This window comes from Akebia trifoliata, chromosome 10 (assembly GCF_017979445.1).
Source record: "Akebia trifoliata isolate Shusen 1 chromosome 10, ASM1797944v1, whole genome shotgun sequence".
Classification (NCBI taxonomy): domain Eukaryota; kingdom Viridiplantae; phylum Streptophyta; class Magnoliopsida; order Ranunculales; family Lardizabalaceae; genus Akebia; species Akebia trifoliata.
Window position 1 is genome coordinate 6,135,114 of NC_141384.1, and position 72,089 is coordinate 6,207,202.

Genomic DNA, 72,089 nt, shown 5'->3' on the forward strand with positions numbered 1-72,089 from the left:
AATTACTTGGAGTGTTGTGAGAATGGAATATAGAAAACAAGTTCTCTTTTGTGATAGAATGCAAAGTCTCTCCAAAAAACTTCGAGCGGGGATGCCATGAAAAAATCTTGTTGTCTATTTTAATATTTTAGTCTCAATGAATTTGGAATTCTCTACAACTCTGGGATGAAATTCTTATAGGAAATCAAGCACTAATTAATTGTGAGAGTCATGACTTAAGATGCTATGACTATTCATAAGCCAATTAAAATTTTCAAACTAATTTATAATGACAACTTAATAAGATTTCAATAAATTTATTAACTAGTCTTTATGTGAGTAAATTAATTATTAGCCCACCAAGGATTACAACAACAAATAACGTACACAAATAATCAAAAGGGAAAATTGCAAAATGAGAGTTAAATATTTTAATATTACAAAAGGTAATTTTTTTTTTTAATGACCAAAAACGAATTAAATTGTTGGACAGTCCAACATTTTAGTAACTCACTGGACTGTCCAACATTTTAGATGGAGGCTAAATTGTCAAGGTGTTAAAGCTAGATATTAAAAAGCTGGACAGTCCAACGTTTTAATCATCCCGAGGGCATTTTTAGTAAAGCAATGTATTTTAACACATTAAAATGATGGACAGTTTAGCGAATTACTAAAATGCTAGACTATCCAATGACTTAATTCGTTTTTAGTAATTTTTGAAACAATAGTTTTTCCTTTTTTTTTTTTTAAATATTAAAATATTTAACCCTTTATAAGTCATTTTCCCTAATCAAAATTGTATCGAAAATATAATCATTTATCAAAATAGTCCCCTTATAATTTTAGGTCAGCAATTAGGTCCTTGAATAATTGCATGGCAATACCTTGTAAAATTACTTAAGGAAATTTAAAACATGTTTTAATTATCATTTTTATAGCTGTATATAAAAATGGATCCAAATGCACCATTAAGTGGGCAACCTTCCCATAAAAACATTCGATCAGATACTGCCATTACAACGACCTAAGAAAGATGAGAGAAAACAAAAAAATAATAGACAAATGGGTAAATAATTTTTCTAAAAATACTAGAAATTCCCTAAGGAAATGTGTATTTATAATTCCATGGAGTTTACATCAATTGCTATTGGTTGAGAAAAAATAATTACAACACTTGAGTAAAATACACACTTTAATGAATAAAAATAATATATAAGCGTTTAATCTTAAAGTTTTACCCTTTATCAACAATAATAAACAACATTGACCATAAACCATCAACATTATTCATAAATCGAAAGGCTCAGACCTATAGCCATCAAAGGAGAAAATATAAATCTTAGGTTTTCTTTTGAGATTCCTACGAAGACATTAAAACAAGCAAAATAAATATTGTGAAAGCCATGGCCCGAGGTAGCAACAACTATGATACCACTACTGAAAGAAGAAAAAAAAATACAAGGCCCAAGTACAAGATCTTACTTACAACTAAGACAATTAGATTCGTATGAGTACTATACTTCTTTGATCCAACAGTATCACTTCAACAACCTGGATTGAATCACATGTCTGGCTCTACTTTCATTATTTAATATACATTCACAAGTGATAAATATATTATCCAACTAACCTATGCAAGTCCCTAAGATTCCTAGATATATGAAATGACAGACAACATAAACTTTTTTGGTGGTAGGCTAGAGATATTTTACGTTGTTTTTTTTTTCATGTCGTTCCTCCAAGTATGAAGATAAGTAAGGGGTGGCAATCTCACCACGACACGAAGTTAATGGGTTTGGGTCAAGCCTAATTGAGTTTGGGTCATAATAGTGTCAACATGTCTAACATAATTATCAAATAGGTCTGGTCTAGGTTATGTACGTCAACCCGTTTTGACACGTTTAAGTATTCTATCATTAACATGTAATTTTAAATATATCAAAAATTATTTAAGAAAATTTTAAATTACTTATTTTTTTCTAAAATTCCCTAAAACTTTTTCACAATACAAGTTTTTTTTTTTAATTCTATAAAATATAAAAGGTGTTTTAAGATATTTTTTAAATTAATAAATGGTTTAGCTCTAGCTTGGGAAAGAAAAAAAAAACATTTTATTTATTTATAATTTTTTACCCTATTTTTTTTCATTGAAATCTAGAGGTATGTATTATGTGAATCCTAATGAAAATGAACGGCATGCAGATTTAATATCTTACTTAGGGGCTTGTATGTCTCATGTGATAATGAAATACATTTTACCTAGCCAATAATAATAATAATAATATTAAAAAACATTTTCTTTACTAAGGAAACTTTTCTGGCCACATCACCTAATGGCTTCCAAAAACGTATTCTAATGTCGTAGGTTGTAAATGACAAAATTCTATGAACTTTGAAAAAAAATCAAAAGAAAATTATTTTTCACCATTGAACTTTATTTATAGTTGTGTGACATTATTTTTAGTAATGATATTTATTTATTTATTTTTTTTTGTGATGGAAATTGAACTTATTTTTTCAATAAAGATTAGAATTTTATTAAATAGGTTATATATGGGTTGGATTTGAGTTTAAGTTTTTTATACGATTATTAAATGGGTTGGGTTTAAGTGTGGTAAATTTTCATAATACCCTTACTTCAACACGACATGACTGGCCCATTGCCACCCCTAAAGATAAGGATGAGTTGGTATCCTAAAAATCCATTACTATAACTCAACCGATTAATCATGCAGACAGTCATCTAGTTATGTGGACCAGAGGGCTGCAATTCGGGCAGGCCAAACCCGAACTCATTGGATTGAACCTAACGTTGAGTCAAGTTTTGGCATAGTTAGCTTGAGTTCAGTCTTGGGTCAGGTAACAAATAATTGCTTGACTCAATTTAGGTTAGGTGATTTGAGTCGAGCACTATAAGCATTAGGTAATGTGATTTACCCGAACCAAGACTTTATATGGTTATAATTTAAAAACATTTCCTATATCTTGGTTTCGTTTGCATTCATTCAGTATGTATACTTTTGTTTATCTATATATCAAAACTAATGTATGATTATTTTCATTAAATAAACAATTATTTTATTATTAATGATTTTGCTTATATAATTCTATATTATCATACAATGATTATATTACAATTTTAAATGATTGTTTTGTTGAAAATTGCGAGTAACAATTAATAAAGATAGTAACTTTATTTAATCAATATTTTATTTGTATCCTTTAAATTTACTTATTATTATATGTATGTAAATTTTGAAACACATTTATGAAAAATAATTGTAAATTTTAAGTTCTTTTACATACCACTTATCTTTATATAAACCTTGAATATTACTAAGTTATCTAGTATCAATAAGGAATGAATTAATCCAACTTGGGTCGGGTTCGGGTTGAGCATGGACGCGGGTTGATATTTGTCAAGTTCAGATTGATCCCCAACCCAATTGAACCCACCTGAGTTGCAGCCCTAGTGGGCCATACCAGTCCATAAAAGAGACTTTGCTAACATCACCACCATCTACTATTCCACTTGCACTACAAATTTATTTGAAGATGTCTGTGCCCAAAGAGACCTAAGAAAGTTTGTGTATAATTCACTATAGTTTTTGTTTTTCACTTTGATTTTTCAACCCAAACCAAATTGGAATTAAAATTCTTAGAGAGCATAATTTATTATTCCATTTTGTTTTTCTTTATTTTTTTTAATTTTTATTTTTTGAGAAAATAATTTGAGGCTCTCTATCAAATGAACAACTGATATGGGAGGATATCTTGATAGATTCTCAAAATAAATAGATCGGTAAGAACATATATTAAATTGTTGAAAATAATATTGATCTTTAGGAAATCAATTTTTTACAACCACTTGTTTAGTGGAGAGATTAGAAAAATACTTTTTTATTAGTACAATATTTTTTCTATCTATTAATGGGATCCAATACATTGTAAGTTATGAAAAATACGACAAACATAGTTTTAGAACTCGACTCGATTGGAAACTTTTATAAAAATGTTTATATATATAACTTGGTGCTAGCGGGATTTGAACCAGGTCTTTGTTATCATCATCGCCAATTGGCACTTGCAAGATAAAATATAAAATTGGATGGATATTCTTAAAAAGGGGGAGAAGGAAAACAAGAAAATAAAATTATCATTAGAGATTCACGGTGAGAATAAATGTAACGAGTTATCAAAATCCAACCTAGTCAACTCACCTCGATGAGTTTTAAAATTATACTTCGCGCGATGCAACATAATTCGATCTGGGGCCAAATCGAAATCGAGCCAACCTAGGTCGATTCCGCTAAATAGGAATCAGAACCATAACAAATAGCCTATCACATCGAATCAAATCAAAGAGAAATAAAGTCAATTTGATTTGGTTCAATTTAGTTCAATGGGTTGCCAATATCCTATAAACATGCTTGGAAACAACATATTTTAATGAAAATAAATGAATATAAAATATTTAAAATAGTAATAACAATAAAATAAAATAAATTAAGGCAATTATCGTCCACCTTATGTCATGTTCTAATCCATAAATAATTAAAATATACTCTTTTTTTTTTTTTTTTTTTTAGGGTTCGATTTTAAAATTGGTTCGGTTCAATACAAGTTTTGAATCAAGAACCAAACCAAATTGACCGGTTCTGCATTTTCTCAACCCAGAATCGTACTACAATTTGTTCCAAACCGAATCAAAGCAATTGGTTTGGTTTGGTTCTCGCTTAGAACCGGATCCATCAAATTTTCAAAAGTAATTTGCCATTTTTAGTTTATTAGCTTTTTTTTTTTTTTTCTTCCCCTTCTTTTCTGCTTCGTCTCCTTCTTCTACTTCGCCGATATTTCGACTCTTCTTCATGGATTTTTATCACATGGTCGCCACACCATCCTATTTAATCTACACCGACGCATTCCTTGCATCTCAACCGTTAAATTTCCATCTCTACTCCACACCCATCACCTAACTACCCAACATCAGCATCAAACCATCTGTCCTTCCATCATAACTTCATGCACAGACCTTCAAACACTCAAAAAAATTCACGCTCTCTTGCTCTGTAACGGATTCAAACTCATCTCCATTGCTCCCAAACTAATAACCCAATATGCCAATTTCGAGGATCTCGGTAGCGCTCTTTCGATCTTCAAGGCCTTATCAGAACCCGATACATTCTTATGGAATTTAATCATAAAAGCCCATGTTGATTCTGGTCTATTTGATTATTCTCTTTTTCTTTATCGACAAATGCGAGAATCATTTGTTCCATCCGATAATTTCACATTTCCGTTACTTAACAGAGCGATTTCTTCACTTCCGAATCATTTCCGGTATGGTGAAATGGTTCAATGTCTCGCAATTCACATGGGTTTTGCAGAAGATTTATTTTTCTGTAATTCTTTGATCGAATTGTATGCGAAGAACTGTTCAATCGATTCTGCTCACCAGGTTTTCGATGAAATGGGTGAGAGAGATTTGGTTTCTTGGACATCAATGATTTCAGGTTATGTTTGTAGTAGAGATATTGTTAGTTGTTTTAGATTTTTCCATAAAATGAGAATGGAGAATTTGGATCCTAATTCGGTGACCATTGTAGTAATGTTGCGAGGGTGTTCTATGAACGAAAATGTGGTTCAAGGGAGGGAACTTCATGGTTATGTGATCAAGAAAGGGTTTGAGAGCAATGGGTCTGTGCAAAATTCGTTCTTGAAAATGTACACTAAGATGGGTAGTTTCGAAGATGCAGAAAATATTTTCCATAAAAATTTTAATCGAGATGTTGTTTCATGGAATATCATGATTTCCGCTTATTCGATGAAAGGAGACTATGTAAGGGTAGCTGAGAGCTTCATTAAAATGCAAACTGAAGTATTGCCCGATCTTAAGACATTAACTTTGGTTATCTCAGCGTTTGCCAAGTCCGGGTATCTTCTACAAGGTGAGAAAATTCATGGTTTTGCAATAAAAACTGGACTCCACGACGTTGTATTACAGACTTCTCTACTAGATTTTTATGCCAAGTGTGGAAAAATGGGAGCATCTGTCCAATTGTTTAAAGAAGTTTCTCAAAGAAACAGCATTACATGGAGTGCTATGATGTCGGGTTTTGTTCAAAATGGGTATTTCAAAGAGGCAATCGAATTGTTTCGACAAATGCAAATTGAAGATTTGAAACCCAGGTTTGACATCTTAAGAAGCCTTGTTCTCATGTATACTTACTTGGGTGCTCTTCGATTGGGTAAAATGGTTCATGGCTTTGTGATTAGGAGTATATTTTTCGTCACTGAAGAAGATAATACATCCATGGAAACATCTGTCCTAAACATGTATGCAAAATGTGGATGCATTGTTTCTGCTCGAAGGTGTTTTGATCGAATGGTTATCAAAGATGTCGTAGCATGGAGTTCAATGATTGAGGGCTATAGTTCTCATGGGCTGAGTCTTGAAGCTTTGAAGCTTTTCGATTGGATGGAAGAGGAAGGAGTTGAACCAAATAGTGTCACCTTCTTAAGTCTACTCTCCGCTTGTAGCCACTGCGGCCTTGTCAATGAAGGTTGTAGGATTTTTAATTACATGAGAAGGAAATTCGGTATAAAACCGGATTTAAATCACTACACTTGCATGGTAGATCTTCTAGGCCGATCGGGCAAGCTTCAAGAAGCCCTAGAAATAATTGAAAAAATGGTCATTGAGCCCGATAGTCGGATTTGGGGTGCTCTTCTTGCTTCGTCTAGGGTTTATTCGGATGGTGAACTTGGTGTATATGCGGCACATCGTCTTTTAGAGTTGGAACCTGATAATGTGGGTTATCAAACTTTGTTAAGCAATGTCCATGTTAGTGCTGCGAGATGGACTGAAGCTGAATCTGTGAGAGAAATCATGAGTGGGAGGGATTTGAAAAAGAAGCCAGGGTGGAGTTGCATTGAAGTAAGAGGGGGGCTTCATGGTTTTGTTGCTGGAGATGGATCACATCCTTGGGCAAGAGAGATTTATGAGATCTTGAGATGTTTGAGTAGGACTGTTGAGGAATTTGGGTACATTTTACATAGATGAATTGATTGATTAGCTACTTTAATTGATGAGTAGAGATTAGGCGAAAAAGGGTTACAAGAATGGTTTTAATCTCAAGTAAGACCAAGATGATTAGAGTGAGTCCTGTAAGTTGATTATCTAAATGAATCGACAATAATCCAAGTTGTTTGTCTGATATTTTGAAAATAAATTTTGTGTTTTGATGTTTTTCTCATATAAATATAACTTATATATAAATAACTAAAATAAAATAAAAGAGAAGAGAAGAAGATAAGAGGGAATGGACTGTCAAATTCCTCTTCGTAGCAATTGCATATAGGGAATCAGGATCATGGTTTTAAAATTGGGTTTAGCTTCTCGTCCATGCCAGATACCGAGTTGTCTCGGACAAGTTTTCCGATACATTTGAGATGTCTTGTTCAAAAATGAACGTGGGGTTTTAAATCTCGTCCCAAAAATTGACATATACAACCATCTCGGCCAGTTTTGAAACCATGATCAGGATTCTTCATTGGGTCAATTTAGGACCAATCTCATGATGATCATAGATGACCTAGAACCAATCTATTAAGAATCAGATCAGACCCTTAGCGGATCTCAATAGTAGGATCCAAATGCATTTTAATAACAATCAGATCAAACTTAATTTGATCTACAAAATATAAATTAATCAAATTTCATATATATAAACAAATATATAATATAATTTATATAATTCCCTTATGGTTCCAATAAGTTATCAAATCAAATCATCAGATCGGTCCCTTATTGAAATCTAAATCCTCGATCCAGATTCAACATTAATGGATCCTACTAGGGTCTGCTCCAATCCATTGATAGCCCTACAGACTGCCCAAAAATTTCCCCTTCAATATCACATCCATTTTAAATAAAGAACACCTTTGTAAATGACTTTTATACTGATAACTAGGAATTTTAAACTTGTAAAGATTGATGAAATATGTGGCCTAATTTAATTGTGGGGGAACAAATAAGACTTAACTAGTAACCTAAACCACACATACCAAGAAAGTCTAGATAAATCTTGTTCGTGGTACATCTCAAGATGGGATCATTCTCTGAATTTGACTTGTATTTCTCAGGGCATTTGATCATTTTCTGAATAAGATGTATTCTAACTTAAGAATCGAAGACTCTTTGACAGGTACCACATATCAACGCCAATAACAACAAATACAATCTCAAGATTTGTGTCTTTAATAATTTTTTTTCTTAATTTCATATAAATACATATAAATAAAATGTTTTAATCTTTTTTTATTTTAGAAGGTAGAATTTAAAAAAAAAATTATATTTTTTAAATTTTTTGAACATTGATGATTTGAAAATAAGGCATTTATTTAGATCGGATCGATGTCAAATTAAGGATGAAATGACATGAAATGTATCAGATTCGGCTCACATATTCATTAATCCATTCAGATCGGATCGGATCGGAGTGGTACTAATCGGTTACCAAGCTCGACAAGTTCATAGGTGAACAAAAGCTTTGATACTCTCATGATTTGGAGTTAAAAACTGAACTGTAAACTAATTGCTGAAATTTATGAAGGGCTTGAGGAGGTGCATGCAAATAATTTGCAATGCAAAAAAACTTTCAGAATGTAAATGCGTAACCAAACATCTGTAAATGATTTGTTTTGTACCAAGCAGGGATTAGATGTGAAATGTGGTGTATTCCTTTGCAGGAACAAAATTTTATACAAGTAATAGGGTCTAATATTCAGAAAGCTTTAGATTAAACTAATACCACCTATCAGTAATATGGTCTACCTACTCACATTTCTAAGAAATCTCTAATATTCAGAAAGCTTTAGATTAAACTAATACCAAGTAAGTAACATGTGCCTGACACCAAGGTATCCTGTGCCTATCGATAAAATAAAACATGTGCAGCGCAAGCGCATTCCCCTTGTTAATAATATAAACAACACCATATTACATAGTATTAGTCATTCAAACATTATAAACAACATTTTATATATATATATATATATATATATATATATACTAAATAAAGAAATGTATAAATTACTTTATTAGCAAGCAAAATGTATAAATTTAGTTTTTATTGCTTTAGTTGACTGCAAGAGAGGTTAAAACAACCCAAATTTTAATAAAAGCTAGAATGGGATGGTGAGGGTGAGGGTGGGGGTGAGGGGGCCAAAATAAGATAAATTACATCTGATAAAAAGTAAAATAAAACAACAAAATCATAAAATGTAACATAGAGCTGAAGATATGGTAAAATTGAGATAAAATCCGAAATAAATATATGATAAAAATCGATAAATATAATTTAGTCATTTACAATGGAGCACTTTGTTACAAGGGAAAAAACAAAAACATGTGAATCGTCGAAAATAACTGAACTTGGTGTAACAAGAAAAGATTTGAAGAAGCATACCTAACAGAAAATATAGGTCCGGTAGTTCAACAAAACTAGAATTCATGTTATCAAGAGTAACCAACTATAATCTCCACCCATCCATACCATATAGGATAGTATTCATAGTCACCATGTCAGACTACAGGATTAAAACAGCAAGGAGAAAACTTCGGAAAAAACGGAGAAAACAAGAAAAAAAAATTATATATATTAAAAATTATATAAAAATATATTCATAATGTAATGTATTATACATTAAGACATTTATTCTAAGTTTACAATATATTTTTGAGCAAAAAAGAATATGTTGAATATCTACTTACGATAACATGTTCCCACATGTAATTATATATTTTATGGGATAAGAAAAAGTCTAACCATCAATGTATCTTTTAAGCAAAATAACACGGTATTGAAAGAAAAAAAAACAAAAACTATCACATCAAGCATTATCATCAAATCCTTCATTAACCAATGAACCAAAGAATTTCTATGGTGAATGCATTTTTTATGATTTCAAATAGGATTCATGAGCCTATATGAATCCTATTTGAAACAGTAACACATCAAAGTTCCCAGACACATTGTGTTTCACTGCTTTCTACTAGGTACGGGCATACTTGGCAAGTTTGCAGATGCTAATTAAAATACTACTCGGAATTGTTGTAGACTATTGACTTCCAAGAAGAAGTTAGGTTGTGAGAAGGAACAAAAAAAAAAGATACAAACTAAAAACGAGCACAAGCCTAGAACTACCAATTTGCCTAGTATGTTTACAAGTTGCCAAGCAAGAAAGCAATCAAACAAGAATGACAAGTGAACATGTCCATGAACGGTGGGTCTCTATACGTCAATACCTCCAAATTGGACTTCTCACACATCAATCTCCTCCCAACTAAATCCTTAAATCCCTCATTTATAACCAACTTTTCATATATAAGATAAGAAAGCTAAAGCATTCTATTCGAACAAAAACACAAGCCTAAGAAAAACCAAGTTGCCTAGCACAAGCAAGCAAGAAAGCAATCAAACAAGTATGCCCAAGAACAATAGATCTCTATACATCAATACCTCCTAATTGAACTTCTCACCCATCTTTCTCCTCCCAACTAAATCCATAAATCCCTCATTTATAACCAACTTTTCATATATAAGATAAGAAAGCTAAAGCATTCTAATTGAACAAAAACACAAGCCTAAGAACTACCAAGTTGCCTAGCACAAGCAAGTAAGAAAACAATCAAACAAGTATGCCATGTGAACATGTCCAAGAAGAATAGATCTCTCTACATCAATACCTCCTAATTGAACTTTTCACGCATCTTTCTCCTTCCAACTAAATCCCAAAACCCTTATTTATAACTAACTTTCTATATATAAGATAAGAAAGGTAAAGCCTCCTAATCAATTCAAATCAATAAGAATTTCATCAAACATATTTTAATAATTAACATTCAAAACCCAAATTACCAGATTAGATTATTAACAAAAAGAGAGAAAATATTCCACTCCATGTCTCCATCTACAACTAATACAGAGTGAAAAGAAATTGATATGGCCATTGATTAATCTATATTTTATATATAATGTGCTTAGCTATATAATTTCCCAGAAGAATTCTAAATTTATTTCTCTCATTTTAGACATATTAGAGCCAGAAAATTTTAAAAAAGATAAAAAAAAAACATTAGAAAAAGAACCGATAATGGGAAGAAAAAAAATTTAATCCCCAATTAAAGTTACTATCTACAATGACCAATTAACCCCCTAAAGGAGAAAAAGAAAGAAGAAACCCTAACCCTCACGTTAATCTCCTTCTTCGTCATCTCTTCCAGATTTCGAACCCTCCGTGTGTTCATGATGATGGTTCACCTTCGACAACCCTAACCCTCTACAACTACTCTTCCCACACTTCCCACTAACGCCCGTTAACGGCGCCGTTGCCTCTGTTACCATCGTCTCCACAAACGTCGCTGACGACATCTGCATATGCGCAACCCTCACAGCTCCCAACAACCTCTCTGGCAACTCCTCGTCCGTCTGCGACTCCACCAAAAAACCCATATCGACCGAAACGGCCGTTACGTATTTTAACGCCAAATGTAAAATCGCACTCGCGATCGTAGAACTTCCGATATCTACGTCAATTTCCAGATAATTCTCTCCTCTGTGATAATTACAAGTCAAAGCTTTTCCCAATAAACAAGCTGAGTGATTACCTACAGTAGCCTTAACGATCCACGGTCCTTTAACGATCCGATTCACGATCTTGAACCGCTGATTTCGGAACGCGTCATCTCCGTGTATGAATCGGTAGAATAACGATCCGACTGGGATTGGATCATCCGTAGCGAAGTAGAACACTGCACTGTGATTCTCTCTCCCTGGAACTTGAAGATTTACAGCAAAGATGAAGGTTTTGAGGGATTTTCCTCGAGATTGTGATCTTCTAAGCGCGTTTGCGACTCGGTTATCGGATCGGGCGAGTACGTTTTCAAGTTTTGACGTGGATCGGAGCCAGTCGACTCCAGCAGGTTTGAGGAGCCAATCTCCAGATGGAGACTTTTGTTTCTTCGTGAAGAAGTTTTTACTGCGTAGAGGGAAGAGATCACCTGGTGGAGAAGCCCAGCCGTTGGATCCTGTGTGGAGATCCACATGTTTCAAAGATCCACTGTTGATCACCTCGTCTCTCCAATTATTGCTGTAATCATCAGATTTCGAGCAGATTTCGTCAGATTCGTCGTCAGATTTCCGGTGCTTCAACTTCGTCGTACACATTTTCCGTCCACGTATCTCTCTCTTGAGTCTCGTCTCAGTGACAGACTACTTATTGTGAAGAACTGGAGCTCTATTTAGGTGGAAACAGTTCGGCCTTTCAGGATATAAGAAAGCAACCCCTGATTTTCGGAGAAATTACGAGAAGCACTAATCTTTAGTTCAGCCTTTAATGACCAAAATACCCAACCGTGTCGAAGAAAATATATCTCCCTAATGATGAAAATACCGGACTCCCTCGTTTCCAGGAGCCTTGCATTTGATATCGTGTGAAGTTCGATACCGAGTTACCGACATTCAATATGCCACGTGTCATTTGAAAGTCGTTCGATCAGTTTGAGCGTAGAGAATAGATTGTATAAGGGCAAATATGTCTTTTCACATGCTATTATTTTGTTTATTTAATGTCAAAAAGGGTAAGAGGTTAGAAAATTAATTGGAGCACTGGTTTAAAACAAGGAAATTTGGACGGTTCAGGTTCGACGAGTCAACCGTTGGGTCAAACCCAACTGACCCGTGACATCAGCCAACCCAATCTCCTCACCTAATCTCTTGAATTTTGACATGAACTAGCTTTTGATTTATTTGACATAAACGTTCTTTGTTACAAAGTCGTACTATTAATACCTCTCTTTGCAAAACATTCATTTTTGTATGAAAATAGGTGAGCTATAATTTTTTTTTTTTTCAAATGATGACCCCCACTTTAATAAAATGTGATGAATGCACACAGTTTGGCGTGGATGGATGGGCGGCTGACATGATAAGAGCAAAGAATCATAGATCTTTGCATCAAGATACACAGGAGAAAGATGTGTGAATGTGTGCTCTTACCACATCAGTGAATACGCACAGCTGACATGATAAAGGCACAAAATTATAAATCTTTTTCATCAAGATACACAAGAAAAAAAGATGTGTGAATCTGTGCCCTTATCACATCAGTGAATACGTGGCTGACATGATAAAGGCACAGAATCATAGATCTTTTTCATCAAGATATACAAGAAAAAAGATATGTGAATCTGTGCCCTTACCATATCAGCCGCAGTCTCAACCACATGCATTTATTATCATTCTTGGACTTCTGTTTTTTTCTTAAATCTTATTAACGTGTGTCTTAAAGGCACGCGTCAAAATGCACTAAATACACTTTGGAAATTGGGTTTTATATCAAAATTGCCCTTAAAAATTATTTTTTATCAAAATATCGTCAGTATCCAATTTTCAAAGTTTATTATTGCATTTTAACACGTGCCCTTAAGGCACACGTTAACAAACCCCTTCTTTAAAGGAGTTGTCACTCAGACCTTTCACCATCACATGGGGTCCAATTTCAATCTTCATAATTTTTATTTGGTGAAAAGTTTGATCATGATATCAAATTTGGATATAATTTACGTAATTCAATAATCAAGTTCATAAAAATTTTAATAAAATATCAAAAATAATAAAATCTTTGTTTGTTCTCTTTATAATTTTTTTTTTTGTTTTTTTTTTTTTTGGGTACCACATATTGGTTTACTGATTTTGCATAAAGCTCAATGTTAGATCAATCTATTATTATGTTAGGTGCTTAATTGAAAAAGCCATATGTGGAGGGATGAATTCCCACCTTGGGGAGAATCCTTCGTACAAGAAATCTAAACCATAAGATAGTCCCCGACCTTTGAGTGAGGAGAGTAGTCGGGGAATTACGTGGTTGTAAGCATAAAGAGTAAAGTCGGGGTAAGATCTTATATAAGAAAAGACAAGTTGAATCAAATTCGTGATTAAGCTGGATTCATAAGAGAATAAAGGAGAAAAGAGAGGAAACGTTGGGAGGAAGAACTATATTCTACACTTTATAAAAGGCCAATCAGCCACCAACGAAAGGCATGAGAAATTCGAAACACCTATAGCTTTATAAAAAACTACTCTATGGGATAACTTTAGCATCAAAGGCTCTCTGGTATAGGTTCCCCTAGGGATATCTTGAGAAGTTGTGACAACGATTTGCAATCGTTGAATTGGGAATCTCAAGGTAGAGAGCTGGCTAGTCAACGTTGTTCTTGAATTCATTTCTTTTTACCCTCCCACAACAATTATACATTCCCTTATCTCAAAAATCCTAAACCTTATATCTACATGTAGGTATAAATAAATGCAAGATACCAAAATGCACCTTAAATAACCTTCCTATGCAAGTTAGAAACAAATACCAAAGAACTTCATTAGCTACATCAGTTGGTCAATGTTTAAGTTGTAACTTGGGCGGGCAAAATCCGAACTTGATGGATTCAACCCGATTGTGAATCAGGTTCCTTCTAAGCAATCTCCCATTTAGTTATGTTTTTTTTTTTCAATTAAAGTATTATTCTCTGTATTATTAAACTATTTTGAGTAATACACGTATTTTGAAGTTTAAAAAGAATAAAACATGTTTTTTAATGCATTTTACAACTTTTACTAATTTTTATAAAACTAGGTAAAAAAAATGCTATTGTAAGTTGTGACATGTAACACATGTCGACTTTGATGGGTCCATGTTTACAAAATTTGAAGGAATCCACCATTTTAGGTGACAAATAATGACATGGTCCTCTACATTTAAGTGAGAATACACCTTCATTTTTCAAATTGAGGATGTACTCCTTGACTTTGGTCTTTTTTCATAAACCAATGGAACAATAACCGAAATGCCCTCATTATCACCACCGTCGTCACTATATTATCACCATCACTGTTAACATCACTATCATATTAATGAATTTTTTAAATAAGATGGATAAAACACATATGAAGCATATGCCACATATTTTTCATTTATCGGATTTTTACAATCTAAAATCGAATAAAACTCGAAATTTTCAAGTATAGAATTTTGTCGTATTTTCAATTGCAAACAAGAGTCAGGTTTTGACACAATTAGCTAGGGTTCCGACTCAGGCAAAAAGAATTTTGACCGAATCAAATCAAGTTGAGAGCTATAATTATTACTAAATAATCTACTACTAATGAGAAATGAGCCAACCCATCAACATGACTGGGTTGGGTTTGGGTTGAGCATTATATGCCCAAGGTTGGATTCGACATGGATAAGGATTTGGTGTTTATCAAGTGTGGGTTAGGCAAGAGCTAGCTTAGTTAGTAAAGTCTTTGAGTGATGATACTAAAAACTAGAGCTCATATCCCGCAGACACCGAGTTACTGAAATCATTAAAAACAAACTTACCTATATAAATATATAAATAAATAAAAATTGGGTTGGACACATGTTGATCCCCAACTTGGCCCAACCCGTCTGAGTTGCAGCTCTAGTCAATGTGCACCATTAATCTCCAAAGGACAACGCTAAAGTAACATTTAAAATGTACATCATAGGGGGTATTTCTGGCGTGGATGTGTATCAGAACCATAGATGCCTTCATCAAGATCTCACTTGTGTCTTCATGACAAGCATCTATGGTTCTGACACACATCCATATCATAAATGTTCCCCACGATATATATTTCAATGTTACTCTAGCATGACTCATCTCCAAAAGATGGTTTCTTTCACCGATTCATAGGGACAGACCCAGGATTTTGCCCATATGGGGCAACCAAGAGTAGGAAAAAAAGAGTTGTGGGGACAATTAAGAGTGAAAAAAAATATTTGTGGGGGGCACTAAAAAGTGAAAATTTTGTGTGGGTGCAATAATAGCAGATTTTTTTTATCTATCACTAATATTTGTGACAATAACTCATTAATCCAAAGACTTTGAAAATTCTTGTAAGGCCACACAAAACCATTGTAAATCTGCACATGACGGTTCAATCTACTTTTTACATAAACACAATATTAGAATTTAAACAAGGAACAAAAAAATTTCCATCTAATTTGACTTTTATATCAATGGCACTAAATTAGATTTCAATATGTGGGAGAACACAAAAGACAGCTAGATTGAAATAACAAAACTAAAGAGGACTATCAATGGTTTCAAAACCTGTCCAAGACCAATTTTTTAGATGAGATTTAAAACCCAACATTCATTTTTGGACTAGACATCTCAAATGTATTAGAAAACTTGTCCAAGACTATTCGATATCTGGCATGGACAAGACAAGACATGAGACGGAGTTTTAAAAGCATGAGACTATCTATGCTGATCCACTTGATCCATACCCGATTCAGACCCAATTAGGTACGAATCCACCCATTCTGATACGCAAAAAACACGCAGGCTTTTGAACTGGTGGATCACCTATTTCCTGTGATCCTGACTCGTGACTCGTGATCAGCACGCATGAGTATGAGGGATTCGTGGCGTACGTTTCTTTGTTGTGTGCACATCAGAGTAAAATGACCTAAATGCCCCAAATTCAGGTTCATATTTCCCCAGCAAAGCTTCACCACTGAGATTTCTAGGTGGAATTGTGATCCTAGACTTCCAGCCATACACATTGTCTTTACTGTCCTCTCTAAGGAAGACTCCACCCTCGGGTATCTTTTAACATCTCTGCTCTTTAATTTCTCTCTGGCACAAACAACTATTTATGTATGGGTTTTGTCAATAAGTACACTTTGGAAATTGGAGTCAAGTGTATTTTTTAAAGAATATTTTTGGTACAAAATCCAATTTTCAAAGTGTATTTGTTTAATGTGTATTTCTCTACTATTACAATGACACAAGGTGGAGGAGAAATGGCGCTTTTTATATTTAAATTTAATTTAATATAATTAGGATAATTAATTTTCGTCAAAAATTAATTAGTTTTAAAAATTATAAAAATATTCCTATAATTTTCAAAATCACCCTTCAATAATTTTTTAAATTATAAATAAATCATTTAGATACATATTTTGCACATGCCACCTTCTGGTACTATTGTAATGAGAGAATCCAAGTGGTGGAGTAGACACGGTTTCAACACTAAAATTTAAGTGGTTATAAATGCCCTCAATTTTATATTTAAATTTAATATAATAAAAATTATTTTAATCAAAAAATTGCATCCACATTAGGATTACTTTGGGTAATTTTCAAAATTACAATAATATCTAATTTTATTATCTAATACAAAAAAAAAATTAATTGATATTTTAAATTATAAATAAACCTTTTTGATACAAGAGTTTGCACAAACCACCATATAATTATATTAAAAGCCTAATTGGTTATACATCAAAAAGTAAATTTTTTTTTTCAAAACAAAAACTTAGTTTACATTGATAAATAAAAAGAATTTTAAAAAATTAAAAATAATAATTTTCTACTTTCAAAAGTGAAAGAAAATTTGATAATTCTCCCTCTCCCCAACACTCCTTCCATATTCAACCTCACACACCACCTCTCTCTCTCTCTCTCTCTCTCTCTCTCTCTCTCAATGAAATCCAAAGATTCCTTTAGTTTTCTCTAAACAAAACATCACAAATGATCACCAAGTAACCCTAGATTTTCTAATCAACGAAGAGGGATCCAAGACAACTTAGATTCAACTTGTCAATCTCTAGTTTTGAAATTCTATTCCTTAACATCCCTGACTTCCACAAGAGCTTTTTCTTCTGTTTTGATGCTCCTCTATCTCTTACTCAATTCCACGAAGACTAAAGATTTCTCAGTTGGAGGCAAGACAAACACATGGAAAATCTCAAATTGTGATTGCGATACTTTAAATAATGAATGGACAGCAACTTCTCGATACAAAATTGATGACTCACTCGGTAACTTCAAACACCTTCAACCTCATTTGGAAAAGGTAAAAATCACTATGAGAAGTGACAGAAAACTAAAAAGACCGGAAGATGGACAAGATTTGAGTACAGTGTCAGGTACAGTGATGCATTTATTAATTTATTATTGATTTTTAATTTAAGGAAGATGACAATGTCATGCCGTCCCATGTGAAATTCTTAAGAGGTTACAAGATCCAAAGGCGTAGATCTTGAGATGGCAGCAAAACCCAGCACACATTAACTCACTTCATGCATTGAGCTTGTACGAGTTTTATATATTATGAGTAACCCCGTATCCATCGATCTTGAGATCTAAATTGGAAAAAAAAAAGCAATTAAATGAAAGGAGGAGACCACAATCAAACATCGACATGTGCCCATCATTTGATGAAATCTTAAAAAGACATGTACTACATTTTTCAATAATATAGATGTGCCGATACAATCAAATATTTACAAAAGTATATAATCTGGGAAATTATATAGCTAAGCAAATTATCGTTCTCAATAAAACAGGTTTACCAATCAAAAAAAAAAAATTAACAATCAAAATTTGACAATTGGAATCCACCGTCACATTGAGAACATAACTAAACTAGAATAAATTTAGCACCGACAATTATTTAAAAAAAAAAAAAAAAACCATTTACCTCTATTTACTTACATATTATAAAGTACTGACCCACCAGTCTAAATAGAAAATTATGTGGTTCAATTCTGTGGGAGCGGATCCACTGTAATGGGTTTTTTCTAATAACACTTTATTAACAGTGGAGAGAGCACCACTAGGATTCATGGCCTGTATCAGATGTTTAAAATATTTGCAAAAAAAAAAAAAAAACACTTTATTTGACCTCACCGAAGGCTTTTTGAATCCATGGTATTGAGCTACCTATCAATCTATCTACCGAATAAAGAAGAAAAGCAAAAGTGAAGGACGGCTGGACTTTTTTTTTTTTTTTTCCCACCACCACTACCACAAGTTGAGAGACAGGACAGGTCATCATCTGCACTAATTTGCTACCCCAACCAGCTTTAAAACAAAGGGAAAACAAAAAAAAAAAAACATCACAGCAATTTTTTTATCATAACCCTAGTTTTGCCCTTGTACATCCATTTTGATTAAGAGTATTGTGTTTTACAATGCAGTGTAGATATACGTATAAACCTACCAGAAAATAAATTGAATGTAAAATGAGTAGCTCCAATAAGGTATGAAATAATAAAAAATTGACTCTGAAGTCGTAAAACAACACTTCAAGAAATATTTAAGCTGAAAGTTCTAAAACAACGATAAGAAGACCTAAAAAAATATGGATGAAGATAATGAAAATATATATAAACACACTTTCAATAATAGATATGAACCTAGATAAAGTGGAATGGAGGAACTTGATCTGTAAACCCCAAATCTTTAGAATAAAGCTCTGACGATTAGATTTCAATATATAAAAAAAAGTCGCCAATATGTTGGCAGGAAGGTCAACCAAATGGTCTTAAGAAACATAAAATTGGTAAAGTGTCAGAGATAAAGAGTATTGTAGGATTCATAGTTAATATTATTTATTGGATTTTGTTGGGAGCAAGATTTGAACTCAAGACCTTATTTCCTCTTGAGTGTGGTTTGTGTAGAGTTTTTCCATTTTTGGTGTAATCTTAGTTAAGAGAACATTTTTCTTATTTGTGAGTGTAAGAGAGAAAGAGACTGAGCATCGTGCGCACATAGGGGCCCAAGAAGACATCTCAACTATCTGAATTACGAATCCTCATCCCAAAAATGTGTGCAATAAGTATATGCTATAAGAAAATTTATCTTCCACCAGTCTTCGCAACGACTGACCTAGAAAAATTTTGTTCATGAATATGAGCTTTGTAAGGCCCAAAAATCAACACATTCAGCCAAACACACCAATTTCTAATTGACAAAGCAATTCCGTTCTTATACCCTCTACCATTTCATAGAATCTAATTTGAAGTTTCTCAAAATGATTAAGGACTAACATCAGCATTTTGAGAAGAGACCTAAAATAATGAGTGGCTAACGTGTTCTATCCAAGAGTAACTCTAGACCAAGCATACCAAAACTTTGCTTCCAGATGACAGCTTCTCAAATCTCACTCATCAGATTCCACAAACTTCCAATTGGCATACTTAATCCCAAAGGAAGACTGAGATATGAGGTAGGTCGATGACCCAAAATAAATAACCCATCTTTCTTTTTACAGATCTATAGATTTTAAAAGAAACTCTACCTGTATAGTGTTTTTTTTTTACACTACACTCCTAGTCCGAAGACGAGATAAATATTTCTAGTTATCATAACCAAGGTATTAAATTTCGATTTCGATGTCTATTTCGGTTAGTCTGGAAATGGAAATATTTCGATGAATATGGAAATGAATACATTTTTTTGAAATGATGGAAATGACAGAAATATTGATGAAATTTTCATTAACCCTGTAGGAAACAATAAAATAGGCATTAAAACACACTCATTAAGTCATCAAAATACAATAAACTATCATATGGAGTGAGAAATTGAATATCAACAACATTTTGCTACACAAATGCTCATGTAGTGAGAGACCGACAGTGGAAATAAGAATAATAATGTTGCATTACCTACATACAACTTAATATGTAAGACATTAAAATGAAGAAACTATTAAGCACTGCATTCATGTGTAATTATATTTCTTTTATTTTTTGAATAAGTACGAATAAATTGCTAATGTATCCAATTAATTGAAACATGGTTGATTGTATGTGTGCTTACATAAACGTACCAATATGCTTAGAATTGATTAAAATAAGATGATATATACAACTAACTAATCATAATTCATTTATACTAATGGATGAATGTTCTATGCAATTTTTACTAGTAAGTTCTTCCTAAAAGCAATTATAAGTTTTTTCAAAAAAAAAATATTTCGGTCGAAATTTACTATTCATCAAAATATTGCATTTTTATTCCTAAAAATTATAATTTGGGCCGAAATTCACTATTCATCGAAATATTTCACGAAATGAATGGTGATTTCCACCGAAATATATACAAAAAGAAATTGTCGATAAAATTTCGTCTCAGAACTTGTGGAAATGGAAATATTTCAATATATTTCGTGGAAATATGTCGAAATTTAATACAATGATCATAAGAATACACAATCCCTACTCCTTCCATAATATGTCCATTTATCTTAACTCTTAAGCCGAGAGATCAAACTTTCTCATTTACAAGCATTGGTGACCTCATTAAAAAGCTTGGTATCGCTTTACCATTTTTCAACCATCTCACATTCAACTTTTTCACTTCCAACTTTGGGATCCTTAGAACTCATTTGCAAGTATTCTTTTTTCTTTTTTACTTCCTTCAACAGAGAAGCTAATCTTCTCTTTTTTTATGCTTATCGTGGGTATCCTCACCCTTCGGGTGAGACTAATCCCACAGTCACACACACCACCCCCTCGGAAATTCCTATGAGTCGAGGTCAATCGGACCCTGGAAGGAGGCCCCAAGGAATTCATTGCTTCATGGGGTTTTGAACACTTTGATATTCTCCTCTATTGCTTTCAATTTCTTCTAAAACATATTTTCATATCTGCCCCCAACAAAATCCAATGACCACAATTTCACTAAACTTTTCGACAAAGTTAGGGTGCTTCAACCACATATTTATAGACCAAAACCGAATAGAATAACAACTATCTTCCTCAACGTCAAGGGACATCGAGGCATAATTTAAGGGAAAATCTTGTGGTAACTCTTTACATAACTATCAGGAAACGATCCATCCAACTCGCTAAGTACCAGGCCATCTTGCTAATTTGACCAAGTATACAAATCTCCTCCAAGAGGCAAAGCAATCAACATAACAAACTAAGCCAAGTCTTCTACATTCCTCGACACTCAATTACGTCCTATTTTTCAAAAGAAAATCTTGTAATATAAATATCTCTACCTCACTATGGAGCATCCTAAAGCCCTGCAATATCATCATGATAATCCCCAAATTTCCCATTAAAAGTCCGATTTGTTAGCCATACACCCTTGTGAAAAACCAAAGTAAATCCTCAACTCTACATCAGCACAAAAATGATATTAAGAATGCCACTAGTGTGTCATCAATAAAGATGCTTCTTTTACTGATAAAAAAAAGATGCTTCTTTTGTCCCACATGATCACAATACCCCCAATTGTACCTAGCACCGAAAGGAAATTCCACCCTATCTCCCAATAACTATACAACTATCTGATAATATGCTCGTTAACGAATTCCAAGTTAATCTTTTGAAAAATAATGACATCGAAGCAACACAACAAAATCATAAATTTCACAACAAATCTCTTTCTCTATTCATCTTTCATTCCAAGACATAAATTTAAATTTCATTGCATAACTCATTTTTGTACCCCTTAGATCTTCCTCTAGTCCAATTCAAGGGGCTTTTACTAATAATATCATTCAAACTCTCCAGTCTCCACCACTACTCTTTAATCCAGGTTTTTTCCCCTCCTCCTAATAGAAGTAACCAAATGTCACATATCATCATTACATACTCCGATTCCTTGGGTATCGTTGCCTACACCACCTTCATCCTAGCCCATATCCCCAGACCAAGTTAACTCCAAATATCCCTCATGCTTGCTTTTTCACCCTCCTTTTCATGGAGAACCCATCCTCCTTATGTCCCCACCCCTCACTAGACTTCTCAAGAAACTTGCAATGATTCACCCTTGTTACCAAAGGATGTAACTAATTTGACTCCAACTTCCCAATATTCTTTTTTATAGGTAAAATATTTTTATTAAGAAAGAAAAAAAGAACAAAGAAAGCGGACAAGATGACCACCAAGGAGAATAAAAAGAAAAGACAAGAAAAACAAAAAAGAAAAAAAACAACACAATACAACAACATAATCATCCTACTACACACTCATGCGCCACAAAGGAAATCCCACTTGAACACTTCTCAGTGCTCTTCAACAGCCACTTCAAGATATCCACTTGATTTTTTTCGATGGTGCAAACAATGAAGACAAAGGTGGACACCAGATGACACACCAAGTGTTTTACCTACCTGTTGATACCACCACAGAGCAATAGCGAGGCAACATGTGGTGGAAGCAAGGAGTCCCCAAAGCGGATGCCAAACAAACACAAGGTGGGCCCCTGGCCCCCCTTGAGATCATCAAGGGATAGCTACAATGTGTGAAAATGGCATTCGAAGAATGGTATAGAGGAGCACATTAAGCTTGTCATATAAAGGATAGAATGTGGGCGATTAGCCATCATCTCAGGTGCCCAAACAACATGTATGGCACAAAACAACTCTGGACATTGGCATCGAGCCAATTAGCTTGAAAGCCCCATCAACATGTTTTTTAGGATATCAAGGCATAGATCCTGAGGCTTCAAGGGCCAAGCAAATAATGTCGGTTGGTGGTCTGGTCCAAGAGACTATAAGAAGGAAGAAGGGGCAAGAAAGAACAGTAATAGAAAAACCATTGTGTGCGGGTTAGGCCACCATTGGAACCCTAGCTAAAGAACTATTATTGTAAAATGCCTTAAACATCTATGTAATCAAATTGATATCAAAAAATTTCTACCCTCTCCTTCTGAATTATGTTGGCTTATCCAATTACCCCCTTCTTGCATTTAGTCACAAGTAAATCGAAACTCTCATCCCTATCTAACTTACAATGTGATCTAACCCTATTTTTTCCCAATTTCTTTGCTAAAAAGATTCATTTGAAAGTGAATCTTTTGAATGACAAGAAATTCCCAAATGATTAGCCAAATTGCAACCCTTCACATTCATCCATCAAGGTTCTTCGAAATTTGAGAATATTTAATGGAGATGAATTTCCATTACTTGCCAAGAAAAGATGTAATAAGTTACAAAATATGGAAGAAGAAAAAAAAGGGAGTTCATGGAAAATGCCAAAATCATTATTTTTTCCTACCTGAGAACTTATAAGAAATTGGGGGACAAAGATTATGCTAAATAAAGAAAGTTTGGTCCATCATGCAATTATTATTATCTAATAAGCACACGACACGAGACACATAACCATAAGCAAATTGCAGATAGTTATGAATTTTTTTCTTAGATTGTCTTGAGCCTTACAAATCCCCAATATATACTAAAATGAGTTTCTATGCTCAATCATCCTGAGCTCCCAATTTCTTTAGGAGAACCACCCATTTTGGTATGCCTGTCACCGCCTTTCAACCAAGGACTTATAATTATTGTTCTTTCCTTAAGGTAATCTTTGAGCACTTCTGACCCTTATCCAATCTACCCCACCCTCACGTAATTCAATTTTTTAGGGCTACTTATTAATTCTCCTAAAAAACTTTCAACCGGGGTTAAGTTTCCTTCCTCATTTTTACACTTCAACTTTGCTTTACTTGAGCCCGGGGGGGGGGGGGGGGGGGGGGGGGGCTAGGGCAGCATAAATGGCCACTCTTACTTAACTCCCCGTAGAAATGGCACACAATGAAACCTCTTGAAATTCCTTTACATGCAGTTTCATCCCAGAAAAATCTCATTGAGCCACAAGTGGAAGGCTTCCCCCTCAACCAACCATCCTTTTTGCTTTTATTTTCTCTCTATTACCAAATGAAGACAATTTTCAACACCTGGGTGGCTCTAAATCCATTCTCAAAATATGCAAATTATCAATCGGTTCAAAACATAAGGCATGTGCTTCACTATGGCTCAAAATTATTTAGTGCATGCTCTTCTTAGACAACATCCCGAAAGGGATTTATGTACCTAAATCAGCTCCCTATGATACACCATATCAAAAACTTCTTTCCAGAATAGATCACTACCAAATTAGCGCATGCGCACACACACACTTCTTTCTACAATAGATCACTACCAAATTAGCGTGCGCGCACAAACAAAAAAGTAATGTGAAGTGTGCAAAAGCCAACATCTCATTGAAGATAAAATTTGTTGTTTTCAATTTAGAATTTTCTTTATCTCCCCCTAAAAACGCCTTGTTGTACATTTAATGGGCTCCCTAAAAATGTCTTTGTTGGACCTATGAACTGAAAAACATCTCTTAGATTTGAGTAACAAAATTGATCAAATCAAGTATTAAAATCAACCTTGAAAATTTATAAAATCAAATGACTAGAGTCACTAATCAAGTTGCATGTTTATACATAGGTCTAACAAAATCCCTATATAGGGGGTTAGCAGACTAAAAAGGTATCCCACAAGACATAGCTACATCAAAATCTTGGTGTTTAGGAATACAACAATATTTTTCCTTCAATGAAATGATAGTCTATGCATGCTTCATATATGTTAGGAGCTCGCATCAAACTCGAAGTCAGTGTTGTCCTAATTTTAGTAATATGTATTTTATTATTCATTTACTATTTAGATAGGTAATTCAACCACTTTCGGTAATCCGCCAATTTCAGAATTAATAGAATACTCTTGCTGCATTAAGTTTTTCGCATCTTAAAGTAGTTAAGCTTGAATAAAGAAAAATTTAGGAGGAGTCATCTTGTCTCTTATTATACTCTTTTTCTTACTCTTTGCATGTTAAGATCAAAGGGTACACCAATATATACTAGTATGTATTTTGATGCATATATATGTCTACAAGCACATAAGTATGTATTTATTTATAAGAGGATAATAGTCTATTGGGACAAACCACATCAACAAACCCTTGTTCGTGTATATTCATCTACATTTAACATCATCATTCAAGCAAAAAAGGAAAAGTAAGAGAACAACATTAGACTTAGAAAGAGATTTATACAATCTTTTACACAGGCGGTATGTTGGAGAAAGAGAAGCCTTTGTATCCCTTGTAAGCGTAGTACGCGATCCTCGTATAATAGAAACCCGGAATAAAGAGAACCGATCCCAAAATAGCGAAGAAAATCCCTAAAAAAAAAATATCAGAAAAACAAATCAAGAATCAAAGAAGATAGATATAAAGAAATTAAACCTAGCCAGGGTTCCGTAATCCACAAATTCCATACCATGAGCTCTGTCTCCGCCTACATCGTTACAAGCCATGAAAATCCCCAAAATGATGCCTAGGGTTCCGAAGATAAGCAAAGAAACTGCCAGAGCGATTTCTTTGATTGGAGGTCGATTGTGGACGATATAAGAAGACTCCATCATGATGTCTTCATCTGAAATTGAGAAAGCGTGATCGACATACGCCATTGATAGATTCAGTAAAGTTGAGATAAAAGGACTTTTCGCTATATTTAGAGAAAGAAACTTCAGCAACTCCGCTAAATTTAGATGAGTTTGGAATAACTTGAAACACAAATATGCTTCTTCGAGGACATGGATTTCTTTAGATTGTTAGTCTGTCTACTTCGATAAAACGAGGTATCAACTTTGAATCGACATTTTTTTTATTACACGTCCGCGGTGGGTAAAAATCCACAACACCCTTCGCGGTCTGGGGAAAACTTTGAAGCGGTTAACCTGCTTCAAAATTTTGAAGAAACACTTTCTATTGGATTACACGTGGCATTTTCCAGGAGGTATTTTTAATTGTGGCGGAAACGTCGATTTTTGTTTTTCTGTATTTTTCATGTGAAGATTCAGCATTTGGGGGTCAAATAATACTTTTAAGTTGGGATGAAAACGATAAGGTTGAATGAAATTAAGTTGAAAAGTATGAAATTTCATTGATAATAATGAAAACAAGTTGAAAAATGATGGGATTTTACTTCAAAATAATAATATTTAGGTTTAAATTGATGAGAAACAGGTTTAAGAATTATTAAGATTCTCATTGCTATCGTGCTTAAAGTGATCAAATTAAACATATTTAAATTATTTAAATCGAAGGACATTTTTGTAATTTCGACGTATGAGGGTATTTTGGATATTTTACCATCTCTGTTAAAAGATTTACATATTTATTAATAGTTTGACGAAGTTAATAAAAGTCAAGGAGATAAACCTTATCTTGTATTTTGAGATGGGTATCACTTTTCATAGAGCAAAGTGAAAACATGAGAGTAGTGTAATATTCTCGTAAGTGAATCTCGACTTCATCAATTTCCACCTATGAAAATGAACTAACTGTAGAGGGTAAAATCGGTATTAGACACATGGCGTAAATAAGTTGAGCATTGGTCACATTGAATATTTAATACATATCTCGAAGCATTTATTGGTATATCTTGAATTAAATTTATTTGATTAAGATTGGAATTTTATCAAAAAAATAGAAAATCTCTTAATTGACTAAAAAGTATCTATTTCTAGATAGTGGTAGATTTGTAGAGAATCATAAATTGTTTTACTTTTCTTTTAGGATTTGACTTTTTTATTTATATAATGGTAATTCTTTGGTAGATAAGAGAGGGGGGGCTCTGATTAGGAGGAAGAAAAGTAAAATAGACTAGGTTTTGTAAATTTTATAATTGTTTTAAGAATACTGGGATTGCTCTACGAAGTTCGGAGACGTAGTCCAGATTTGAGACGAACCATGTAAACAAATCGTGTTTCTTGTCTTCTCTCCATTTTCTTTTATGATTTTTTGTGCGATTTTGATCATTCGTATGCATCAATAACAGTGAAAATCGATTGTTAGGAGTAAATCTTGATAAATCAAACGACATCCAAGATTTTGCCTCTATAATGATTAAATTATTTTTCAATAATTATATTCTAATTCACGTGGATTTTCCCTAGTATGATGCAATGGTCATTTAATCTTAAGTTAAAATTATTTCTTTGGTTGCGATAGGTCCATGGTTTAAAACATCATCGACATAATCTATCTCGAAAAACATCCAGCAACAGATAGATGAACAAGTCATCTCAACTTTACCATATCTAATGAAACGATGAGATGTATCAAACGAGGTATTGAAAATCCCATACGAAATTTTCGAGATGTCTCATTCTACTCATCTTTTCACTATACAATCTCAAATTTGTTTTTTCATCTTAACGAAGTGAACCAAAAATTTAAAGGGTTTGCCAAGACCTTCATTTTCCTCCTCCAAATCATGCCAAAATACACCCCATTCTTCTTGAAAAATGTTTTTTTTTTATTTGAAAATCTACTTCAAATTTGTCAAGTATTGCAAAGAGTCAATTGTCTTTAGTTTTTATTATAATCAATTTAGAAATTTTGTAGATTTTTTAAATGTAAAAATCCATTGTCACATTACCAAATGAGATGACTCGTCCGAGACAACTCGGTCTCAATCTTGGATGAGACGAGATGTCAAGTTTTAAAACCACAAATAGGTCTCCACCTTTAGTTTTGTTGGAGTTGTCGAACAATTTTAAGCCCATTTATACTAGTTCCTTTTAAACTCATCAATAATCCTAATTTAATCAAAGTATACGATGCAAAGTTCTTGATATAACTTTCAAACTTTAACCTAGGGGTGTCAATGGGTTGGCTTTAATCCGGTTCTTGTCAATTTTGGATTTAAAACCGGAACCCAAGAAAGTTTAAACCATAACCACTATATTTTTTTGATTCCAATTCTTGTTAATTCCAAATCCAATTTTAAAATAAGTGGAATCGGAATCGTAAAAAATCACAGGTATCCATTAGTTCTGGTTCTCAAGAATCGAATGGGAAAAAATATTTAAAATTATTATAAAAAAAATTCATTTTATAAAATAACATATTATTTACAAAGTATCAACTTAATTATAATTGGTTCCATTAAAAATATGATTTAATGACATTTTTGAAAAATTAAAAACCATATTCTTTACAAGTTATTATAAAGATGACCCATTTCAAACTCCAATATTTAGTTTATATGGAAAATTGAAAAAAATTATATACATACATATATATGGGGGCGGTTCAAGGGCCATATGAGAAAACATATGAAAAAACTTTCGTTTTTCAAAATAAGAGTTAGAGGTTTTGGATTGAACTGATTTTTTGCAAGGATGGTCACTATGATGAAAAGATCATCCTCACAAAAAATCAGCTCAATCAGAAACTTCTAAATCCATCAAAAGTGATTTACAAATTAGTGAGAAAAATTAGTAAAAAATCGATAGTCCACATTCTAAATCACTTTTAATGGGGTTAGAAGTTTCAGATTGGGCTGATTTTTTTTTTTTTTGGATGATCTTCCCATCATAGAGATCATCCTCACAAAAAATCAGTTCAATCCAAAATTTCTAACCCATATTTTAAAATTTTATTAAAAACGAAAGTTTTTACATATGTTTTTCATATGGCCCTTGAACCTGACCCCATATATATCTATATCTATATATATATATATATATATATATATAAATTTTAAAATATAGAAAACCTTCAATCATGTATAATGTAAAAATAAATGACAAAATAAATCAATTTCGGGTACCCGTGGGTATCCATCGGATAGAATCTAATGTCAATGGGTGTCCATTGACACCTCTACTTTAACTAGGGGTGCACATTGGTTCGGGTCAAACCAATAATAACCGAACCAATGCATTTTGGATTGGGTTCGTTCGATTTTAGTATTCTTTGATTCAATTCTGGGTAGTTAAGAAGACCTATTGATTCGGTTCGATTATCGATTTAGGTGTATAATAGAATCAAACCAAATCGAGAACCGAACTAATATAATATATAATGATATTTTATATAATATGGGTTGGGATTCGTTGACTTGTAAGAATAACTTATGAAAAAAACACATGATTCAAACCCTTTAAACACAAAATCCATTAGTTGAGATTAGATTAGAGAATTAGAAAATCTTCTCAAGCTTTTATCTCTTATTCTTCTTCAAGTGTGAAAACTAGGGGTGCAAGTTAATTTGGTTCAAATCGAGAATCAAATCAAATCGTAAATTTTGGATTAATTTAATTCAGTTTATACTAAGTAACGGTTTGATTTCGAATATTAAAAAAGAAGAATCGATAGATTCGATTCAATTCTCGATTCAACTTAATAAATAACCGAACCAAATCGAAAATTGAACCAATATACAATTTTAAAATTAAATATAATTTTTTTTTTTCACAACCCTAAAGAATAAAGTCTCTTGTTCTCTTTCCTTCTCTATCTTTCCCTCCACTACACTCTCTCTCTCTCTCGTTTCTTGCGGCTGCGGGCTGGTCTCAACTCCGGCGGCCGGGTTCCTCTCTCTCTCTCTCTCTCTCCCTCTCTCCTCTTGCAACTTGCTAGGCGTGTGGTTGCTGGTTGCGGGCTGCTTCTCAACTCCGGCGGCCGGAGTCATCTTTCCTTCCCTCTCTCTCTCTCTCTCTCCTCTTGCAACTTGCAAGGCGTGCGGCTGCGGGCTACCTCTCAACTCCGGCGGCCGGTCATCCCTCCCTCTGTGATTTGGTTGCTTTTATGAATAGGTTTGCTCACTTACCTGTCTCTTCTATACTGTTGGGTGTTTGTTAGATTATGTTTTGGCTGTTTTATTTATTTATTTTGGAAATCATAAAGAACATTACAAGAGCAATAAATTTCTGTTGAAATATGCCCAATTTGTCGTGAAGATCTAATCTGCTTCCCCCCAAAAGTTGCTATTGGTTTGGGGAATCTGGGTCCTCTTGTATTGTGCACAAAGGTGAGCAACAACAATGTACTTTTGGATACTTATACTCTTAAGGCACTCGTTCATGGATTCAGACCAGTATTGGAGAACATCTTTTAAGTCTCTACTTTCGAGTAGGCAACTTGTAGAATATATTGTACTTGATGTGGAGTCCATGACATCTGAAGTTAATGTTGGGGGCTCAAAGTATGCTTTAGCTGATGTTCAGGTGGTACGTGTATCTGATTTCGGAAAAAAATGACAATTTTTTTACATTAAGAACACACCTTGGCCATCTTCTGAACCTCGGTGATTATGCTCTTGGCTATATCCTATATGGAGCTAATAGTAATGATATTGAACTCGACAAATATAATACCGGATGCAATTTTAATAAAGAAGAGCTATGAAGAGAAGCGTCAGGTATTGTGTGGGAAGCCTCGTTCTTGGAAGCTTAAATCCATGAACATGGAGGTGGATATCTCTTCTAAAGTAAGACTTGATAAGGAGAATATGGATGTAGACTATGAACAATTCTTGAAAGACTTGGAGGAAAACCACGACTAGAGGTTTAACATATCGTTGTACCGCAATAGAGATTATAAGCCGTCGGAGATGGCGTCTATGCATGCTGGGGAGGATGTGCCTTCGGTCCCACTGGAGGAATTGATGGCTGAACTTGATTTAAGTGAGGGTGATGATGATGACGAGAGCATGATGGAGTGATTTGTAGGAGGTTCATTTTCAATTGGATTATGTCTTCATCTTTCATCAATGGGTATGACTTCTATTAGGATTTATTTTTTTATATTTACAAAATTACCATTATATAATTACCAAAATACCCCTATTTGTGTACTAAAAACAAAATAATAAATTTATCCATTGAAACTTAGTTTATGCATTTGAACATTGTGCCAGAACAACATACTTCTTACTTGCAGTTCCCAAGTGAGTTTAAAAGAACCTAGATGTGCTAGTTGGAGGGGTTTGCTTAGAGTTATTTTGAAGTGTTAGAAATTAACCTAAGTGGATGAATGTGACCATCCTACTCTGAAAATATTGCCTTGGAATACAGAGTTTATTACAAAGTAATGAACACTATAGTTCTTGATGTAGCATACACAGGACAAATCTCTGGAACAACCACCCTGTTCCTCACAAATTTCAAAAACAAAGTTCTAACTCCTAGGTCAATCACATGGGAAGAAATAGACATAGAAACTAATTGGGAAATAAAAACAGCCCAAGAATCAGAACCCAAAGAAAATGAACAAGTGGAATCAATAGTAGAAAAACCTGATGGTTCTATTCAAATAAATTTCATAAGACAAGACACTGATTCTTTTCAAGTGTCAAGGCCTTCAACTAAGCCCGAATTCAAGCCAAACTCCATATAAGAGTCCACACTATATTAGAGACAAAGTATCTAACCTCCTTACTGAATGCCCACAATTCGAATCACCATTTTAAGCTCCCCCCCCCCTCTCCCCCTTCAAAAAAAAAAAAAAAAAAACAAAAATTTAGAGTTAGGGGGAAAAAATGGTGACCCAAATCCATAAATGCCACAACACATTAAAAAAAAAAATCAGAAACCATGCATCGCCATGACAGGACAAAAGGATGAGATACCTAGAGATTGGCCAAAATAATTCTTGAAACATGTCTATTATGGTGAAAAATTAGTGATCCAAATGGGCTCTCAACTTCATCACATACACTAATTATGGGTCCAAACGTGGAATTAAATCTAATATCAATAACGAAAAATATACAAGTATATAAAGAATTAAAATACAGATAGAGAGGAGTGATTTAATTTTTTTTTTTTCAGAAGTCTCGTACCTTTGTCTTTGGTTTTCTCAGAAACAGAGGAAAGCTGTGGGCTTAGGGTTAAGGGATTTTATTGGGAGAAAGAGAGAGGTTCAAGTAAAAGATGACTTTGCCCTGTATTTCCATGTTTTAACAGAACATTGTTAAAGGGTAATTTTGGGATAAGGGTCTAAAGAAGCAGATCTCCTTTACCCGATGTCGGTTAAAGTTAGGGATGCACATGGTTCGGTTTGGGGGCAAATTCGGAATCGAAGCGAACGTGATTCCGTTCTACCAATCCAATTTTGGAATCGAACCAACCCAAACTGACTTTAGTTCGGTTCGGTTCGATTCTCGGATCAAACCTTGCTGTTTTGGATGTGTCTACAGAAGGATAGAACCATAGATGCTTTTCATCGGGATATGAGTGAGAAGCATCTATGGTTCTGGGACTGTCATCTGTGCACACCAAATCACCAATTTCCAAGGTTGAAGGAACCATGACATAGAACATCTATGTGGAGAATTATCGGTAACCATTTGAGATAAATGGATTTGATGAAATGGGTAACATTTATTTTTGCAAAAAATGCATCTGTTTACCATCTCCTCTTACTTGTTTTTTCCATGGCTGAGTTATAACAGATGCACAAAGCGTAAAAGATAAAATAGTTTATGTGATGGTTCTAGTAGTATAAAAGATAAAATAGTTTGGCCTCTGGCAACTCAATTTCCGTCTCTGTACACTTGTTCTATTAAGAAGAACCGCTCTATTCAGCAGTGTTTGGTTCGCAACGAGTCTGGCCCTACTTGGGACTTGGGATTCAGGAGAAACTTTAATGACTGGGAGTTAACTCAGGTGACATCTCTCCTTGATCTTCTACATACGTCTAACCTCAACGACAACGAACAGGATAAGTGGGAATGGACAAGGGCTAAGGATTTGAGATTTTCTGTCAGGTCTTTCTTTAAATGGCTTTCTTTCGAAGCTGAGCGACCCTTATTGGGCTCAATCACTTGGTCCAGGTTAGTTCCGTCTAAAATATCTTTTTTTGTTTGGTTGGCCGCCCTTGGTAAGATTCTTACGTTGGATAATTTGATTGTGCGGGGTTGGATCATTCCCAATGGCTGTCCATTATGCTTGAGTGATGGAGAATCTGTTGATCATACTTTAGTCCATTGTTCTTTTTCTTATAATATTTGGTCAATCTTCCTTGGTATGTTCGGTATGAACTGGGTCCTCCCTCGTAAGTTTTCTTCGGTGTTAGTTGAATGGACCAATAACGCTTTCCACATCAGAAAAAGGATCCTATGGGCTATGCTTCCCTCGGCTATTGCTTGGGGAGTCTGGAACGAGAGAAACAACAGAGTGTTCAACAACAAGAGCAGTACCACTCGTGCAAGATTCTTGGAAATTTTGGGTCTGTTATACATTTGGTCGAAGCAGAATATAGAGTTCGCGGGGACTACCTTCGACGATTTTGTTTTTAGATGGGACTCTTTATGTAATCAGTGATGTTGTTTTTGTTTTTTTGTTTTTTTGTTTTTTCTTTGATTTGCTACTTTTTGCTTGTTGTTTGTTCTTGAGGCTCTCTCGGCCTCTCTCTTTGTAGTTCTCCTTCTTTTGCTCAATACATTATACTTTTCAAAAAAAAAAAAATAGTTTGGCTATGGCTGCCATTGGGTTACCCACTTGCCCTTATAAATTCGTGAGAGAGAGAGAGAGAGAGACCTTTCTTAGCTCTTCAATATTCTGCGTGAGGTGGCAACAACAATTCAACTGGTGAGGGATGACAAGGACTAGGGTTTTCACTAGGGGTGCAACTTGGTTCGGGTTGGTTCGGTTTAGAGCAAAATCATAACCGAACCGACCAAGGTCGGTTCCATTATAGAACTGGAACCGAACCGAATTGATCTAGAACCGAACCAACACAAACCAACCTTAATTCGGTTTGATTCGGTTCGGTTCCATGGGTTGTCAAAAAAAACTTCATCTAATATTTTCTTTTGTTAAATAAAAAAATAATAGAAAAAATCTTTCTTTTTTCCATGCGGTGATGGGAAATTGAACTAAAATTTACCACGTCAAAAACCCATCTTTGCAGAGTAGGTCAGTTGTGTAACCGCGGAGTACCCGTTTTCAACCATTCATCTTTTATATATATATATATATATATATATATATATATATATATATATATATTTATTTATTTATTATAGAAATTATTTTGTTTGAATTGGAGAACTTGAATGGTCTAGATTGATGATTCAGTGGTTTGCATTTATGGCAATGTTGTGTGGGTTGAATGGTTCAAACTTCAAATTGATTATTTTTCTAGTAATAGATGCTTAGATGATTGACTTATTGTGATATATTGTTTGAGAGCTATGGGGAGAGTGGTTTACAATATTGGCATGTATCAGCCGATACGTATCGGAATCGGTTAAGACCAATACGAAACAATGAATGTTTCGAGGATGTATCGGAATGGATTGAATGTATTGCCCAATACCGTATTGGTTTTTTCATTGACCAAAACATTCAATCAACACAAATACTTTAAACCCCCATGGGGAGTTCCATTTTTAAGTGGGTGCCTTCTTTTTTGTGTGTTTTGTTACATCTAGGTCCTTGATCATGGCCGGAGAAGCAGGTATGTTCAAGGTACATCAAACCATTGGTAGTGTTCTATGTTGCAAATGTGGAATTCCAATGACACCAAATGCAGCAAATATGTGCGTAAAGTGTCTCCGATCCGAAGTTGACATCACTGAAGGTCTACAAAAGCACGTAATCATCATGCACTGCCCCGAGTGTGACAGTTACTTGCAACCACCTAGAACCTGGATAAAAGCTCAATTAGAATCCAGGGACCTCTTAACGTTTTGTGTGAAGAGGTTGAAGAATTTGAACAAAGTTAGATTAGTACACGCAGAATTTGTCTGGACTGAGCCTCATTCAAAGAGAATCAAAGTGAAGCTGAAAGTACAGAAGGAGGTTCTTAATGGGGTGATTCTCGAGCAAGCTTATATAGTCGAGTACGTTCAACAGGACCACATGTGCGAGTCATGTACTAGGGTTCAAGCAAATCCTGACCAATGGGTCGCCGCAGTCCAACTCAGACAACATGTTTCTCACAGAAGGACTTTCTTTTACTTGGAACAACTTATTCTCAAGCATGATGCAGCCGTTCGAGCCATAAAAATCACGCAAATGGATCAAGGTATCGATTTCTTCTTCACTAATCGGAGCCACGCCGTGAAATTTGTGGAGTTTGTGGGCAAAGTCACTCCTATCAAGAGCCGCCACGATAAACAACTGGTATCCCATGATTCCAAAAGCAATAACTACAATTACAAGTACACTTTCTCTGTTGAAATCTGCCCAATTTGTCGTGAAGATCTAATCTGCCTTCCCCCAAAAGTTGCTATTGGTTTGGGAAATCTGGGTCCTCTTGTATTGTGCACAAAGGTTAGCAACAACATTGTACTTTTGGATCCTTTTACTCTAAGGCACTCATTCATGGATTCAGACCAGTATTGGAGGACACCTTTTAAGTCTCTACTTTCAAGTAGGCAACTTGTAGAATATATTGTACTTGATGTGGAGTCCATGACTTCTGAAGTTAATGTTGGGGGCTCAAAGTATGCTTTAGCTGATGTTCAGGTGGCACGTGTATCTGATTTCGGAAAAAATGACAAAATTTTTACATTAAGAACACACCTTGGCCATCTTCTGAACCCCGGTGATTATGCTCTTGGTTATGACCTATATGGAGCTAATAGTAATGATATTGAACTTGACAAATATAAGGGTCTCATCATCCCGGATGCAATTTTAATAAAGAAGAGCTATGAAGAGAAGCGTCAGATATTGCGTGGTAAGCCTCGTTCTTGGAAGCTTAAATCCATGAACATGGAGGTGGATATCTCTTCTAAAGGAAGACTTGATAAGGAGAATATGGATGCAGACTATGAACAATTCTTGAAAGACTTGGAGGAAAACCCCGACTTGAGGTTTAACATATCGTTGTATCGCAATAGAGATTATCAGCCATTGGAGATGGCGTCGATGCATGCTGGGGAGGATGTGCCTTCGGTCCCACTGGAGGAATTGATGGCTGAACTTGATTTAAGTGAGGATGATGATGACGACGACGAGAGCATGATGGAGTGATTTGTAGGAGGTTCATTTTCAATTGGATTCTGTCTTCATCTTTCATCAATGGGTATGACTTCTATTAGGACTTATTTTTTTATATTTACAAAATTACCATTATATAATTACCAAAATACCCCTACTTTTGTACTAAAAACAAAATAATAAATTTATCCATTGGAACTTAGTATATGGATTGAACATTATGCCAGAACAACGTACTTCTTACTTGCAGTTCCCAAGTGAGTTTGAAAGAACCCAGACCCACCAGTCGGAGGGGTTTGCTTAGAGTTATTTTGAGGTGTTAGAAATTAATCTAACTGGATGAATGTGACCTTCCTGTCTTCTTTTTTAATGGGTAAGCCAGACTCGAGCCCACGACCTCAAAGTTGCTTTGCAATGTGTCAAACCAACTGAGCTATGGGTCTAAAGACCATGTGACCATCCTGTCTTGGTTTTTACTTATATTTTTGTCTATGATTGATTGTGACCCAAGTTAATGGCATGGGAGTATTGGATTGTGGGTACAAGCCCTTGTATATCATGTGCAGTTTCTTCTTGTAATATATTCTATCATTTCTGTAACTCATCTCCCTTTTCCCAATGCAACTGACTCTGCTTGTCCATATACACTTCTAGACATTAAAAACTACAGTTTCACATGCCAACAATTACCTTTGTTAAGTTTAATTGATGACATATTACTCCAGGTTGTAACAATGGTAATCTAAATGTCTAATGTAACATTTCGTTTGTAGTCTGCTTGATGTCAATTTATTTCGAGAACAGATCTTTTTACTCATTTGTATTTTGAAATTCTCTCCACTTGTGGTGCAAAGATTTACAAATCTCTTTCATTTGTAGAAAGCAACAAGTATCTTGTTCTGATATTTTTCGCAACTAATGAGTATCTGAGGCTGAACATATGTGCATCTATTACATATTTGACTCGTTGATTTGTTAATGCTGTGGCAATATACTTCGGCTGGTTGCTTTCTCCTTCAATTAGTTGTTAAATGTGTCGTATGTTTTACTAAGCAATCTAAGGTTTTTGGGTGATTGGCCCTTGTAACTATTATTGGTTGAACGTCATGAATCTTGTCCTATGCATCTCTCAATTTAATGAACAGTTGTGTTTTTTATTGTAGGAGGAACGAGGAGCTAAATCCAGGGAGATCAATATTTACTTTCTGCTAACCGGACAAAGTTGGTCGAAGTGTGATATTTTTGGGCAAAATAGTTTGAATTAGAATGTGAGTTGGCTCATTTGAGTGTATAACTAGGTCTTTACATTGCTTTTTTTTTTTTTTTGATATCCAAACCATTTAAATACTATCTGATTTATGTTTTTGATGATTTCTTCCCTTTTGGAAAGGAACTCAAGCTTTTTGAGACAATTTTCTCCCCATGGTTCGTAACATCTTTGTATTAGACAGTTGTGATCTCATGGTTTAAAGAACATGAATACTTGTCATGACACTTGGCAGTTTCTTATTCCAAGCATTGGTTAATTTTTATTTTGTACCGATGTGTGCGGATCCCAATGCAAATCTGGCAAGTAAAGAAAAAAAGACTGCCACGATATGTCTCAATTCAAAGTAGTTGCTTGGGTTGGATGATGATCAAGAACTACCCTAGATCTTGATTGACAGTCGAGATCAAACCATGGATTTGCTTGGCAAACGAGAGTAGTACACGATAATCAGTAGGTGAATGTGGGTTTTGAATCAGATTGTGTATCAATCCTCAGATTTTAACCAAATTTTCAAAATCTTAAATACCACTCTTTAACATTGCAAAGTCTGTAGTATGGCTAATTTTATTCTGAACCGGAATTGGATTGGAGTTTTGGATAATTTTTTATTGAAACTTGTTAGAGTTGGGTGATCTTTGAACAATGAGAACTGATAATTTGGAATCGTTTAAAGAGAATTTTTACAGTTTAGGATCTGATTTCATCAATTTGTGAATCAAACTTGATAAAAATTGGAATTGAGAAAATTTAATGGCTCTAGTTTTGATTCCTTTGGCAATAGAACCGCAAACATAGGATGTTGGCTGGAATTACAAAATCCAATTGTCAATATATATCTTTGGGAAATGTGATGTATCTCTAAGAGTCTGTTTGTGTACACTTGAAAAAGTAATTTTTAACTTTTAAAAGTTGAAAATTTTATTTGGATTAATTTAAAAACGTAAAAGAAAATTATTTCTATGAATCATGAAAATAAGACTACCCCACGTGGCACATTCAATCAACTCTCCTCTCCTGACTTGATAAGTTTAGGAACCATGTCAAGGAACCGTAGACCTGTATGCCTTGGGATACAAAATTGCACTTACCCATAAAAATGTGTATCCCAAGGTGTACAGATCAACGGTTCCAAACTTGTCACGTGTTTGTGCCAGGTGGGGTAGTCAGATTATTAGTTTTTTTTTTTTTTTTTTTTGTTGAGATTTCCATTCTACTTTCTGCTCTGTATCCAAGCAAGCCTTGGAAACGGGTTTTATTCCTAGTGTAGGCTTTCATGTTTTAATGGAAGACATTTGTGCTTTTGTTTATGAGTCCCTTTTTCATGAATCAGGCCTCATCAAAATGCACTGAGGAGACAAAAGTAACGGTGAAATTACTCTATAGACTTTAATATGGGGTTATGGGGTTTTCTTTCTGATTAGAAATAATCACTTAATAGCACCTGTGTGAGGTGTTTTTTCTTCTTCTAAATGATCGCTAACTTTTGGGTTGTAGCTTATTTTTCTTTCTTAATGGTCTATCAACGTCATATCTCGTTGTAATATTTTTGAAATATCCAAACTATCGTTTTTCTCATCCTCACCACATACTTAAGTTTTTCATTGATTGCGATCATTTCCAATGACTTTTGACTAGGAATAACAAATGTTGATATACTCTTAATCTTGAGCATTTATATATATATATATATAAATTTATTTTGACTATTTACAAAAAGAAAAAGAAATGAAGAACAAAATTGAGATTCTAAATATTTTGATATTGAATGGAGCAAGGGCGCATTAGCTTCTATTAATAAAGCATTTCTTGCACGCTAGCGAATAGGGGCGCTAATGCGCCCTTACGTTTTCCCTTTACTATAACAAGGGCGTGTGTAGGGATAGGATCATTAAAAATTCCAACACTCTTCTTCAAAGTCCTTGGAAGCGAACTTAGTTCCATTGTGAGAACAAAAAATTAAGTTGTAATTTTTTTTTTTTTTTGAACGTCTAGTAGATGCCTTAATTTGCATGAATCCACCCAAAAAGTCCAAGTTTTCAAGAATATCAAGTCTAATTTTAAATAAAAGCCTAAAGGCCTTTAATGGACTCTCAGACTACAATAAATGCCACTTTGACGTTTTTCTCATGCATACATTTATCATTCATTCATTTGCTCACATTTGCCAAACCTAAATTCACTTCCCTAACCTAAATCCATTTCCTTAGTTTAATCCCATTTTCTATAACTCAATCCAAATCCATTACCCATATACCTAACCTAAATCCAAATCTAAAACTTAAGCTCATTTCTAAATTCATAACAGGGGTTAAACCCTAACTTAAGACCCAAATACTTAGCCCATTACCCATGTCCAATCCTAAAAGCCTATGGTCTTACATCTCTCCCCAAAAGAGGGCACATGATAATCTTCAACACCTAAGAAAACTTCTCATTAGTGGGCTAATCCTAAAAGTCTATTAGAAAGTCAATCTTTTTAAGAAAATTCAAGAATGACCAATTCAAAATGTAAGGTCAACTCAAAAAGGGCCTAAGTCTTTGGGAGAGGTTACAATTCTACCTCAAAAGGTCAAAAACCTGAAGTACATACATTAAAACTCTCTCATTGGCTCATTTGAAAAATATGTACCTAGTATTACTTTATTAGATACTTATAAAAAGCCCAACCCATCACCTTTACATAAGACACTCTTCCATTTATCCTATCAAAAGCACTTTTACTTTTTATCATTTGCCCCCACTTTATGAGATATTTATATGAGACCCAACCCACTACCTTTACATATGTCCTTTCCTCATGCATTCTCTCAACTTTATTTTCAAGCAATTTTTTCATAGTCATCAAAATTATGTCACATGACCTAGCTCACATGGCTTAGCCAAATGACTTGATTTTAAAGATTCCATGACAAAATTCCATCGAATGTCCTTAATAAAATAAAATAAATAAAAGAGTTTCCATACATTTTTAATTTCATATCTTAAAGTCCCTAGGTTGGACTATTATACCTCCAAAAGTTTCTTAAAAATTCTATAAATAACCTAATTTTTTACGAGAAAGTCATGCTCTAAAGCTCCCCTCTCTCAACCTTAAACTCTACTAAAATCCATACTTAACACCTCCAATCCTTTCTCAATCCAATACTCTATGTAAGAACCCCCAACCATCTCTTAACTTTCAACTTTCTACAAATGCCCTAAATCATCTTCTAACCTCAAGCTCTCCATATAAGAAACCTCAATCATCCCCTGACCTTAAATTACATACTAAAACCCTCAACCTACAAACTTTTCTATCCAAGACTTAAGCTCATTCAAGAATTTCAAGAGATAATATTAACATAAGATGTAGTCTTTATTTTAAAGCATTTGCATTCCTTTCCCCTTTTTACTTCTCTCACTCTATTTACTTTATGTTTTAGAAAGCTTTTAGGATGTAATGAATACCCTCTCCCACACCCGATAGGTTGGGTTTCAACTTAGTTGAAAGGGTGGGAGTTGAAGCCTTCTTAACCTATTATTATTTTTTATATATTATATTGTAGACAATGAACCCACATCACACATGTTTGGCCATAATGAAAAAATGTGTGGTGCCCCCAAAATCTAACACAGATTCCCATGATTTCTTATCAAAATTCAAGACACTGAAAACTTTATCCAAATATAATATTAACATAATTACGATTATGCAATGATAAAAATAATAATATGGCATAATATATATATATATATATATTAAAGAATACCAAGGTGTGGAAATAACCTCAATTTTAACATATGATTCACTTATAATATTTCAAATACAAATCATTAATAAAATAAAACAAATAACTAAATCATAAAATATCTTTAAGTAGACGGGAGTTGCAACTCGTCAATAATGAACTCCAAGTGCTAACTTGAAATTTGCTCCTCAAGACTTACTTCAAAATCTGTCTAAATTAAAAAGGTAAGGATAGGATGAATAATGAGGGAGTTACCCAGCATGAAACCAATATCTCAAACTAACAATCACCTAAATATGAAAAAAATCATTCTAAAATATTTTGAAAAGATATGCAAGGTTTTTTTTTTTTTTCCGTGTAACAATAACAGAATGGTTAAATCATACTATACTTAAATAACCACAAATCATGTCATAATATAAAATTTATAAATTAGACAATAACTAAAAAATAATAAATATCCGTTTCCTTTGTCAATCTACCAGTTCTATTTTCAAAATAACATATAAAATATTGAGTTTCAAATCTTATGAAATATTTAAAACAAAATGTAAGTTAATTTAGAAAATAAATAACTCTTTTCATCAACCTATAAATATTCAACATTTAAAACTTCATTCTTCAACTTTGACGAAGCAATTCCAAATCATAAAGTAAATATGTTAAATATATAACTACAATCACTATTTAAAATAGTTAACCAATTAACCTGATAAAAATTTAGATTGTATATATCCAAATAAAGTAGATTCAATAATTAAGTATAAACAATGGTAATGTATCTATTAAGAGCATTGAAGACCACAACTGGATGCCTCCCAGTCCGGATCTAAATATGTTCCAAATTTCACCGATGTGAAATCCCATCGTTAGTTCCTAATTTTGTGGTCTGTCCCTGTACTTACTACAATAAGGTGACCTTTTATTTGGTTTAGGTTGGTCGTTGACTATGACCATAAGGTTCAGGCTTTGTCACAATGTGTCAAAATGTTTGACTACTACTAGATAATTAATGATTATTGACTCGTCATTTTTATATAAGCCTATCAGATGAACATATAGTTCCATAAGATATCTCTATATTTTTCACAGTTATCTTTACATTACATAGTTCACTAATAAAGATAGAGAGGAAAATCCCGAATCTTAGTTGTGATATTAATCCCTTATGCATCCCATACTATATAAGAATTTAATATCGCAACCATTCATCCTAAGATAACATGTCACTCCGGACATGATATGATAAATTATCCTTTCACAAGCTCTTTAACAAATCCCAAAATAACTACATATATGCACATTTTTTTTTAAATAAAACATAAAAGTGTGTGGAATGGATATTCGATTTTTTACCATGTACCGATCCAACCCATAAAAATAAAACAGTACTCATCGCATCGCAATAACATAATCGTAAATAAACATGCAACCATCACTTCGCGATAACAGATAGTAATTAACTCCCGGATAGCCACTTGCCATCACACGCAAATAATGAGAGTTCACACTCTTCTTTAAATAAAATCAAGGATGTCGTATTTACAATACGGTCCTTTCGAATATCAACTTTTAAATCATTTTTTTTCTCAACTCAACCAAATCATTGTAAATTCTTTGAAGAAATTAAAGTAAAATTTTCAATAGATTCAAATATCAACACTGATTTTATAAAAGAATTTGAAGATAATAATTAAAAATAGTCAAAGATAGTTTATGTAGGTAATTCGGGACAAGTCCGTCCAAGGTTGGTTAAAACTGTGAAAAGTTTGTGAAAATTTGGTAAAGTGTTGAAAAAGTGATTTTTTTAAAGTTTTTCAAATTGAAAATGAGTTTTTGGATATGAAAGTCTTAAATAAGAGATTTGACATCATATAATTTTTAAAGTTTATTTTGAACAAAAAGTCCAAGAAGTCGAGAGTCGAAAATCTGACAAACATGTTGAAAATTGCATTTGGTTCTTGAACCTAAAAATTAGATTTTTATTTGTTGATATATATATATTTTAAACAATTTCCATTGTTTCTAAACAAGGCATAATCCCTTATTTTCATTAAATAACTTAAAGATGATATTTACTTAAATGTTTTTAATGACTAAGGTGCTAAATTTTTTATTTTAAGTACAATACATAGGGTTACTTGGGCTCATTTTGAAATTTTCTCTTTTATAAAATAAGATAAAAGATTCATTCTAATAAACAAGCATTCAAATTATCTATAAATACAATATTTAAGGGAACTTGGGCTCAACTTTTGGCATTCAAAACCATGATTAGATGATTTAGGGTACTAGAGAACAAAATTCTATGAACTTCAAAAAAAAAAAAAAAAAATCCAAAAATACTTTTCCCATTGAATAGTTTTTTTTTTTTTAATTTTTTATGATTTTTTCTGTGTGTGTTGGCAAATCGATTTGCAGGGGGGGGGGGGATAAGAATTGGATTTGCCCATGATTGTGGAAAATCCTCCACATGGACAAATCGATTTCCCTACAATTTTATTTTATTTGTCTCGTTAAACAAGTGAAAATACCTTTTTACCATGAAAAAATATTTTCTACCTAATTTTTCCTTGCAATCAAACTTACTTTAAATAATTTTGCTAAAGAAAAATCACTCTAGACTGATTTACATACATTGGAATTTGAGCAGTTTCTTCATAGGCCGAAGCCTAATGTTCACATGTTTTTTGTCCTAAGTTTTTGGTTCACAATAAATAATAATAAGAATATAAATGAGGAAAAATTATGAAAAAAATCCAACAAAAAAAAATATTTATAAAAAAGAATCTAATTTTTACAAAATTAGAAAAAAGATAAAAATCCGATCATTGAAAGACCTGTTTCTTCTCTCTCCTCTACATTTAAAAAAAAATCGAATTTTTTTAAAAATACTGGTTATTAAAAGATCGGTTTCTTCTCTCTTCACTTCTCTCTGCTCTACATAAAATATAATTTTTTTTTTAAATACTGGTTATTGAAATACCGATTTCTTCTCTTTCCTCTTTCTCTCTCTTAATATTTTAAAAAAATCAAATTTTTTTCTCTCTCATCTTTCTCAAATTTAACAGTTACGTAGTTGTTTTTTAGTCATTTTTTTACTGTTATTTAATCGTTATACTATATATATACATATCTCATACATTTATTTTTTCACAATTTTTACTATTTTGATCCTCTCATAATTATCTAAAAGAATATTGAGATCATAAATTTTGGTACTCATACCCATACCTAATAAGAACAAGATCATCTTATCATGAGATTAAGATCTTGAGTTTAATATCTTGAGATGTAAAATAATAATAAAAAAAAAATTTGATTTACCTTAGTGAGTAATGAAGTTGAAGAAGTAAAAAAAAATTCGTTCTTTTGGAGAGAAGAGAAAAGAAGAGTAAAAGGTAGATGAGGGAGTAAAAAGTGAATAAAGGAATAAATTTATGTTGTTGAAATCGAGTAAAAAGTAGATGAGAGAATAAATTTGCATTGTTAAAATCGAGAAAATTGCGTTGTTGAAATCGAGGAGGAAAAGAAAAGTGAAGAGAGAAGAAATCGGTCTTTCAATGATCGGTATTTTTTAAAAAATTCAATTTTTTTTTTAAATGTAAAGGAGAGAGAAGAAACCAGTCTTTCAATGACCGGTATTTTAAAAAAAAATCGATTTTTTTGTTTAAATGTAGAAAGAGAAGAAACCGATCTTTCAATGATTGGTATTTTTTAAAAAAATTTGATTTTTATTAAATGTAGAGGAGAGAGAAAGAGGAGAGAGAAGTAAAGAGAGAGAAGAAATCAGTCTTTCAATGACTGAATTTTTATCTTTTTTCTAATTTTTCAAAAATTAGATTCTTTTTGATAAATATATTTTTTTTTTTCATAATTTTCTCTATAAATAATTAAAAAAAAAAAAAAAAAAAACTAGCACTTCTTGTCTCCAAAATTTGATCATGTCACCCCTCCTCTCTCTCTCACTGCGCAATCAAATGATGAGAAAGGCAGGGGGGATTTTTAAAGAAGACTATTTGAAAAATATAAAATAAAGTGGGGAATTTGAGAATAGATCCAAATTTAAGAAATTGGGAAAGGGGAAGTCAACTATTGCTAGTCATATAGAGGGAAAATTACTTCATAGACCTTGTAATAGAGACATATTTCTAAAAGCACCCTAAGCGTTTGGACTGTATCTTAAAATTCCAGTTAGGAAATATTTTTTTTAATTTTATTTTAATTATTCCGAACCAGCTGGCATCCTTAGATATAATTTACCAGTACTATCCTCATGAAAGAACTTTACCACTAAGATAGCTCTAAAATACCCACAAAACTAGCAATAGAAGCCAACAAATCGACTGCCCTATTTTTTTTTTTCACGAAAAGCATGAGAAAAAAAAAAAAAAAATTCAAAAGTTTCAAAGTTTGGTTTGATTCAGAAAAAATCATTCTTAAAGCCCCCACTGTTCGCGTGAAATGAACTTGAATGGTAAAGATTGAAATTCAAATTGTTGACTATTTGAATTATTGATCTAAATGACTTATAGTCATTAATAACAAAGGTTGAAAAGATCGATCTCGAGATTATTGAAATAATGGTTGGTCTGGATGATTTGAATTGTTGATGTCAGACAATTTGAATCATCGATCTCACTTATTGAAACTTGAATGAGAGGTGGAGGGGGCATTAGGAAAGAACTTTTTTACCAAATCACCCCTACGTTATGGTAGACAAATCAATGAACCACTCAATCGTTGAGTGCTGTACAAAGATTTGACGTTACTATCATTGCGTTGAATATAGAACTCGTGGATCTTTCCACTCCTTTTTGTTCGTTCGTTCGTTCGTTCTATAGACAACAATACCACACACACACCATGTGACGCTCTTATTAGTCAAAATTCCCACCCACCATGTATTTAATTTGATTTGACCGGTCCCATTAACCCCAACTTTAAAGTTGACTTATTTACCACCCAAGTTCCAAAGTCCAATTTAAAACACAAAAATAACTCTGCTATAGACCCCACCCCCGTCTTCACGTCCGTCTCTATTATCTCTATTAGGACCCACCTCCACACACTGACTGGTCCCCCAAACATACTCAATTACGTGGTCAACTAGAAGACATATATTAACAAAACAGTGGTGGGACCCATCCAGCTCATCACCTTTGACCCGTTCCCATCTTAACCACCAGCCTGGGCCCACATCCCCCCAACTCTCTTTTCTTTTGACTTGTTCCATAATCCGGATTTCAAATCAAATATCAAAACCAATTTATAAAGTCTAACAAAAATTTTAATTGATAAAAGAAATTCTTTGGATCTCGTTTGAAATTTACATCAAAACGATCGAACGACTACAAATAAATTAAAGAAAAATCTAATCTGATTTACACCGTAGATCTTCATTGACTCTCACTAAGACTCGAACATGAGACTAACACCACCTCCAAGTGAGGTTGGTTCAGATAGGGGAGTTTGTTGTGAGTGACGGTGCTCTCCTTCGTATGTTACGATCAGCATCGTTGGATCATCTGGTGCTCGTTCCACGTGTTTCCTTGCTGGGCATCCTCTTACGCTACTACACTTATAATATCCCCTGAAACAAAGAGGAAATTTTTAATCTTTATGTTCGCTCCTCGAGATGCGTTTTACTGATATTAAAAAAATAATAATAATAATCAACAGTGGAGAGAGGGAAGGAGTAGAATATTACCGTGGATAAGGTGAGCCCTTGATAGGTTTCTGTCCGTATTTTCTCCATGAGTATTCGTCTGAAGGAATATCAGCCATCTTTGAACTGATTGCAGGGACTCTAATGGTTTTCTTCACTCGAGATTTCCTGAAAAAAGAACAAATTATTATTATTATAAAAAAAAAAAAAACTATTAAGTATTTCGAAATTAATTTTGCAATCGTGCGCTGTAGTTTGTGGCGCATGTTATCACTATGAGAAAATGAAAGAAAGTGATCGGTACCTAACGATATCTATCAACACAGATAGGACAAAATTGCTGTATTTCAAGAGGACAGAAAGGGATTTTTATTTTACTATTTCCAGACCTTATTTCAATTTTAACAGAGACATGGAGAAGAAATGAAATTGGAGTGAAAAGGACACATGTGGCTCTGAACATAAAAAATTTCCTTTGAAATGATATGTTTGCTATCATGCGCCGGTACGTTTGTTCTGGAAAGTCAAAAGGATGACGACTGACGAACGACTACACTTGACCAATTTGGTTCACGATAGCCTTATATGCTAAATTTGGCTAAAGTGCGCCATCTGAGGAATAAACGTACCTTCTCTTGGAACAATGGCAACGGCCGCCTGAAACGGTGTATTTGGCAGAAACAGTGTCGGAGTGACCGTGTTCGTGGCATCTTTTCTTATAAGAAGAGGAAAGAGGCGGTTTTCCGGCGGAAACAGTCGGTGCCGGAGCAATGAAGAGAGAAGATCCTTGTTTTCCGTTAGAGACGCTACCGTCTCCGGTGATTGAAGACATGAACGATGAAGTTGTAGAGATCGGAGGAGATAAGTTGAAACTGTCCTTGGTAAACTGGCTTGTCGAAACCTCGCTTAGATTAGGGTTAGGGTTTGAATTAACCAGATTAGGTTTTGTGAAATCTAGGGTTAGGCCTTGTGAAATTTGCGGTTGTGGTTGAACAATCGAAACCGTATTTGGTGTAACTGTTGGTGTTGTTAGGGTTAGGGTTTGAGCTTGAGTTTGGGGAGCCAAAGATGATGAAGAAGAACATGAAGGGCCGCGACGAAACCTAGCGTGACCAGTCCGATTCAAGATCGAAATCACTTTCTTGAACTTAGATACTGTAAAATCAGTAATTTCTCTGCAATCCAACTGATTGATTTGCTGATTTTGTTGGTTTTGTTGATTTTGATGAGATAACATACGGATCAGATGGTCCATGCTTCTCAATCCCGCAGTGGCCGCTTCTTGAATCGCGATCTGTTCTTCCATCTTCGAATACCCTAGAAGGTCAACCGCCATTGAAGAAAAACTCGAACAGAAGATCAACAAAGAAGAGAAGACGAGACTATTAAGAGATCAGACCACCATTAAAGCTTCAAAGAGAGGTTTTTTTTTCTTGGTGGGCTGTTAGAGAGGTTACTCGAATGGGAGAAAGAAAGTAGAGACGGTGAGGTTATAAGGAGTTTGGATGAGACCGGAAGAACCGGTTGTAAAGAAAGAAATGATTCGAGTCAAACAAGGTTTTAAATCCAACGGCTGAGATTCGTTTTAGTTTCTAGTGACTGAAAAAGCAAAAGAAAAAACAAATGAAGCGGGTTTCCTTTAGACAGTAGGTGGTGGGTCCCACATGTAGGAAATAATATATAACGTTTTCTCTTTTTAATATATCGCGAAAAATTTAAATATCTACGAACTAGATTTTTTTCTAATAGAATACTATAAGTGGTGTCAACTAGGACTTCAAATGGTTCGATTCGGTTCAGATATGAGTATCCATATGACCTACATTTGTAACCGAATTTGATCTCGATCTTACTAGATAAAATTTATCCAAATCATTTTAATTACACTTAATCCAGACCCAATCTGACTGAATTGCTTGATTTGGGTTTAATCGATTCAGATAATTCAATATTTTTTCTTTTGTTAATTGTTATATTATTCTATTTTACCAAAATCATTTTATTTTATAAGAATCTATGTTATAAATTATCTTTTGAAAAATCTACTTTTTCAAAGTAATATGTAATTCGAATTTAGGAGCATATATGAAGGATAGATCCATATTCGATATGAATATGACTCAGAACATGAGACATCAAATCATACTTGGCCCAATTTTTTATTCGGATCTACTCCACCAACTCAAACTCGCTAAATTTGAATTTTGAATAAATTTTTACCCATTTTATGTCTTAATATCGTCAATTGAATTCATTGCCTGCTAATCCCCGTTCAACAAAATAAGGATTAATGCATTCTTATTGAGCCTGCAAGGGTAAGGCCATACTCAATAATTTTTAACTTGTTAAATCTAGGAAGGGATAGGACAGTGTCCAACCCACCTCGACCCTAGTCTCCTATTATATCTTTTAGAAATACTAAAGTTTGGTCGGCCACGACACGAGTCAAACGACCATCCTCTTTGGGTTGAGAGGGTAAAAGAGAAAAAATAATAAAATTGAGAATATTATTAAAAAAATCTTTAAGATTAATGAGATAAAAGAGAAAAAATAATAAAATTGAAGGAGTATTATAAAGAAAATGGGAGAGGAGGGAAGACAATAAAGTTGAATGGGTAATACTAAAAATTGGTAGAAAAAAAAAGTATTTTTGAAAGTTGAAAGAAGAGGAAAGGTATAGAAAGTAATAAATAAATAAATAAATAAATAAATAAATAAATAAATAAACTATACATATAACATGGATTATTGAACCACTTTCCCTCCAAAAAATGAATTAATTGTTGATTGATCATTTCACCTTTTATATCATAGATGAATGGTTTAGATCTCACATTGAAATTTTTAAATAAAAGCATTTAAACACCATGATAAATTAACAATAGTTGATGAATATTTTCTTTCTTAAAAAAACTATCATCTTCAACATTCTCTCATTTGTGAAAACTAAAACTTAGAGAAAAATCAGCCATAAATAAATTTATTCTTTAATGTATAATTGTGAAATAATCATGCAAATAAGACAAAATGAATCAAATGAGTCAAATTTCAATGGAGGACGAGACACGCCAAAATAATAACTGCATACTTGTTTAGATTTTTTAGAGAACTATTATTGACACTCCAACTTTTACTTATTACACCCTAAGTAAAAATAAGGAATACAAGTAAATGGTTAAGAATAAGTAAAAATTAGGGTGCCAACAAAAGATCTCTTGTTTTTATATGCTAGATTTTTATTTTTTAGGTTTAGAATTTTATATGAGCCTAATCATAATTGGAAACAACTATTGAAATTATTTGAAAAGTGTTCAAATGTTTTGTTATCTTGAGACAATAATTTCAGTCAATCCTTTGTAATGTTTGAGTAGTGTGTTTTGATCATCTTCTACTTCAAAGATCATACTTAATTTTTTAAGGTTGACATAGATAAAATCTGAAAATCAAAAAAATATTGTAATAAAATCTTAACCAAGAGATTGAAGAAGTCTAGTTTTGGGAAGAACATTCAAAAGTTTTTAGTGACTTATTTAGGTTATTTTTCTTTAGTCTGTAAAAAAAGACTGGGTCAAGGGAGGTGTACACATATTTACCAAAAGTGGAAGGGCAATGGGGGTACCACCAAATTACCCAAATTGTTTTACCATTAAAAGAAGAAATTTCTTGTCAAAGTTTTAGAACATTGAATGATTCCTGCACTGCAACTCTAGACTACTTTTCGCCAAGTTGACCAACTTTATTTTTGAATAAGAGAAATAGCATGTTCTAGAGAATCGAGAAATACATATTCCGAGAAAATAACGATACGATAAGTTCTAAGATACGCGAACTAAAAAGCAAACTACAAGCGCGGACCATGTGATGGCGTTGGCTTTTAGTATTGAAATTGAAATTGTTGAGCGACTTTTCTTCTTTATTAATAGAAACAGGTGTAGCCGGTAACCTCTTATAGCCGTTCAATGTGATTCTGATTAATCCAACGGTCATCGTTTGCTAACGACGTTGACCTATATTTAAAGAAATATTCAAGTCTTCGAGGTGAGTGGGTTTTACTATGTGAAACACGTGGCGTGGAATTTTGTTAGTCGTCACTCCTGGGGATTAGTTGGTGCCAATTAAGTATCCGAAAATCGAGGAAATGAAATTAATACTGATTTGTTTTTTAATGAAAATTATAAAGTCAAAACTGATGAACAACCGTGTGGGTTGACCCGACTAGCTTACTGACCGGCCCAGGACTCGGTTTAGTTGGAACGGGTCGTAGTTTCCATTGGTCAAAGGTTGGATTCTAGTTTCGGATTTAAATTTTATGCACCATTATATAAGATTTTTGATGCTTCATCGATATAAATTTTGTAATGAATAATGATGAATGCATGCGGTAAATCATACGTGATTTGTACATGACTGATGTGACAAGGGCACATAATCGTAAATCATTTTCCTTGCATATCTCGAAGAAAAAGATCTATGATTTTGTGTTCTTGCCATGTAAACTGCACGTGATTTACCGCGAGCATTCATCAAAACTCTTTTGTAATCGAACAATTGTTATAGGAATATAAAATCTTGGGAAAATTACTTTAAGGACCCTTGCAGGAGAGATTTTTTTGTAAATAGTTCTTAAGTTTTACGTGCTAGTTTGATAGGACATTTAGGTGTTGTTTCTTAAACTGAAAAAAATAAGTGTTAAATAGCATTAAGCGCTGAAACTTATAAGCGCTGAATTTAAATGCTGAAAAAGTTGTTTGTTTAGATGTTGAATCATGTTTGTTACACATTGCTGAAACTGGTAAATTGTCTTTGTTACCCTTACAATCATACTATACATTGTTTGTATATTTCAAATGCTTATATATTATCAAACACAATAAAATATATTATTTCTTATAAAATTAAAATACAATTTATTTTTAAATAATAAATAATACTCAAATCTTCAATTTATAAATAATAATTTCTATTTATAAAAGCCCACAAATTTCAAATTAAAAATAATAATGTTATACAAGTCACCAAAATTTGAAATCAACTTTAAAAGAACTTAATTTTGGATGAATAATTTTCGATGGAAATGAAGGATGTGTTATTATAAAAGCACCCTATTAATTAATAAGGGCAACCCACATTATAGCCATTTTTTGTTTTGTTTTATATGGGTTAAAAATTTTGGAATGATCAAATTTTTAGTGAGGATGGTCTATATGATCTAGAGATCATCCTCACCAAAAATTAGTCTATTTTGAAACTTTTAACTCGTCAAAAATAGTTTTAAAAAAAAAAGGATAATTTACGGTTCTTGAACTTGTTTTGATAGGGTTAGAAGTTTTAAGATGTGCTGATTTTTTGAGGATGATCTCCTCATTGTAGAGATCATCCTCACCAAAAATCAACTCATTCCAAAACTTTTAACCCATATAAGACAAAATAATTTAGCTATGGTGTGGGTTTATTAATTTGTGGGGTGTTTATATACTTATCCATGGGATATAAGAGGTAATATCCTTTTAAGAATAAGGGCATACTTGTCTATGCTCAAAAAAATAAATGGCATACTTGTCCATGCTCAAAAAAATAAAGGGCATACTTGTCCGTGTTGAAAAAAGTGAAGTGCTTACTGTTTCAGTACTTTTTTTCAGCATTAAAATAGTGCTGAACTTTTTTCACTTATTTTTAGCAATAAGCGCTGAAAATATAGAGTAAACAAACGCGCTATTTTGACAAAAGTGGTGAATTTAATTTTTTTCAGTAATAAGCGCTGAAAAATAGCGCAAACAAACACCGCCTTAGTAAACTTTTTTTCTTTCTTAATGGTCCCTCGTTGTCGGCGAACTCACCACCTTTTTTATTTAATGTCGAGTTCACAATTTTTAATGTCGAATTCACCACTATCTACCATTGAGTTCACAACTTTTTATTTACTATCGAACTCAACATTGGTAAAACCCACTCATTTCCAATTTTTGACTTTTTCCAACTAAAATATATAGAAAGATCAATTAAAAACTTGAGATAATAACTTGTTTAAATGATTTTAACTCAAAAGAACCATTCTTAATCAATTTTCATCCAAAAACTAAAAATGTTTTTTGAAAAAATCATTGAAAATAACTTATTCTTTCTTAAATCCTTTTCGAATGAATGGAGTCTCCGAAACTTGATGGAAATGTCAAAAATCTAATTTTTGAATGAAAACGATGAGCTCAAATGGTTAGGACATTCAATCGTGAGAAATGTGGGAGATGGGGTCCAATGACCATTTAGAAGAAAAAAAAAATACTAAATGTCTTGCCAAGGTACCCCTCAAAAACTTAGGACTATTTAGAAAGAAACCCTTTAGCGATAGTACTTTAAGTAAATTTTCCTAAAATCTTCCCGAGTCCAAAATTCAATGATGAAATAAATTTCTAGAAGTGTGAGTAAAAACAAAATAAAAATGATGAAAAAAAAAAGGAATAAACATTATACAAAAGGCAAAGAATTTATGGGGTTCTTAAGTGTATCTACTCTAGGAATGGGATCTATACTAAATCAATACTCTTGAACAAGATTAAATCCCTAGAAATTCCTATCCGTCACACACACACACACACACACAAAATAGGCATAAGCTCTTTTTGCATTTTAAAACCCTAATCCGTTGCACTAATCTATAGGATACGAGACAACTCACAACAAGAGAATCATTCTACAGATCAAGAATAAGAAATTCTTAAACGTTCTCGATATTCAATTTCTAGGACTATCTCGATAAACTAAACGTCAGAATCCAAAGATTAAAATGATAATGTTAGTCATTCTACATAATGAGTAAATAATGATGTAATCAAAGGACATGTGGTTTGGTCTTTTGATAAATCGAGGACACTACGATATGCCATGAAATCTAAAAAGAGTCACATGTTGTAATCCTAAAAAAATGTAATATAAATTAGACAAAGGATGATATAATGAGAGATTTTCAACTATTATGTTAAAAAAAAATGACAAATGCAAATTTAAGCTATTTTCACTCAACTAACCTTGCAAATCATTAATCAAGCAAATGATGTGCAGGCAAATCCTTTTTTTTTCTTCTTCTTCTGTTTGAGCACATCATGGACAATTATGAGAAAAATCTTTGTACTTTTTCATTTTAAAAGGGTCATATAGAATTTTCTTTTTTTGTTCAAAATTTTTAAGTGTGTCTAGCATTTTGAGCTCACCTTGTGGCACCCAAAAATAGGGGTGTGGAGAAAAAAAAAATATGAACTTAAAAAAAATTAAAAAAAGGGTTAAAAAAAATATTAATTTTCAACTTAAATTTTAATTTTAAATTTGGGAGTTCAATAATTGTTCATTTTCAAATCCTTGGATCAAGTCAAAAAAAAAAAAAAATTTGAATTTTTTTTTTCCCGAATGTAAGATTTTACATGAAATCTATAGGGCTGTGGTGTTGGAATTTGGATTGCTAATTTGGTAATTTATTTGAGCTTAACGACCTCTAATAAGATTTGAAATCTTACACATTTAGTAAGGAAAGTGTTTTTTTTTCCCCTCTCTCTCTCTTAATTAAATTAGAAGGTAGTACAATGAGAAAATGTATATGTATCAAAAGAGTTTATTTGTAATTTAAAATCATGATTAAATGATTTTTAAACATTATATAATAAAAAGGGAATATTTTTATAGTTTTGAGAACTAACCACCATGATTATCGGGTTGGTGGTAGCAATTTTATTGATTTTTACTAAGATGACCTTGCTTAGATCAACTATAAACATAATAACAAGGGCATTTATGAGATCCAAATTTGGTGCCATGTGGCAAATCATTTTTTCAGGAGGAACGGTGAGAAGATTTGTTGCCTCAATAGGCAAATCTCATACGCGTGAAATTTCATTTTTTCCACTTTTTATATTTATTTTGCACTTAAATACCATTAAATTTAAGTTTTGCACGACAAACTATTTTTCTTAGAACTTGTCGTGCAATCAAACTCGTCCTAAGAAACCTGGTTACGTTTGTCGAAATGGGAATCAATGGAACTAAATCACCCAACCTTACGTAAGGAGATTGAGGTTGGAAAGGATTTTAAACCAACAATTGTCCCAAGATAAGGTTTTAGACCTTGTCAAAGTAGCCATCATTCTCTTCTTATGTCCTTACCGCCATCCGTAGTGGATGACATAGTGACATATTAAGCATCGATTCATGAAAATCAGTGTTACCTACATTCCATTTTGAGAAAATAATTGTCATTATTTGATTTATTTATTTTAATTATTTCTACTATTTTCAAAAATAATATTCTAATATGATATTCGATCATATCGCTATGAGATTTTGTTTCTTAAAAAAAAAATCAAATTTAAATGATTCAACAATGAAATTATGAGTAGCTTTTAAAGATAACAAATAAAGGGGTCACATAAATCCATTTGAATTCATATTATTTAAAATTATTCAACATTAATAATATTTTAAAATAAATTTCAAAATTTATATATATTTTTGGCTTATTACCCATATTTTCAAATTAAAATAATCAATAATAAGATTATACGTATCTCCTTGAATGTCGGTTTGTCCTATGTACTAAAACAAAATTATGAATCTTCATTTAGTGTCATTTGGTTAGCATTCAAACAGAATCGTTTGAAGATTGGACAAATCTTTACTGATTTTATGGTCTTGGCTTTGTATTATTATTTTTATTAATGACAAGCGTGGACTAAAGTTGTTGTGGGGCCAGGTATCCATCTTAGGACTGTGGGCACTTCTAACCGTTGGATCATAATCAACGGTCAGAGATTTAGATGGACAAGATCATCCAGGATTTGTTAGTGGGTTGGCATACCATGTAATACTAGTGGCTTGTGAAGATTTCCATTTTTTTAATTGGTTTTTGACTTTTGTGTTGTTTATTCATTTTGGAAGGTTCACATCTTAGGGTCAAACTATTAAACCATAGATTATTCTTTATTTTATTCATGGATATTTATCCTAGGTGCGTGTTTATGTGTAGTGGGAGTGGAGGAGTGTCAATGGATCCGACAATAATATCTAAAATTTGATCTGTTCCGATCAGATAACTTAAGATTAAATGGAAGAAATAATTTTCAATGATGATCTAATCAAATAAGGTTACCCACTAGGGGTTATTGAATGGCAATACTGAATGAGTTTACTCTTCAGGTCATCACTTTGATCTTTATATGTCCCTCCACAAAAAAAGTGATTATTTAATTATTATACACATGTCGAGTGCAATGGTACGTGCGGTCCACCAAAACAAAAAAAATCAATTAAAATTGTAATTTGATATCAACGAACGGATTTTAAATCAACGATTTTCTTATTATATCTAATGATTGAGAAACATTTTCAAATGGGGATAAGCAATAAGTTGTAATGCAGTGTAGACTCGCTCTTACCCATATCTCAATCTTCTTCTCTATATTATCTTTAGATGTGTGATTTTCGATTTTCGAAGATCACCTCTACGAGGGTTTGAAGTTGTTACCATTCCTTTTTGTAAAAGAGTGTAAATGATCACCCAAGGTGTATTTTTAGAAAAAGTGTTGTTTAGGTTTTTAGTAACTCTCGTACAGATAAAACATCGATCGACCTAAGATCTAGGTTAGTGGTTTAATTAGAGAAAGGGAAAAGTGTTAAGTACCCATTTCTCTCCATCAATTGGTGGTAACCTTAAAAGTAACATGGTCATTTTTGGATAAAATAAAATAAAAGAATTGATCGATTGACAACTTGTACTCTAAGAAGGGATTTACTATCGGCTCGAATTATGTGGATCATCTTATTGAAGGAGATGATCCTTATGAAAATCTAGACTTGGGAACATATATTTTTTGAAAAGTATTGGCTAATGAGTGCGGGTCCATTGTCATGAATTGTGAATGACCCTAATACTGATTGCTTTAAAACGAGTTGAGTGAAGTGTGTGCAAAGAGTGTTTTATAAAGAGTGTTTTAAGATATAAAACAATTTTCTTTTGAAGATGGTTACAACTTCTATACTTTCAACCAAATCGAAGTCCGATCTACTGGAGATAGGGGAGAGGAAACACTACATCTTAGAAGTTTGCTAAAAAAAAAGGAATATAGAAGAGGGTGATGGTGAAGAGAAAGAGGGAATAATGCAATGCTAGTAACCCTACCTTGAGACTTGAGTCTTTATCTTGTTCCTTCTTTTCTTCTTCTTGGGTTCTTAGTAAAATTATGAAAGTATGTTTTTTAAAGTGATGAAGTAATGAAAGAAAATGAAAGTTGAGTAGAATAAAATTGAGGGATTTTTTTTTTTTTAGACTTGGTGCCTTTTTAGAAGGTAAAGGGGGTATTTATAGGTGTTGAGGGTTGTTTTTGAGGACATGATGGGGTGAAAAGGTAGAAAAATAGAGAATGACATGGGGTTTAAGGGTGAAAGATGTGAAATTTAGGGTTAAGAGGAGGGTATTTGTGGAAAAAGAGGTAAATAGATAGTTTTTTTTATCCAAATAGGTTGGATCCCTCAACCCATTTGGGTTGAGTGTTTGGTGAGGTGAATGGGTGTGGTATTTGATTGAAAAGATATATTGTGTAAGGGGTTAGGTGGTTAGGTATTAAAAAGGTGAATGATGTAGTGATATGTGTTTAAAAGGTGTGGCGATTGCGTATTTAGATAGATAGATTGATTGATAAAAAGAGCGTGTGGATGACTTGTGAGGATGGATTTGGAGGGAATGATGAGAGAAGGGTGTGGGTTGTGATGTGGTATGTGATTTTTTTAGAGAAAGGTGATGAGTTAGGTTTATGACATGGAGTATGGGTACTGATTTTTTTAAAGAAATGTGATGGGTTAGGTTGGGAAGAATGATTTTTGGGATGTGAGTTGTAGTGATGATAAGTGTTCCATTTGATTATAAATGTTGATTGGTTGATGTGAATAATTGTTTGTAGATTATGATTATAAATATGGATGTGGGTTTTATAATGTTAGGCTTAAAATTTTAGGTTGTTGGGATTAGATAGGGTTTATTTTATGATAGGGCTTTGAAGGTAAGTGAGTTTTAGGGTTTAGGTTGTACGGAGTTATGGTTAGGCTAAGTTGGGTGAGGTAAAAATGATTTTTTTTAAGGAATTAACGATTGGTAGGCTTTAAGTAGGCTTGAGGTAGTTTCAGATTTGAGAATGGAAAAGCGAGAGATGGAGAAGGTGGGGGGCATGTAAAGTGTCGTTGCGGGCTCATGAGACCTTTAGGGGTCTTAGGAACATTCGATTTAATCAAAATGTCAAGTTTCGACGATTTGAACTTTTTAGGTTCGTTGGCGAATTTTATTAGAAAAATCGATATTTTAAATCCTTTCAAGTGGTGGACCGTTCAAATTGGGGTGTCTACATTATCTTCTTGTATTAGGATTTCATCTAATTGGCAATTCCTTTTGTATAAAATTGGAAGAGTAGAAACATATGTATTTCTCGCCAATTCTCACATTAGATATATCATAATCATGGTCAAAGCTGCCTTATTCCAAAACAATTTGGATCAATTGAACAAATCTTGTTCTACCATTTAATTTTGTTGAGATCCATGTCATTTGTTATTGAAAGTTTGCTTATATACATTTTCACTATTTCAATTCACGCTCTCTTAGACATTCCTTTCACTCTTTGTGAAACTTCAACTTATATATTTTTTCTATTTGGTCAATTTGTTGAATTTGTCAAACCATTTTAATCAACTTTATCTTAGTTTAACAATGATTGAAACTACTTCTACATTTTCTTCAATGTCTTTTGTGTGGGTAAAAATCTAGTTTCTAGGAGGTCAATAGTCAAGTGGTTTTTTCTCATTCAAATTCTTTGGCGTGTTTCCTTGAAAATACTTTTACGATGACTTTAGTGGGAATTTTGATAGAGTTTATGCTTGATATATGAAGATTTCACACATGGGGTATATTATTTATAGATTTCCTTTTGTATCCTATGTTTCATCACACATTTTTTTTTTTGGTCGTATCACGTCTCCTGAGTTTTCACTTTTACGGTAACTTCAGTATCGTTTTATAATTTTTTTTTTCTTCTTTAAATTGATTGATATGATTGATCAAATAACAATTATCCTCAATTTAGATTTAAATCCAAATGTTTTGATCTAATAAAATCGGATCAATAGAGACCCAATCCAATAAATATTGGATTGGTTATAGATCCGATCCTATTCTCTTTAATTTTGTCCTAAATTCATTCGAGGGGATTTGTGTGATCGAATATAATCTTCTAGTGTGCAACCACACATTCAACACATTTGATGGAGTGGTTGTGTGCTCAAATGGACTTTTTTTGGGGTAAAACCACATTTCATTTGATACCTACGCTAATGACTAACATGGAAAGGCAAACTTCATTGTGGTCAATTTTCAAAGGGATTATCTTCCCATATTTTGACCATTCGTTGTTAATAAGTTGGACATTATAATTTTCTTCTCGAATTATATCCTTGAGCCTCACATTCATATCTTGAGATGGTCAACAAGTAGTCATGAACTAGATGTTGACTCCCATGACCATCCAATGATCTACATTCATGGATCTAGTATGGTTCGGGTTTCTTTGGACCGAATTGGGTAGGTATTGACGTGTCTTAAACGGGTTGTATTTAGTTGAACTCAAAATCCTACCCAACTCATGTAATAAAACAAGAGATTCATTCGTACGTTTGTATATTACAATATTGAGTGAGTAGTTTTGACCTAAATATACATTAATAAAATATATAAAAAAAATTAATTCATAAAAACATCATAAAATAATTATTTTATTTTTTAACATTCCCTAGACAAACTACAAAATGTGCAATTTGCATAATAAAATAGGACGGTTGAGATTTAATATTATCATGAATCTCGAGGAAAACTTTCAATTTTATTCTTTTTTTCCCTATTCCGATAATACCCCTTCAATTTTATTATCTTTCCTCTTCTGTGTTGGTAGTTATGAGTAAACTCGAGTATCCTTTCTGGATACTTTTTAATAACTTCTTTTAATTTTATTTATTTTATAATTTTTAATTAAATTATACCAGTTTAGCAGATAAACAAAAGGAATGGGTGGGCTTTGGGCTTAGACCAATTACTCCTTACTTGTTAATGATACATAGGCTTATCAAATAAATAGATCTAGTGGACCTATGTGACTTACTTTCCTTAACCAAGCCAGTTCTAAAATGGTCCAAATCAGACTGGACTTTGGGCCAACCCGATCCATTGATATTGGATGCAAGACTACTCTAATCATATTGTCAGACATTTTATTTGGTCAACGCAAAGAATGCTGAACAAGAAAATGTAAATCAAAAAATATTTGGAAGTTGGAAGTCTTCTTACGTTGTATTTAACGTGTTTGACAGAATTACCTTCCCCAGTTAAAAGCACATTAACGAGTTGAGTCAAGTCAAGTAAAAACTCGCAAAACGACTTGGATGAGTCAAATAAAAATATATTAAATCAATAAATTAAAAAAAAAAAATGAATTTAATAAATTAAAATAAATAAAAAAATATTTCCATTGTGTTTGGCAGAAATATTATATAAAGTTGAATAACTCGATCGACTTCTGATGAAATTTTAAGCTGACTCCACTAAATTAATGAGTTGACTCAAATACTTTTCGTTGTTGATTCAGTGAGGCATCGAGTTTGATTCAAAGTCACCTCGAAACCCAATCGAGTCGATTTGACTCACGAGTTTTAAAACTATGGTTTGAATATTTGGGATAAAGCCAGTGTGGGTCATAGTCATTACATGTGATGTAGCCCACAACTGCCTGCATTAGACAGTTGAAGAGGGCTTACGTTGTCCTACCAACTTCCTTTATAACGTGGATTGAATTTCAGAGCAACTCTTTTTATAAGGCACCAACAAATGAAAGTCTAATTTAATGAAATTGGTGATATTAGGTTTAGACTTATAAGGTGCAAAATTAGGTTTATCTTTGACCAAAAATCAACATCTCTTCTATTTTTATGAATTAATGGTGGAAATATAATTTTATTCAAATTTTGATTTAATAATTTAAGTTTTAAAGGGTATTTTGAAAAATAAATTAGAATTTCACCATTAATTCATCAATGAAATCTGATATTGGGTTTTGATATCTAGACTCAACTACTTCTCTTTCTCTTATCAGGACTGTTTTAAGGTTATATTGTAATTGATGAGATTTACACTTACGGAGAAATATATGACAGAAGAGGGGCAAGAGCCCGCCTACTGAGAAATTCTAAATGTTTCAAGCATTCTTACTAATCATTTACAATGTGTTTGGATTGAGAGAAATGAAGAGAAAAAAAAAATTCATTAAAAGAAAATAAAAGAAAGAAAAATAAGAGAAGAGAAATCTAATTTCTTTCCACCCAATGTAGTTTAGTAATAGAAAAATATTAGTTTGAAAAGAGAAAAAGGGTAGAGTTGTAATTTTAAGTGTTATACCATTCATGATTTTTTTTTCTTTTCTCTGGTTTTGATAGGAAAAAAGAGAAGAAAATTTGACCTATTTTTCTCTCTATTTTTTTTCCCTCTCCCCACTTAACAATCCAAATCAGAGAAGTGGAGAGAAACCCATTTTTTTTTTCTCTCCATTTTTCTCAATCCAAAGGTGAATGTAACTAAGAAGATAGGGACTGTGCAATTATTAAAAATAGACTAATTATTAGCACGCTCATATATTATGTTTCCTTTGTGCTCTAAATTTCAATTTTTTTTTCAAAGTTTACACTAACTTTGAAAGAACCTGTTGCACAAGTTTCTAATACATGAATGCTTCTTCCAGAAAACAGAAATTTAATTTAAAGAAAGAGAAAAAAAAAAATTAGGAAAGGAGATATTATTAATTTTTAAAATATTTTTCTTATCGACTTGATTGCTTTATATAAAGAAAATTTTCAGAAGATTTACCCACTTGGAATGATAAAAATGAAACTAATTGGGCTATGAAACTCATTGGAAGGGTTTTTGGGTGAAAAGCTCGTTGGAACATCGGTTGGGAACCCAAAATCCAATAGCCACCGTTTGGTACTATTAAACAGTTGTTTGGATCCGATAACGCATTAGGTGCCCATAAATCTAATAAACACATGTAGACACTCAAATTTGAATGGGTCGCACTCGAAAAAGGTTAAAAAAAGATGTATTTTTATTAAAATGGGCCTAAGGGTCTAGAACTCTCAAAATAATGATTTTAATTCAAATAAATGCCTAAAGTCCATTGTTTGGCCCATGAACAAATAAAAATAATGCTTCACCCTCACCCTCTCACTTTGCAATCCAACCCAATCCTATCCTAATCAAATCCAACTCAACCTCTAAGTCCATTGGAGTTAAACCACCTCACCTATCAACCCAACCCAAAATCACTATTTTATCCCAAGCCCAATAATCATCATCAATCATCAGAGAGATCAAAAATCATCATAGTGGAACACATGTTACCACTACAACTCATCTCCCTAGTTCATCTACCAACTCTATCACTTTTTTCTAAAAAATCAACCTACCCACATTTCAACCCACACCCATGTCATAACCTACCCCCATCATTCTCTTCAAATCCCTCATCACAAGTCATCCCCACACTCATTTTCTTTAATTAACTCACCTAACACACACCCTTACACCTTTAAAATACATGTTATTATCCTTTTTACCCTTCCAAAATATCAACAACCACCTTCTTATACCATCATTCTTCTAATCAAAATCCACTCTTTTTAATCCCACCTAATACTCAATCCAAATGGGTTGAGAAATCCAACCCATTTGGATCAAAAGAAACCCACTTACATCTTTTCCATAAATATCTTTCTCCAAACTCTATATTTCACATATTTTATTCATAAACATCATACCATTTTATACCTTTCCACTATTCTACCCCTAAAAATCCCTTTCAAAATCCTATAAAACCCTCCATTTTCAACATAATTCCCCAAAGACTTAAACCTCTTACCAAGTCTCAATGCTCTCTCCCTTTTTTATAACCTCTTCAGTTATATCCTTCAACCACTAATAGTTCTACATATCCACATACTAAGACTAAGTCAAAGAAGCTCATCGCTTGAATGTTAAGAAAAAAGTCAAAGATATGGTCTAAAAAAAAAAAGAAATAATCCCTCATTTTCTCTCCTCCATATTTCCCCTCATCTACCTCTCTCACTTCTTTATTTTTTTTAGAATAACCCTAAGATGTAGTGTGAACCCTCATCTACTTTTGGTAGATTGGGCTTTAACTCGATCGAAAGGGCAGAGGTTGAAAACTATTTTTGAAAATATTTTTTTAAAAATCCTTACATTAATACACACACTACAAATTTTTTTAAGACTAATGCCTTGGGCCTTTGACTAAAAAGTCTACATTTTTTCAAAGGTATGGATCATAGAAGGGCCTTTTCCTCAATAAGGAGGTCCTAAATAATTTAAATCGAAATCAAAGTCCCTTGCATTTAAGGGCACAAAATCAATTTTTTCGATTTTTTATTCATTTTTTAAAATTGACCAAATCTGAGGTTACCATCAATGATGGAGGGATATGATGCATAACACATTTCATATTCCCTAATATAAACCTCTTACATAAATCTTAAGTGGACCAATAATTATTATTTGTACAAGAGTCACTAATAAAGTCTTCGAGAACTTTGTCGACAACACGCTCTAGTTGAGTAGTTGAATGGGAAGATGTACGTGTTGAAATGCTGTGTAACCTGTACGGTAACCAAAGTTTAGCAAACCTGTACATCCTTGGACTGTGTCTCCTGTAACCTGAAACAATAGTGTGAGAAGTTAAACACTGTTGGCCTGTGATAAGTTCAAAAGTACTCTTGTTGGAGGGAGAGTTCTTCTGAAAGGTGGAATTGAACAAATTTGCCCAAGTGTCTATTTATACCTTTTTATAAAAAAAAATGGCAGAACTTCAAACCCAAATAATAGAGATCTTCAAACTCAAAATATCTTATGTCTACAACATGCTTTAGGACAATTTGGAGCCTATCCAAATTGGATGCACTCCTCTCTTTATTTCTCCTTATCTCTTTTTCTCTTTTTTATATATACAAAATAATTATTTTTCTCATATAATTAAAAAGCAACTCTTTCAGAGGGTCTTTGCATGAAGAATGAAGGGAAATTAAACTTCTATTTGTAAATTTTCAAATTCCCTCGAGAAAATATTTTCAAACAATGTAGAATTTTAGAGAAAATTTGAAAAGTGAGCCAAAAAAAAAAAAAAAGCTTTCTCAAAAAGAAAATAACAAATCCATGAATGGCTCAAAACATACATTCCAAACCATGCATGCTTTCATTTTAAATGACAGCAACCAATAGAATTACTTCATTCCATATTACCTACTTTTCACATTAACTAACAACACAACTAACATCTTATAATTTTCATATTATCATTCAATATAAATATATAAAATTTTAAATTAATTTAATTTAAAACAGTTTTAATAAATATAAAATAAATTATATATTTAACTATGAGCTTTGACCCATAGCTAGGTTGGTTGACATATTGCAATGTAACATTGAGGTCGTACTAATCCAACTAATTACCTACCATCAGAAAGAAAAGAAAATTGGAACTCACATGAAAATTTTGACTAAAACCCCATTATGACAAATGGACTAATACAAAGAGTAGAAATCACTCATTTAACTTATTTTGTTTATTTGTCTATTTTTTTTATATTTGATATGGACATAGGGACGGGCCAAACTTTCAAAGGAGTCTACAACATAGGGCAAAGCACATACAAGTAATTATTAGTAGATAAGATTATTATCATTATTTAGTAAAAACTTGACTTATTTAATTTTGGTGGTTTTCCATTTTAAATTAAATGAAATACCCATTAGCACATAAAAGTTGGGGAGAGGTCTGGCTTTCGACCTGACCTAAATACTTCTTATATGTTAATAACTCATAGGGTCCTTCTTCTTGCTTTTTTATCTTTTTTTTTTTTAGTGGGGTTTTCTTGGATTCTTCGATCACATGAGTGTGTCTGAGAGTACGTTTCGACGATTAAATTAATCTTAATTTGACAAAAGTATATGAAAAAATTAGTTAAGATTGTGTAATTTTACTTTCATTGAATAATTTAAATAATTCCTCTAAAAATTGTCATTATTTGAGATACCCCTATATTACTACCAAACTAATGCCCTTGGCTTTGCTCTTGTTGCCCCTCCACTTCCATTCAATTATTATTTTTACCTTATATTCTCCTCAATTATTTTTTGCCCCCGTAAGGTTATTGGCTAGTTTAGATACCCCTCTAATCTTAATGAATATTTTAGATACCCTTGTGTTTTCAAAACTTGGACCTTCATGTCCCCCTCAATTTTTGGGGGTGATTTAAACACCATTGACTGAGATCCTCATGTTTGTTCAAACTGATGACATATCCTTTTGACTTTAATCATCTTTCTATACTTATAAAAAAATAATATAAATACCCTCATTTTCAACTTTTAATATTTTTCTTCCTGCATTCAATCTCTCTGTCTCCATGGTAAATAAATTTTAATATATTTAACTTCATTTCAAACCTCATCTTAGTCCCTTATAGAAAATTTTAAATTTTTTTATAAAATATTCTCATCATCTTTCACTTTAAAATTCGTACCTTATCATTTAGATTTGAGAGTCAAAGTAAAGTAATCTTAAGGTTAAATATTAGGATAAAATATTTTTTCCAAGAGGTTAAAGATAAGTCAAGTTGAAGACAAGGATAATGAGGTCATTTTGCATTTCATCCATTAGAGAACATTATTTTTAGTGAATATTTTAAAGAGTCGTGCTGGAGTGACCTCAAGATTGTAACTCATGTCGCACATCATCTATGGTTCCTATGCACTTTTACATTAGGATGCCATATGAGTTACCATCTTGAGTTCACTTCAGCATTATTATGTTTTAATGGCATTCCCCCTTGACTTGGGTCTTTTCTCATTGATTAATGATAAATGACTTTGAACACCTTTTTCTTCAACTTCTAACAAAACACTCCTCAATTTTTTTCCCCCTAAACAAGTCATATTAAAGCACTTGACTTTATTTCTTAAGGTATAGTCTCCTAAATACCTTTCTCTTCAACTTGTAACAAAAACACTCTTGAATTTTCTTTTCAAAACAAGTCATATTCAATCACTTTGACCTTTTTTCTCCCTAGACGAAAATCCAAACTCCGCTCCTAATTCAGGCTGAACTTCGGGCCAACCAGATCCACACATACCCTTGTCAATGCTAAACACATGGTCAGACATTTTATTTGAAATGTTAAACAAGAAAATCTAAAAGCAGGAAAAAAAAAAAAAGTCAAAATTGACGTCGTTCGGGACATTGGTGTGTACAGAACCATAGATGCTTTTCACTTGTATCTTGATGAAAAGCAGTTGTATAGACACATCCACATTAGCAATGTCCCAAACAATGTCAATTTCAATGTTTCTTCAGCATTTTTCAAAAAAAGTATGCTTAGAGTGTTCTTATATTGCATTTAACGTGTCTAACTATATTACCTTCTCGAATTAAAATCCCATATGCCATATGGTTGAGAGTTGAAAGAGAACATCATCCATCAGTTGGCGCATTTAAGTTCAACCATATGGTTAGTTAGACCATAACGTATCTAACTATATTACCTTCTCGACTTTTTTTTTTGTTTTTTCCTCAAATTTCGGTTCATTCTCTTTGGTCCGTTGTAGTACATACGTACCCATGTTTTTCTTGTGAGAATAAAAACTAAAAATAGTTGTTTTAAATTTGAATATTTAGTTTAAACTAAAAGTGGGTCATCTTTAATGCACAACTACCATCACCATGTCATACTCATGAGAGGTAGCCAACCAACTACTTCTTTTATAACGCACTTGTAAAAAAAGGAAAAAAAATAAATGATGTATTACAAACTTAAATAAGATACACAAGTTCATGGTGGGCTGATCTTGGCCCATTTGATTTGAGGATTTGGCTTGATTTGAGAGTTAGTGATGCAGGACAAGTTGCTGAAGAATTCATGGAACGTTTGGATTGTCAAAAGTCCAAATGTAAGACTTAGGCTCACTTGGGCCGATGGACCCAGAGGGCGATAGATTCAGAATCATTCAAAAAGACCCATATTTGAATAGGTCGAGATCATCAAAATCAATTGCAAATTGAGTTTGCATTTTTAGGCCTAATTCATTTGTCTACCTTATTTTTTTAAAGAAAATTTTGCTATTTTTTGTAATTTCCGTTTTGTTCATAACTTTAGTTATATAGAAATCCGAATCACGAACCGTTGATTCTCCCTTGCTTCGGGTTAAGTATCATTTATTTCAATACTTAAAAGTCATTTTTACTATTTTTAGTATTTTATGCTATTTTTGGGCAGATTTCATGTTTACTATGATTAGAAGGTTTTTTTTCTATAAATGGGGCTGTAAGTAGTAGGGGTGCACATGGTTCGGATTGGTTCGGATTTTGACAAAATTGGAACCGAACCAAACATGATCGGTTCTACAACTTTGGAACCGAACCAATCCAATCCAATCTTGGTTCGGATTGGTTCGGATCGGTTCTCGGTTTTCATACTTAATATTTTCAATGGTAATAAAAATCATTAAAAAATAATGAACTAATCTAATAGTAATAAAAATCATGAATCAATCCAAAATACTTATTATTTTTAACACATTAAAAATAAAAATCATGAAAACAATTAGAAAATAAAAATCATTAAACACTTACCTTGTAAGGGATGATTGAAGATCAAATGCATTCTTAAAATCAAATGTTACTTGTTGCTTGTTGCTTATTTAAAGTCGAATCCATCATCAATCAAGAAAATATATCAATCTACAACAACATAAAGAACACAATTATGCATTTATGCTAATTAATATTAAATATCATAAAGTAAAAAACATTAAATAAATTCACAATCATCAATGATTTTAATCAAAAGGCATAACAAAAACAAATATAATATGAAAATAATATAGAAATCAAGCAAATAAACAATAGAAAATGAATAAGTGAATAAATACTTAACCACAATTCATGTTTATGCCAATCCAACTTGAATTCCAAAAATAAATTCAAATAAGAATCATTCATCAAACAAAACAAATGTCTCACTCACAAAAATAAATACACCCATGAACATATGTCTTATATAATATAAGTCAACACAAAATAAAAATTATAACTAAAATCAAGTGAGTCCATTCCATGTCTTCTTTCATGCTCCAATCCATAAGACCTAAAAATAGAAAAATAAACATCATCATTAATTCATTATTAAATATGTATTTTAAAAACAATTTACTTCATTACTATAATTTTAGAAAAGTAATTTACCTATAATCGCAAGTGAAGAGACATTTGAAAATCAACTAATCACTAAACAGATGGAAATATTTCATCATCTATAATGACTGTAAAAAAAAATGAAATGAATTTTCATTAAATAGAAGAATTATAATTTTATAAATGAATAAAATGACAAAATAACAAAAATAAAATGTTACCTGACTCAACTTCTTCAAGTTCTTCTAGCCTCTCTTCAACATCAATTGGAAGAGGTGAAGCACGTAACCAATCTTGTCCACAAATTAAGCATTCCACTAATTTTGGAGTTAGGGAACTTCGAAATTGATCTAGTATACGACCTCCAGTGCTAAAAGCACTCTCAGAAGCAACAGTGGAAACATGAATGGATAATAAATCTCGTGCCACCTTAGAAAGTATGAGATATTTGAAAGAATTCATTTTCCACCAATTCAAAATTTCAAAATTCAAGTCTTGCTTTTCCACTCTTTCTTCCAAATATTTATCCACTTCCGATTTGAATTCCACACTTTCTTCTTCTTTCATTTGTCTTAGAAACTCAGATTGGAGATACTTCCTTTGCACACTAACTTCACTAATTGGTCGATCAAGATCCATCTCTTTTGAATTCTGAGTAAAACCAGATGAAGAAGCAACTGAAGTTGAATCAAAAAGTTGATATTGTTCAAAAATTTGATTCATTGTTTCTCTTACCTTCTTAACCAAGCCATCAACCTTCGTGGGTGTATAAAGATTTGAGTAACAAAATTTGACATACCTCAACTTGTAACAAGGATCTAACACCACCGCAACCAACAACATCAAGTTTACTTTATCAATGTTCCCCCAGTATTTATCAAATTTTTCCTTCATCTTTATTGACATGGAACTCAAGTAAGGATCAAGGCTTCTAGACCAATCAGAAATAGTACTTTCAATAGCACAAACTTCATGAAAATACGTATTAGCTGTTACATACAATGAGCCTGACATGCGTTTAGAAGCCTCGTAAAAAGTTTGCAAAAATTTAGCTAATACCCGAGCATAATTCCAATCTTCTTCGGTGGGAAGCCCATCTTTGAGTTCATTACTAAACTGTGGTTCTTGTTCTTCCAATCGTTCAAATGCTTTCTGAAACTTTACTGCAGTTTCCAACATAAGGTATGTAGAATTCCACCTAGTTGAAACATCAAGAACCAAAGAACTCTTACACGTGATTCTTTCTTGGTTAACGCACTTCTTGAATTGTTGAGCTCTTGCAGGAGAACTTCTAACATATTTTACAACACCACGAATTTTAACAATTGAATCATGCACATCATTCATCCCATCCTTCACAATCAAATTCAATATATGCGCACAACACCTCATATGTAAGAACTCACCATCTAAAATGCAACCATGTCTTTTATTTAGCTTTCTCTTCATGTATCCCACGGCAACATCGTTAGAACTTGCATTATCAACCGTAATAGTACACACATTTTCTATACCCCATTGAAGCAAGCATAACTCGATCATTTTACCAATTTCCTCGCCTTTATGACTCGTAACTACACAAAAGTTAATTATCCTTTTATGTAATTTCCTATCTTTATCTATAAAATACGCAGTAAGACACATATAAGAGATATTTTGTAAGGAAGTCCACAAATCTGTTGTGAGGGAAACTCTATGCACAGAACTATTCAACAAGTTCTTCAACTTCTTTTTCTCAGTTGCATACAATTGTAAACAATCTCTTGCCACCGTGGTGCGAGATACTAATTGAAATTTAGGCTGCAACACACTTAAAAAGAATCGAAATCCTTCACGCTCAACAATCTTAAAAGGCAATTCATCAACAATAATCATCCTAGTCAAGGCATCTCTACACAACTCTTGATCAAATTTCCAAGCGGTAAGATTACTATCTCCTTCTTGTCCTACTTTTTGGAATGATAAAAGTTTTTGTCTTTTGTCATTATTGTATAGATACTTGGAACATTTACTCAAATGTTTTCTTAATGTGGTAATCTCGTTAGCACTTGAATACCCATAATCTGTACCACAATAATTGCATTTAGCCCTTTCTGCCTTGCCTCCTTTATCAATTTTTATTTTGACAAAATGTTCCCAAACATCAGATTGTGTCCTACGAGGTTTCTTTCTAGTAGGACTTACATCTACTTTTGAGGTTGCAGTGCCACTGCCACTACCAATTGTAGAATTTTGAGCAACAATTGGTTCAATACTAGAAGTTGGAACGTTCGCTTCTCCGATACTTGACATCTAACAAAAATAATAAATCCTTAGTTTAATCTTACATCGATGTATCAATACATACAAAATTACTAAAATTTATTTTAAAAAATGAAAAGGGAAAGAAAATACTATTTAACAATAAGATTAAAAGTCTCAATATCATATATTTAGGAAAACATAACATTAAAGCAATTATATAAAGCATTACATTCAAAGAATTAGTACTTTAATGTTAGTATCTCATGATTTTGGTGTATTTATTTCTGTTTATGAAAAAGAAAAAATAAAAAAAATGTCAAATTATACTTAATATTATTGACAAATTGGCAGATCAATGTTTAAAATTGTTCATAAATTACAAAAAGAAAAAAAAGAAAAAAAAGAGTATTTTGAGGCAATTTTCTTTTTATATATAAAAAAAACCAACGAAAGCATATAAACAAATGAACTTGGATAAATAAGTTCAAGTCTGCAGGTACTGGCCTATGAAAACAAATTGCCGATCAGTGCACCACCACATGAATGAAACCTGGATTTCCTTGACTCTGCTCCATGGTTTCAGGAAATTTTTTCTGAAGAAGGAATGCGAAATAAACAATAAATGTAACATTGTATGGGCTCAACAAACACTAAACAGAAGCTGACCGGTCCCAAAATATTCAATTATACAGCACAAACCCTACCCAACCTTGTACTTGGGATTGCTAGTTCAGGTCCAACTTCAACTAAACATAATTCAACCAAAGCCATTGGATTTATATTTATTGTGTGATTTTCCGTAGATCATACACACCTCAAGATCATTGTTGTTGCAAGTTCGAGTTTGTTATTGACGTTGCCTTCATTGTCATTGGACGTTTGTGTAGTATCTGTTAAAAACTATATGATGCTCAAGTTGGAATTAAAATAAATAAATTTTAATTTGGGAAATATAACAAGAACTCTTAAACTGCACTTCTTACCACATTTATAGGTTTGCTTAGATTCTATTAATTAGGTTGGTTACTATTATTCCATTCTCATGTGGGGAACCTCAGAATTTCTTAGCTCAAAGAGAAATCACCATTTGCTTTTCATATCTTCCTCAAGTAATTAGGTCTGATAGTTAAATTTAGGTTCGAAGGGAACATCCGAGCGAAAAAACGAAGTCGTTTTCGAAACGAGCTAGAACAACAACAACAAGAGAGAGAGAGAGAGAGTTACCTCTGTGTTTTCCGACGAGGTGAGGTAAGGGTGGGAGACGACCGAGAACGGCGGCGAGGTTCAAGAGAGAAAGAGAGAGATCTCTGTGTTTTCCGACAAGGTGAACGAAGGAGACGGCGATGAGGTTTTGAGAGAGAGAGTCCTCTATGTTTTCCGACGAGGTGGAGCGAGGGAGACGACTGGGAAGACGCGGCTAGGTTTCTCGATTTACAGAGTTCCCCCAAATTCGAT

At 33.0% G+C, this 72,089-nt stretch overlaps 4 protein-coding genes and 2 pseudogenes across 7 annotated transcripts; 3 read left to right on the forward strand and 3 right to left on the reverse strand.

The window, feature by feature from the left end:
• The first annotated feature begins 5,236 nt into the window (after positions 1 to 5,236).
• Positions 5,237 to 7,042, forward strand: LOC147392969 (pentatricopeptide repeat-containing protein At4g35130, chloroplastic pseudogene; annotated as a pseudogene).
• Positions 7,043 to 10,970: 3,928 nt separating this feature from the next.
• On the reverse strand, positions 10,971 to 12,350 carry LOC147392970 (protein ENHANCED DISEASE RESISTANCE 2-like). The gene has a single exon (XM_086456062.1). The coding sequence runs from the start codon at positions 12,207 to 12,209 to the stop codon at positions 11,238 to 11,240; it is 972 nt and encodes a 323-aa protein (XP_086312188.1). The 5' UTR covers positions 12,210 to 12,350; the 3' UTR covers positions 10,971 to 11,237.
• Positions 12,351 to 18,023: 5,673 nt separating this feature from the next.
• On the reverse strand, positions 18,024 to 26,310 carry LOC147392971 (uncharacterized). Of its 2 annotated transcripts, XM_086456246.1 has the most exons (3): positions 25,928 to 26,310; positions 25,702 to 25,829; positions 18,024 to 18,219 (listed from the first exon to the last, which is right to left on the reverse strand). In XM_086456246.1, exons 1-2 carry the CDS (start codon positions 26,115 to 26,117, stop codon positions 25,708 to 25,710), a joined length of 312 nt encoding a protein of 103 aa, XP_086312372.1. In that variant the 5' UTR covers positions 26,118 to 26,310; the 3' UTR covers positions 18,024 to 18,219; positions 25,702 to 25,707. The 2 variants fall into 2 exon arrangements, with proteins under 2 accessions (XP_086312372.1, XP_086312371.1); XM_086456245.1 differs by lacking the exon at positions 18,024 to 18,219 and having other exon boundaries at positions 25,533 to 25,829; positions 25,928 to 26,307.
• Positions 26,311 to 29,961: 3,651 nt separating this feature from the next.
• On the forward strand, positions 29,962 to 37,904 carry LOC147392972 (uncharacterized). Of its 2 annotated transcripts, none has more exons than XM_086455719.1 (3): positions 29,962 to 30,257; positions 34,880 to 36,480; positions 37,559 to 37,904. In XM_086455719.1, the coding sequence occupies exons 1-2, from the start codon at positions 30,250 to 30,252 to the stop codon at positions 36,426 to 36,428; spliced, it is 1,557 nt and encodes a 518-aa protein (XP_086311845.1). In that variant the 5' UTR covers positions 29,962 to 30,249; the 3' UTR covers positions 36,429 to 36,480; positions 37,559 to 37,904. The 2 variants fall into 2 exon arrangements, with proteins under 2 accessions (XP_086311845.1, XP_086311844.1); XM_086455718.1 differs by lacking the exon at positions 29,962 to 30,257 and adding an exon at positions 31,041 to 31,217.
• On the forward strand, positions 30,368 to 31,165 carry LOC147392973 (60S ribosomal export protein NMD3 pseudogene; annotated as a pseudogene).
• An 8,777-nt stretch (positions 37,905 to 46,681) lies between the features above and the next one.
• LOC147392974 (putative WRKY transcription factor 17) lies at positions 46,682 to 48,539 on the reverse strand. 2 transcript variants are annotated; one of them, XM_086456575.1, is made up of 3 exons: positions 47,691 to 48,539; positions 47,104 to 47,229; positions 46,682 to 46,986 (listed from the first exon to the last, which is right to left on the reverse strand). In XM_086456575.1, the coding sequence occupies exons 1-3, from the start codon at positions 48,395 to 48,397 to the stop codon at positions 46,806 to 46,808; spliced, it is 1,014 nt and encodes a 337-aa protein (XP_086312701.1). In that variant the 5' UTR covers positions 48,398 to 48,539; the 3' UTR covers positions 46,682 to 46,805. The 2 variants fall into 2 exon arrangements, with proteins under 2 accessions (XP_086312701.1, XP_086312702.1); XM_086456576.1 differs by lacking the exon at positions 46,682 to 46,986 and having other exon boundaries at positions 47,100 to 47,229.
• Between the last annotated feature and the right edge of the window lie 23,550 nt (positions 48,540 to 72,089).

Excerpts from the sequence above, each read along its gene's own strand:
- LOC147392970 (XM_086456062.1), bottom strand. The coding sequence starts at position 12,209 with ATGTGTACGACGAAGTTGAAGCACCGGAAATCTGACGACGAATCTGAC.
- LOC147392971 (XM_086456246.1), bottom strand. The coding sequence starts at position 26,117 with ATGGCGTATGTCGATCACGCTTTCTCAATTTCAGATGAAGACATCATG. Across the intron at positions 25,830-25,927 it reads AGGCGGAGACAGAGCTCATG|GGATTTTCTTCGCTATTTTG; the intron begins GTATGGAATTTG and ends TTTTTTTTTTAG.
- LOC147392972 (XM_086455718.1), top strand. The coding sequence starts at position 31,195 with ATGTCTTCATCTTTCATCAATGG. Across the intron at positions 31,218-34,879 it reads TCTTCATCTTTCATCAATGG|GTCCTTGATCATGGCCGGAG; the intron begins GTATGACTTCTA and ends TGTTACATCTAG.
- LOC147392974 (XM_086456575.1), bottom strand. The coding sequence starts at position 48,397 with ATGGCGGTTGACCTTCTAGGGTATTCGAAGATGGAAGAACAGATCGCG. Across the intron at positions 47,230-47,690 it reads TGCCATTGTTCCAAGAGAAG|GAAATCTCGAGTGAAGAAAA; the intron begins GTACGTTTATTC and ends TTCTTTTTTCAG. Across the intron at positions 46,987-47,103 it reads AAGGGCTCACCTTATCCACG|GGGATATTATAAGTGTAGTA; the intron begins GTAATATTCTAC and ends TCTTTGTTTCAG.